The sequence below is a fragment of the Xenopus laevis genome, chromosome 1L, assembly GCF_017654675.1.
Source record: "Xenopus laevis strain J_2021 chromosome 1L, Xenopus_laevis_v10.1, whole genome shotgun sequence".
Lineage (NCBI taxonomy): Eukaryota > Metazoa > Chordata > Amphibia > Anura > Pipidae > Xenopus > Xenopus laevis.
In genome coordinates this window covers 102,606,333-102,678,421 of record NC_054371.1, presented here as the reverse complement: position 1 = coordinate 102,678,421, position 72,089 = coordinate 102,606,333, and the positions used below count along the sequence as shown (strand labels likewise).

Here is a 72,089-nt window from a genome sequence, read left to right as displayed (position 1 = left end):
GCTGCGTAACTTGAGCTACAGTATTTCTCCTTTGAATGGCTGCCCCCATTGCTACACAGCAGCTTATTGATATAAACAATAGTAGTGTTTGTTAAGCAAACACCGCAGTTTTACCAGTGCAGGGCAACACTGCATTATATTTTCATTATTTTAAAACACTTTTATTTTTTGACGTTACTGTTTAATAAAGAAGGATTGTGAATTTTTGTGGATAATGAGCTATTCAACTTTAGGCAGTGCCATTTAGTAGCTACTTAAGTAAATACTGTCTAGCATAAAAAAAGTATTACAACTCGAGGAATGAAGGCATGATTTTGACATTTTAAAGTTCCCTGGTAAGTAAATACTGTCTTGCATAAAAAAGCATTATAACTGGAGGAATGAATGCATGATTTTGACATTTTAAAGTTCCTTGGTAAGGATTCACCTTGGGGCAAATTTACTTACCTCCGAAATTGCGCCATCGACGGTTTCGCTGACATCGCAACACTTCCCAGGCGTAGATTCGCCAGGACAACGCTTTCGATATCGAAAATTTGCGATATCGATAATACGATAAGCAGTTCGAAGTTACACTAACGATGCCTAATTAGCATACGGCGTGAAGTTGAAGTACAATGGACGTATATGTTGCAGTAACTACATTACACTACACAAGGCCAGGGAACCTTAATAAAATAAAATAGAGGTGTTTTATTGCCCTACACATGTGCCCACTGTATAGTTTATGTGCCATATGTTAGGAAATGTAGGGGGAAGGAGGAAACTCAAAACAAAATTTACGATCTTTTTCAGCCTAACACCCTGTAAAAAGTAAGACGCCAGCGCGTTTTTTGGGACTTAGAAATATTTTCAACTTTTTTTTGAGGAACTCCTATCTATTGCACTTCGTCTGGTCTGAGGTGGCGAAGGCAAGTCTGGCGCAAGAGTTAACATTCAGTAAATTCCGCATCTTAGTGAATTTGCGTAGTTATGTCCATTCACCAGAGCGAAAATTCGCCTGGTGTTAGAGTGCGAAGTAGCGCTAGAGTCTATCTCTTACGCTAGCGAATTTTCGCCAGCGTTAGTCACTTCGCCCTTTATTAAATTTGCCCCCTTGAGTATGCAGTGCAGTTTTGGGTTTTAGTCCTTAAGTATATTCACGAGCTGGAGAGAGTGCAGAGACATGCATCTGGTAATGGAATAATTAAATATAAGGAAAGACTTTGAAGGTTGACAGGCTTCCAAGGTGACACTATTACTCTTTACATATACATAAGAGTACATTACAGACAGACAGCGGGGGAAGGTAGTTTGGGCTTTTCCCAGCAGGAAACAACAGTAAGCCTATATCTACTCAATGCCTATCCCCACTAGTATGGGTACAATAAGTATAAAGTCCCAAAATTATAACCAGGTCTAGTAAAATCACATCTAATTAAGGGAGGCTTCTCACCTCAAAATGTTATCCTCTGTCACTCTGTAGCATCCAGGGGAGTTAACACACTTTGAAATTTTATGTGCAGATATTGTTTTTTTAACAACAAATGCAGAAGGTTTAGTAGCCCAGAGCAACCAATAACTTGTCACCTCATAGCAAACACCTCATTGGAGTCTATGGTTTACTAAACCTTCTACAAAATTTCTGTGATTGATTACATTAATCTAAAATGTAGATTTAGTAACCAATAACACTTGCTTTCAAGCAGACAGTAAATGTTATAAGCTAACTGCCTTTCAACATTTATTGTATTATCTCTTGAGTCTGGCTGATTAAAGTCATCCTATGCACTTCCTTATATAAAGTTTAAGCACCAACGGTCACTATATATTAAGTGGACAGTAAAGAAAAGGATATCAAACCTAGTAGCCTTTAAGCAGCAGAGTATATAATAACACTCTGTTGATGGATACACATTGAATTGCATTAATGTTTAATATGAAAACTTTTCTGCATAATGAGCAACGCTGGAAGTCCTGTAACTTAAACACAATATGTGTTTAAGAAATCATTTGTTGAAAAACGGGTGGTTTAAATACCTGCAGTAACAAAAACTGATAAAAATGTTTGCTATATACACAAAAAAAAGCATCTATAATTTTCTATAAAAAAGAAACATTTTGTTTTTAAACTTGCATTCACGTTCTTCTAAACATCATTTGTAGCTAGGTTTGAATAACTGTTGCTGTATTCTCTGTGTGTAAGTCTAAACTGCTAATGATTTGGAGATTGTCGTCTTGTAAAAAAAAAGGCACAGCTGGGTTGCTACATGGCTTTAGGCAAAAGCCAATTTGAAAAAAAAATATTGTGCTTTGGGAAGTGAATGTTTATTAAAATGTTGCATTTATTAAAAATATATGATTCATTGGCTATTCTATGTGATCCAATACCAGCACCTTTCAGGCATTTAGCATGCATTGGTAGTTAAACATAGCAATTATGTCTGTTTACTTTTGATACATAAATCAAATAAAAAACAATACAGTAAATTATGAATTAAAAATCAGCTATCAAACTTACAGTGAGTAAATCACGGGGCTTTTAAAAAAGAAAGCATTCTTTGGTTTTCATGGATGACAGTTTTTATTTGCATAGACAAAACTTTAGCTCTTCCCTCACTTGGCTTTTTTTAAAGTCCTCAAAGGTTATTTTTGTATGCCAGCATAAAGCACCAATATTATTATTATTACTATGCTAATAAAGTCACACCAAATGGAATTGCATGGGGATTACTAATTAAAAGAATGTGCTGAATTTAAACTTGAAGTCAGGTTTATGTAAGCAATACATGAGTGTGCATATTGCTGTGATGTACTTATGCTGTACCTAAGCACTAAGGGATGCATTTGACGAATATACTGTATGTCACTATATTGTGTTTAGTTTCACTTGTTGTTGTACACACTGTGTTTCATTACCTCTTGTATCTGCAACATTTTGTTAACGACTGGAAAAATGTAAACAAGGCTTTCCAAAACAGTTCAATATAAAAAGAGATTTGCAATAGAAAGATGAGTGTGAAGGGAAAGTTACCTGCCCAGAGAGATGTGGGACAGATATAGCAACCTGGAGGTACCAAGTCAAAACTGCTACAGGAAGTAAAAGAGACATGGGGCAGGAAAAGAAAATTCCTGAGCTCAGTGAAGATTTGTGACAGCGACAGCCACCAAAATCTGGGCAGTGATGAGACAGCTACAGGGATCACACAGGTAGTGGACAAGTGCACTCAAATCATCTCTCCTTATTCCTTAACAAATCTCTTTTCTGCCTCAATAAATATCACATACAAGAGCATAGCCTGGTATTTTTAGCTGCAGGGGGACCCCTGTTATAGCAAATTTGGTCACACAACCAATCATGACAGCAGAAAACTAAAATTACAGGAAGCATTGACGTTCACTTTGTCATTTTTACAGGAAGCATTGACGTTCACTTTGTCATTTTCTTATATAGAGGTTAAAAACTATAGTACTAAGTGCAAACACCATATACAGTATGTGTGTATATATATAGTCCGTTGGGGGCCAGCACTTCTCGTATAGCAGGTATACTGCTAGATCAGGCTGTAGTGTTAGTACTGTAGTTAGAAATGAATGCAAAATTTAGGTCCAGTAACTGTAATGTTTGGGGCAGGTCAAAAAAACATGGAACTGTTTACCCTGGTGCCCATTACATTGAGTACATCTGTTATCCTTTGTCAGTTATATTTAGGGTCATAAAGGCGTAGTGAAGGAACTTGGTCTGTATAAGTTTATCTTTGAATGAAAGAGTTTTTGAACAGCAGTCCAAGCTCCCAACATTGGGGAAAATTCACTAGGGTGAATTTGTGCCTGTGAAGACTTCGCCACTCTCCACGCCACTTCGCCAACCATTACACTAATTCACTAAAATGCATTTTCGCAGCTGAACGCTGGTGAATTTTTGCTAGAGTAAATTCATCAGCATTTTCACAGCGAATTTTCACTAACGTTCATTTCTACCTAGTGAAACTTTGTTAGTACACTCAATTTGAATAGGACAGGTACATATAGTTCATATATATGTCTGTATTAGTGATGCAGGGGAAATTGCTTGAAGGGGCCACGTATTATTATGAATTTTTGCTAGAGTAAATTCATCAGCGTTCATCAATGTTCAAGGAAGCAAAATAAAGGCAAAAGAGATCCTCTATTGTCCTAGACATAAGCCCACCCTGAAACAAATGTGGCATGCTCCTCAAATGGTTAGAAAACCTTCTAACAACATTTTTCAACAGTTGCAACTTTTAAATACAATCCCACTTTAACCCTTTAACTGCCAAGAACGTAGCTCCTACGTTCTTTGAAAAAAGGCTTTAAGTGCCAAGAACGTAGGAGCTACGTTCTTTACTAAAACAGCTCTCTCTCTGCACACACTGCAAAATCAGCGTGCAGAGAGGAGCAGCTAGCAGCAGAACCCCCTAGGCAACGAGCTTACCTGAAAAAGATCGGCGATCCTCCACTCCAGGGTCGCAGAGAGACGCAGCAACAGCAGCAACAGAATCAGCAGCTTCCATGTCGCAAGCATCAGCACAGCACATGTTCCTGCTCCGCCCACGCACTTCCTGGTGTAGTGACTCAGCGTGTTTCAACTGAAAAACACTGAAAAGGACTCCTCTTCATCTAGATTTGGTAAGTGCCCCTTTTTTTACTTATTTACAGGTATTTACAGGCATTTACAGGCATTTACAGATACACAGTACACATACTAGTAAAAGTAGTTTTTTTTTTTTTTTGATTTTCTGATTTTTTTGATTTTTCAAACTTTTGCACATATTTACATACTCAAATACATATATGTAAATATTTATACACTTTTTAGAGCTGTACATCCATGCATACACAAACACACACTTATAGGGGTTTTTTTTTTGTTTTTTTAGTTCATTTTCTAAGTTTCCCTTATGTTATTTCCCTAAAAACTAGATTTCACAGCATGACTACTGGATCAAGCATTCTGACCTCTAACCACGCTGTCGGATCAGTTATTTTGTTATTTCGTTGATTTTCCTAATTGTATTTGCTTTTTTGTGATTTTTATTGCAGTTTTATGCTTGCATTGTTTTTCCTTATGTAATTTTTTAGCCTCATTTACACTTTGATAATTTGGGATAGAAACATATTTTTAGCAACTCTGTGTTCGTCAGAATGTGTACTTTCCAAAAATATATGGTTTTGGGGGGTCTTTGTACTGTTAGGGGGTCTTACGGCACATTATATGCAGTCAGAGTGCTATGTTCACAGAAGGCGAATTGACAGCTGAGAAAATTCTTATGCACTGTTTTTATTTGGGGTCCACACGTGCCCACCTGCTTTGGTATATTTATGCATATTGGGCATCAAACTGTTCAGTAGACCCTTGGCGTCAATATTTAGGGTGTTTTCTAATTGTATGTAAGAAATTGGGTGAGATGAATGCGACCAACTGCAATATTTTTAGGCGATTTTCAGAAATATCATAAAAACCACTGCCTTTAGCATTGCTTTGCAGTATGTACATTTGGAGCAGAAAGATAATTTTAGCAAATTTTTATTCGGCACAAGGTGTACTTTCAAAAAATATATGGTTTTGGGGGGTCTTTGTACGGTTAGGAGGTCTTACGGCACATTATATGCAGTCAGAGTGCTATGTTCACATGAGTCGAATTGACAGCCGAGAAATTCTTATGCACTGTTTTTATTTGGGTTCCGCACGTGCCCATCTGCTTTGGTTTGTCTATGCATATTGGGCATCAAACTGTTCAGTAGACCCTTAGTGTCAATATTTATGGTGTTTTCTAATTGTATGTAAGAAATTGGGTGAGATAAATGCGACCAACTGCAATATTTTTAGGCGATTTTCAGAAATGTCATAAAAACCGCTGCCTTTAGCATAGTATTGCAGTATGTAAGTTTGGAGTAGAAAGACAATTATAGCAAATTTTTATTTAGCAGAATGTGTACTTTCCAAAAATATATGGTTTTGGGGGGTCTTCGTACTGTTAGGGGGTCTTACGGCACATTACATGGAGTCAGAGTGCTATCTTCACAGAAGGCGAATTGACAGCCGAGAAAATTCTTAAGCACTATTTTCATTTGGGGTCCGCACGTGCCCACCTGCTTTGGTATATCTATGCATATTGGGCATCAAACTGTTCAGTAGACCCTTGGTGTCAATATTTAGGGTGTTTTCTAATTGTATGTAAGAAATTGGGTGTGATAAATGTGACCAACTGCAATATTTTTTGGTGATTTTCAGAAATATCATAAAAACCACTGCCTTTAGCGTTGCTTTGCAGTATGTACATTTGGAGCAGAAAGATAGTTTTAGCAAATTTTTATTCGGCACAAGGTGTACTTTCCAAAAATATATGGTTTTGGGGGGTCTTCGTACTGTTAGGGGGTCTTACGGCACATTATATGGAGTCAGAGTGCTATCTTCACAGAAGGCGAATTGACAGCGAGGAAATTCTTAAGCACTATTTTCATTTGGGGTCCGCACGTGCCCACCTGCTTTGGTTTATCTATGCATATTGGGCATCAAACTGTTCAGTAGACCCTTGGCGTCAATATTTAGGGTGTTTTCCAATTGTATGTAAGAAATTGGGTGAGATAAATGCGACCAACTGCAATATTTTTAGGAGATTTTCAGAAATATCATAAAAACCACTGCCTTTAGCGTTGCTTTGCAGTATGTACGTTTGGAGTAGAAAGACAGTTTTAGCAAATTTTTATTCGGCAGAAGGTGTACTTTCCAAAAATATATGGTTTTCTGGGGTGAACCTAGTTTTTTGTACCTTTGCCTGTTGCAAAATGCTGTATATGTGCTGATTATGCAGTATCTGGAATTACAGAACTCGTATGGGGTGTCTTCTTTCTGGGGCCCCTATACGCCACATACTTAGGGGTACCTATGCATATTGGGTATCAAACTGTTCAGCGTACCCCAGACTTTCATGTTTAGGGAGTTTTATATTGCTATATATTGATATGTAGGAGATACAATGCTTTAGAGTTGGAGTATTGAGGAGATTTTTGTATATGTCATAAAAATTGCGAAATGTAGGAAAGCTTTGCGGCTTGGTACTTTGGAGTAGAAAATCGTGCATACCCATTTTAGATTTGTCAGAATGTGTACTTTCCAAAAACATATGGTTTTCTGGGGTGAACATAAATTTTTGTACTTTTGCCCCTTGAAAAATGCTGTAAATGTGGTGATTTTGCAGTATTTGGAATTACAGAACTGTCTTCGTTCTATGGCCCCTATACGCAATATACTTATGTGTACCTATGCATATTGGGCATCAAATTGTTCAGCAGACCCTTGGCTTTCATATTTAGGGTGCTTTTTCTTGGTATATAATGATATGTGGGAGATACGATGCTTCAGAGTTGCAATATTGAGGTGATTTTCTGTAATGTCATTAAAATTGCCAAATGTAGGAAAGCTTTATGGCTTGGTACTTTGGAGTAGAAAGATGTGCATACCCATATTAGATTCGTCGGAATGTGTACTTTCCAAAAACATATGGTTTTCTGGGGTGAACATACATTTTTGTACTTTTGCCCCCTTGAAAAATGCTGTAAATATTCTGATTTTGCAGTATTTGGAATTCCAGAACTGATAACTCGTATGGGGTGTCTTTGTTCTGGGGCCCCTATACTCCACATACTTAGGTGCACCTATGCATATTGGGCATCAAACTGTTCAGCGGACCCTGGGCTTTCATATTTAGGGTGTTTTATCTTGGTATGTAATGATATGTGGGAGATACGATGCTTCAGAGTTGCAATATTGAGGTGATTTTCTGTAATGTCATAAAAATTGCCAAATGTAGGAAAGCTTTGCGGCTTGGTACTTTGGAGTAGAAAGACATGCATACCCATATTAGATTCGTCAGAATGTGTACTTTCCAAAAACATATGGTTTTCTGGGGTGAACATACATTTTTGTACTTTTGCCCCTTGAAAAATGCTGTAAATGTGCTTATTTTGCAGTATCTGGAATTCCAGAACTGATAACTCGTATGGGGTGTCTTCGTTCTGGGGCCCCTATACTCCACATATTTAGGTGCACCTATGCATATTGGGCATCAAACTGTTCAGCGGACCCCGGGCTGTCATATTTAGGGTATTTTATCTTGGTATATAATGATATGTGTGAGATACGATGCTTCAGATTTGCAATATCGAGTTGATTTTCGGTAATGTCATAAAAACTGCGAAATGTAGGAAAGCTTTACGGCTTGGTACTTTGGAGTAGAAAGATGTGCATACCCATATTAGATTTGTCGGAATGTGTACTTTCCAAAAGTATATGGTTTTCTGGGGTGAACATACATTTTTGTACTTTTGCCCCTTGAAAAATGATGTAAATGTGCGGATTTTGCAGTATTTGGAATTCCAGAACTGATAACTCATATGGGGTGTCTTCGTTCTGGGGCCCCTATATGAAACATACTTAGGTGCACCTATGCATATTGGGCATCAAACTGTTCAGCGGACCCTGGGCTTTCATATTTGGGGTGTTGTATCTTGGTATATAATGATATGTGGGAGATACAATGCTGTAGACTGGCCACTTTGAGGTAATTTTTCAAAAATGTAACACATTTTTATAAAAACTGCTAACTTTAGGAAAGAATTGCAACTTGGTAGTTTGGAGTACAAATATATATTTACCCATTTTGAACTCGTTAGAATCTGTTCTTTCCAATAAGGGGTAGTTTTTTAGGGTAAACCTACTGTTAGTGGAATGTTTGGCCTTGAAATCAGATGTATGCTGTTTTGTGGAGCGGTGCTTTGGAAATTTGGTAGTTTACTGCTTCTGAGTTTTCAACTATCGAAGTGAGAAATCTCCATAAAATTATATATATTTGGTCTTGGTTTGTTCGGGAGACACAGAACTTTCCAAATCTGCCATGTTCTCATGCATAAAATAAATTATGCTTCTGATATATGCGTTTGTATCATGTGAAACTGTTTTTTTATACACTTAGAAGCCCATATCTTTTTACAGGACTGGAATGACAACTAAATTCTAGCATATTTTGAAAGCTTAGGTTGTCTTGAAAAAAACAATATCTTGTTTTCATGGGTAAACTAAAAGACCCCCCCAGGAAAGTCCCCTAAAGTGAAAGAGCAAAAAATGTTCAAAAACGGTCTGGCAATAGAAGTTCCAACTTGGCCAAATTGGCTGGCAGCGAAAGGGTTAAAATATGAAAAAATACCAGCGGTTTTTATCATTTTTATAACTTTTCAGCATACGGCTTCATCATATCAGTTCACCAGGTCTAAGCTGGCAAAGGAAACTATGGAGAAAGGGGTAACTTTATGGAAATTTGCACTTTAGTGAATTTGCAAAGTAAAATCATTCACTTGAGCGAAAATTTGCCTGGCGAAAGTGTGCGAAACTTTGTTAGCGATGTACACTTTCGCTAGCGAATTGTCTTCTATGCCTGTTAGTAAATTTTTGATCTCCAAGTGGATTGGAATTCTGGCGAATTTTCGCTAGAGAAGGCCACTTCATCCTTTAGTAAATGTGCCCCATAGTGTTTAGTTATTAAATGGTGTGCCTCCCTTCCTCTATGCTTTTAATGAGCTGAGAATAGTGGCTTCCCAGGAAATAGCTAAATTAGCACAATCAGATTCAAACCACCAACAGGCAGTGGCCAGTGCAGCAATGTAGAAAAATAGGTCATAGTATAGGTTTGCCAAAGCAAGTATTCCAGCCTGAGTTGACCTCTGCAGAATAACAGCACTGATTCTGGGGACCCAGATGAACGTGTTTAACTGTGTAAAAAATGTTTTTGTTATATCACAAATATAGTTGATTTGTGCCATTTACCTGGAGATTGAAATACAGTACTTCCCATTATGATAAATCACCTCTACAAGACTGGTCAAAGCGGGAGCAAGGTTATCAAGGTACATCAGCATATTCTCTGCATACAGCCACACATTTTCTCAGAGGCTGGTCACAATATTGATTGTATTGTGAATTATCTCTGCTATATTATATATTATCTGTACTAGCTGGAGCTTATCTGTACTAGCTGGTGCCACGTTGTCTCGTCTCACTGTTTATTCCTATACTGCTGAGATGACAATAAAGTTTACTTTGACTTTGATGTATAGGCTCTATGGCCTGACAAAAGAAAAAGGGTGACATCAGACATCCCTGTTCTGTGCCCCCTTTCAGAGCAAAGAATGGGGAGAGCAGATTATTGGCATGAAATTGTGCAGTGGGGGGAGTAGTAAAGCCCTTGTGCCCATTAAGGAAACTATGGGTTGAAACCAAATATTTTCAGTGTTTGCCATAAGAAAGAACACTCAACTGGTCCTATTACGATATGCAAAGTTGTGGACGTTTCCCTTTTTTAGGTATAATGGTTATATACAACTGGGATAGCAATCAATACTGGATTCAGCTCACATTGGCTCTTGACTTCCCTGAGGAGTTAGGCCTTCTTTTAAAGGGCAATTCACTTTTTGAGTGGTTGTTTAATCCCTCCATCATACTGTGCACAATTCACTTCTCTGGACTGTATATACAGTAGTGACTGGATCACAGTGATCTATTAATATTCACACCTTTATGAGTTTTAGTTTATGGTGCCTATATACAATGACAAGAAATTCCCTACCATTGAATTAAACTGTCAACTCCTCAGATTAAGTATCCAATGATGCATAACGTGTTGCACCATGGCACCTCTGTCCTTTTATACATTTTTGGGTAAATTATTTTGTGAACCAAATAAACATTTCATGTGTGATACTGCCTAATTGCTTAACATTTGTATCATTATAGTATTTATTCAAGGTCAAGGGCAGTATTCACTAGTGGCTTACTCCTAAGCACTTCTCAGCTGACACACAAGAGAGACTTTCGAGATAATGTTCTTGCTCTGAATGTATTAAATACAGTTTTAATATATTTAAATGTATTTGATATATATAAAAGTGTTAATACAGTTTTAGGATCCCTATAGATTTGACATATTGATGTTGCCTTAATTATTCATTACTGCCTATTAAATATTGTGCTTCAGCTTTGCATTTTGCAACAGGTGGTGCTCCATTTATAGTATCACAGGTTCTGTCAATGTAGAAGATAATGTATGTTTGAAATCGGTAACACATTTCCAAAGTTTCTCTGGTTTGACAAAATGTTGGTTTTGCAGGGTACAGTGTATACTATAAAATGTAAAGAGAGTTAAACTCTGGACTAGGAAACTAAAAAGAAACCATAGAAACACTGGGTTTTCCCATAGAAACACTGGGTTTTTAATAAATTACAATGTCTTCTATGAGAGTTCAAATCTATACATGAATTTCTAAGGAAGGGAATTTGGCCTGAGCCAAAGATACAGTAGTGTCACTCTGCCACCTTGTGGAAAAGAAATTAGTTTCTTGCTTTAGCTATAGATAACTAATACAAAACATTATTTTACATACACACACACACACACTCAGTAAGAAATTTTACCTAAAGTATATTTGAACATGTTCTGTAGACTGTAGTGTTAAATTGAGCTGGTTTCTCAGATATGACATCTACATATGCAAAGAAAAGTGTTCTCATTCACTAGAAACAATATTAGTAAACCTTTCTGTTGTAGTCAGAAGTCAAACTTTTTTTTCTTGTACATGTCTATATAATTTTGCTTGTTTTTATCAGTGCAAATCAAATTATAAATGTTCCAAGTTGGTCTATTGAGAGCTATGATAAACCAGTCAAGAACCCAGTGACACACATTTACTACAGTCATTGTACATTAATTTCAAGGGCTGTGTGTAGGCGGCAGATTTATTGAAGGACAATTTCGTTTTGATTTTATAAATGATCATTTGAAGAACAGTCATTAAACATACACCTACATTATGATACAGCATTAACTTTTCAAAAGTCTGTGAATATGAAAGAAGAAAAGTGGATTCTTATAAACAAATCTATGCACTGGCTCAGTTGTAACACTCTGTGGGGCAAATTTACTAAAGGGCGAAGTGGCTAACGCTAGCATAATTTTGCTAGCGAAGGAGATAGTCTAGACTCTGGCGCAACTTCGCATTCTAACGCCAGGCGAATTTTCGCTCTGGCGAAAGAGTGTTACTGCGCAAATTCACTACGTTTTTGATTTTACTGACCGTTACCTCTATTGCCAGACTTGTCTACGCCACCTCAGACCAGGCTAAGAGCAATGGAGTAGATAAGACTTACTTGAAATTTTGTTGAAAATTTTTTTGGCGTCTTTTCCTTTTTACAGGGTGATAGGCTGAAAAAGATCGAAAAAATTTTTGGGGTACCCTCCTTCCCCCTACATTTGATAACATGTGGCACCTAAACTATACAGTGGGCACATGTGTAGGGCATTATACATTATAATAAATCTATATAATTTTATTAAGGTTCCCTGGCTTTGTGTAATGTAATGTATTTACTGCAGCATATACACCCATTGTACTTTAACTGCGCGCCGTATGCAAGAACTGCTGACAGGGAAGACGCACCAGTACCAAGCTGAACTACAGGGGAGTGCAAGAATGTCTTTAAGTGGCAGGACTTTTAATAAATGTCATCACTATGTGAAACGACTATGTTGGAATTGCAAAGGAACCCTAATATTACAGAATACAGAAACCTCACCCTTTTCCTTATCTAAATGGCTACCATTAAAGTTACTATTGTATGCATTAATTTCTGTCTTAATATGTCTTATAATATTGCATACAAATATGTACACAAATCCCAGACATTACAATGCACAGCTAAAGCCCTTCATATATACTGTATATGTTTGTGAACGGGTATTAAAAAAATTAAACAAAATGTAAACTAGAGTAGTCATGTTAATAAAATAGAATCTCTGCACCTGCACTAGACACATCACTGTTGCAATGAACCAATCACCATGCAAACTGCTTGCATCCACTAATACATGAGTAAACAAGTACTGTAACTTTAAACTAAGGTAAAGTATATAGAAGTTTATCCTTCCTGTGCTACTATAGCAACCTTTGGGGGGTTACTTATCAATATTGGCTGCTACAAACTCCGATCTAAGCCGCTTGGGTTTTTAACGCTTATTTATTATTACATTTTGCAAAAAAAATGCTTTCGGAGGTTTCACCCGATTTTCAAGATTTTTTCACCCAAAACCTCAGATTTTTGCCCGAAACCTCTGACTTCGGGTTTGGCACAAGACCCATCGCAAATCAATAAAATCATTGGGACTTCTCCCATTGAATTATATGCAACCTCGACAGGTCTGAGATGCCGGGATTTCAGATTCAGAGTTTTCCAGCCTGGGGGTTTAATAAATTCTGAAAAATTCGTGATTTTTTCATTTGGGCTTAGTAAATAACCCCCTTACTATTCTTGAAGTCTTTCAACTAGACGTTAAAGTATTGTTGGTGGGTTTGCTTCTGTTCAACCACAAGATCATTAGAGAGGTTGGGCACTGATTTTGCGCAGTTAAGTCTGGTTACTAGTTCCAATTTATCAGACAGGTATTCAATAGGGCTAAGCTCAATTCTGTGTAATCCAGCAGTGTTCTTCTTTTTTATTTATTCTTTATTTCTGAAATTTTTCAAATCATAAGTGAGGTAGTCTCAAGGTACATATTTTAATGCTTTTATTTAATCTCCCTAAATTTCACACAATTGTTTACTAAATACTTTTTGTCTCTCAACACATTATTCAGTTCCTTAACTCTATTCAACATAATTTTCGCATTATGTATCTGATACACAATCCATATTTACACTCCTTATTTACTTGCCACCTGATCTAATGTCCCTACAAACCTATGCCATGGGGTCCATATCTTCCAATATAATGCACTGTTATTATGGTATATATGGGTTAGTTCTTCTAATGGTCTAATTTCTTCTACAGAAACCAGCCAATTAATATACGTGGGTGGCACTGTGGACTTCCAAGGGAAAGGTCAATGGATCTTTAAGCACAGTCGAATTATGTGGCATAACATTCAATAAAATTAAGACATGGTCCTCCATATTTATTTTATTTGTTGCCACTTTATTAATACTTTCCAATACCTGTGACCAATATTCCTTCAAAACAGGACATGCTACCCAAATATAAGTGTGTGTTCCTTTATGTATATTACATCTCCAGCACTTCCTAGACTTTGTGGATAGATCCTCTTAAATTAATTGTTTAGTGTAAAAATAAAAACTGGGTAAATAGATAGGCTGTGCAAAATAAAAAAATGTTTCTAAAATAGTTAGTTAGTAAAAAATGTAATGTATAAAGGCTGGAGTGACTGGATGTCTAACACAATAGCCAGAATTCAACTTCCTGCTTTTCAGCTCTCTTGGGTTACACTGACTGGTTACCCTGGTTACCAGGCAGTAACCAATCAGAGACTTGAGGGGGGCCACATGGGTCATATCTGTTGCTTTTGAATCTGAGCTGAATGCTGAGGATCAATTGCAAACTCATTGAACAGATTTGTACCATGTGGCCCCCCTTAAAGTCGCTGACTAACTCAGTTATAGAGCTGAAAAGCAAAAAGTAGTGTTCTGGCTATTATAGTTACATAGTTAAATTGGGTTGAAAAAATACAAAATCCATCAAGTTCAACCCCTCCAAATGAAAACCCAGCATCCACACACACACCCCTCTCTACTTTTTTTTTTTTTGCTCAGAAAAGGTTTTTATTGGTAAGGAAAGCATTCAAACATGGTGAAAGTCAACAGTTGTACAGACACTTTTGCATAGAAGGAATGACAAGAATACAGTATATACATCCTTATTGCTTAGTGGTAGTTGACACACATCCTATAGAGTTTACTAACCCTCTTCATCCGAGTTACCCTCCCACAGACGCCAGATTTGCATAAATTTGAGTAGCTGACCTTTCCTTTCTAGTGCAGCTCTTTCCGTTGCAGCCACCTGATCCATAGCTTTTCGCCATTCACTAACTGTTGGTGGAGCGGGGTCTTTCCAGTGCAGGGTTATCACCTTTCGGGCCTGGAATAAGGCTTTTATTATAAAAGTTTTGGTAAATTTGTCCAGATTGTCATCTAAGTCTATATTCAAAAGACAGGTTCTCATACCTAAGCCCCCCCAACCAGGGATGGCTTTTGTTAACCAACCCGCCACATCCTGCCAGTAGTGCTGAAGTGCTGCACATTCCCAAATTGTGTGTATCAGGGTAGCCTCCTCTGTCCCACATCGAACACACAAAGGAGAAGGGACCAGCTTCATCATAAACAACCTGCTTGTGGTATAGTAGGCCCTATGAATGAAGTACAATTGAACCATCCTGTGTCTTTGGGATAAGGAGACCATCAGTGGGGTCCTTAAAGTTTCAGCCCATTGCTCATCGGTTATAGCCCCGGCCTCATCCTCCCATCTCGCCCTGGCCGGTACCTCTGAGTCTTGGTATATTGGTTTGTGGAGTTTCTGATATAGAATAGATATCATGCCCTTTTGCTTAACAGTAAGTAGTGCATCTATTAGAGGTGAGTTGCCCATCGTAATGAGCTTTGTTGCACATTGTTTTTTTAGGGCCATCCTAAGTGTATGGTGGGTAAACCATTGCGATGAAGGCAATTGCCTAGTATCTTGGAGGACAACTCCTCATGGATCATTGGGGCTATGTGGGATAGTTGTGCGGCTAGGTAATAGAGGAACAGGTCGGGAAGAGCCATCCCTCCATCCTCCCTGCCCCTCATCAAAGTAGACAACTTGAGCCTGGCCCTAGAAGAACCCCACACAAACCTTCCCAGCAATGAATTGACTTCAGCAAACCATTTTTTAGGTACACGCACTGGAGAGTGCCATAGAGTGTATAGCAGTTTAGGGAGAATAAACATTTTGATTAGGTGGATCCTCCCGGCCGGGCCTACTGGTAGGGCCCCCCAATTTTTACATTTGTTTTGCATCCAAGGAACCAGTGGGTCTAAGTTCAAAGTGATATAATGGGAAAGGGGCAAGGAGATCTGGACACCCAGGTAGGTGAAGCACTTAGTTAACTGAAGGGAGGGGCGCTGTGTGGGTTGACTCTGCCCCATATCATCTAATAGAAACAGGTTAGATTTAGAGGTGTTGGTTTGTAGGCCTGATATGGCCCCAAAGGAAGTAGTCAGGATTGTCAGTGCTTCAAGGGATGCACCACTGTCTCCCAAGTATACCAAGGTGTCGTCGGCATAAAGCTGAATTTTTTCACAGTGGCCCGCCAGTTGCAGCCCCTTGATGTCTGGGTTAATTCTGACAGCTTGTGCAAAGGGTTCAATCGCTAGGGCAAATAACAAGGGAGACAGTGGGCACCCCTGCCTCGTGCCCCTTCCCAGGGCAAAGACTTTTGTACTAAGAGAGTTGATTCGCAACATTGCCTTGGGGTACCTGTAGAGCAGCTTGGCCATATTCATGAACCTGGTACCAAATCCCATCTTGGCCATGACATGCCACAGGTAAGGCCACTCCACCGTGTCAAATGCTTTTGCTATATCGAGGGCCGCAATTGCCCTGTTGCCTGTGTTGACATGCGGGGCTTGCAAATTTAGGAATAAACGGCGTGTGTTTAAAGCAGTGGTCTTGTTGGGAATGAACCCTACCTGATCTGGGTTGATTAGAGAAGTGATGACCCTTCCCAATCTCCTGGCTAGAACTTTGGCATAAATTTTGACATCCGCGGTTAACAGTGAAATAGGCCTAAAGGATTCACAGAGCTGGGGGTCTTTTCCCTGTTTAGGTAGGAGAATAATTGCTGCTTCATAAAGCGAGGGGGGGAAAAAGCCATTATTTAGCGCCTCTTCATATAAACGTAAAAGCAGGGGAGATAGTGTGTCAGAGTGCCTCTTATACACCTCAATCGGAATGCCGTCTGACCCCGCTGCCTTACCCAGGGGAAAAGAGGCGATGGCTTCTTGAATTTCATGGATAGTGATCTCAGAGTCCATAAAGTCTCTAAAGTCCTCCTGTAGCGTAGGAAGACCTAAAGGATTGAGAAAATTATCGATATCTTGGGTTGAGCCCTGAGTTTTAGAGGCGTATAGGTCGCTATAAAAGTTCACTAGTAGCTCTTTAATTTTGTCAGGCTCTGTTTGGAGCACTCCTGCTGGGTCTTTTAGTGCAGGTATGGAGGGGGGAGAATTATGAGCTTTTGCAATTAGGGCTAACAGGCGGCCCGGGGCCTCCCCATGCTCAAAGATGTTCACTTTTGAGAAACTCTGTTTCCTCAGTGCATTTTGTCGCAGGCACTGCAGATATTTCTCTTGTATTTCGCTCAACAGCTGCAAATTTTCAGGGGTTGGGTCAGAGGCCACCTGCGAGTCCAACCGCAATGCTTGGTTTTCCAATTCTTGTTGTGCAGCCAATGCCTGCTTTTTATAAGCAACTATTTCTGCTGAGATTGTGTTACGTATATATATTTTTAGGGCATCCCAAAAGGGGAGGATAACGTTGGGGGTTAGGTTAGTCTGAACAAAATCTTTAATGGCTCCATCTAGCGATGCCTTATTGTCTAGGATATTAAGCCAAATAGGGTTGATAGAGGGTCTTGGGCGTTCCAATTTGTAAGGGAGATTCAATTGGACCCTGAGGGGTGCATGATCAGAGATCCCCCTAGGCAAATATTGAACTCGACCTGTGTATGGTGTTAAAGAGTTGTTAATAAAGGCCAGGTCAATCCTAGAGAGAGCAGAGTGCGAAGACGTAAAGCATGAGAATTGAGGGGTGTGTGGGTTAGCTGATCTCCAGGGGTCATGTAGGGAGAGAGAGGTCATTGTTCTAGCAAGAATGGTCTGTCGGGCCTGCTGAGGGGGGAGTTTTACACTTCTGCTTACCCTGTCTATAGCTGGGGTTAGTACTTCATTAAAGTCTCCCGCAACCAGGACCATTGCATGCGGGAATTTAGTTAAGTGGACAGCCAGGATATGTAACACCTCAACGTCGAAGGGGGGAGGGATGTAAATATTGATTAGGAGCATTTCACAGGCATAAATGAAGCAGTGCAAGAAAATAAATCTACCTTTCCCATCCGTTTTGATGGACCCAAATCTGAATGGAACCGACTTGTTAACCAGAATTGTCACCCCGGATGAGTGAGTAGTGTAGGGAGCATGGTACAGCCAGCCAACCCAGGGTCTCTTAAGAGCCCTACCCTTGGTCCCTATGAGATGGGTTTCTTGCAGAAAGGCAATGGATGTTTTGTGGGCCTTTAGGAAGTCCATTACGAGCCTGCGCTTAATGGGACAATTGAGTCCCCGCACATTCCAGCTTGTTACATAAATCGCCATTTTACTTTGGGGAAGGTGCTGTTGTCTGTGTATTCCCTCCCACTGCTGGCAGGTTTTACTCCACCAATCTGAGCAAAACATAACAAGACTGAGCATACAATATCCACATATCTGCAGTTAACAGTAACATACATAGATTTCCTATGTTTCCCAACCAGCCCACCTCCCCTTCCACCCCGGCCCCAACTGGGGGTAGAATTACACCCAAACATCATGGTTATGGAACTGGCACTAACACTTAGTCCAAACGCGGACCGTGATCAGAACCGACAAAAAAAATGAAAAAGAAAAAGGGAATCAAAGAATGTCAAACAATTGCGCCACATTGCTCTCCCGAGCTAGGATAGTATATCATACGTGGCATAGCATAGCTGGGCACCACTGCTGGAGCTGGGGAGTAAAAAGTTGTGGTATGCGTAGGTAAACTGGCCTTCAGCGGAAAATAAAATTTCACGCCAGACAATAGTACTTGTCAGGGATAGAGGTTTCCCGGGCTTAGCGCCCAATTGCGCCCCAGGCGAAAAAAGAATAAGAATATAACTTTGCGGCCTAAAACATAGCTGCCTCGGAGTAAATAACAGATATAAGTACTTGCCAACCATGGGACTGCCAGCCTGGTTAAAGAGGCGGTATGTTGATGGAATCCAGCCACAGGTCAGCTTCCTTCGGGGTGGAAAAAAATTGCGAGGAGCCGTTGAACGTAACCCTCAAGCGTGCGGGAAAAAGCATTGCATAAATCATCTTGGCTGCTCTCATCCGTCTCTTGACATCCAGAAACTTCGCCCTTTGCCGTTGGACCTCCGCCGAATAGTCTGCGTAGATGGAGATATTCGCCGACTGGAACCGGATGGACTCTCTACCCCGGGCCAGTGCGAGGATGGTGTCACGATCCTTGGCGTTCAGAAGCCTCGCTATAAGGGGTCTTGGTGGAGCTCCTGGGGGGGCCTGTCGCGTCGGGACTCTGTGGGCCCTCTCCACTGCGAAAGCGGTGGACAGGTTCTCGCGCCCAAACACTTCCGCCAGCCAGGTTTCAACAAAGGCCTCAGGCTTGGCCCCTTCTACCTTCTCAGCGAAGCCCACGAATCGGAGGTTGTTGCGGAGGAGGCGATTTTCGAGGTCATCTGCCTTAGCGGTGTTACTGTGGGCATGCCTCTGGACCTCTCGCAGTTGCTCCGTTATTGGGCCGCACGTGTCTTCCAGCGCGCCGATCCGCCTTTCGGCCTCCGTCGTCCTCTCTCGCAGTTTCTGTAAATCCTGTCGAATTATAGACAGATCCTGCTTGATCTCATCCGTCTTAGTATTGATCAGCGTGGCACTCGCCGCCGTTGATGCCCTGATCTCCCGCAAAATGTCAAGCAGGGTAGTTTCATCATCTGCCGGTGGGGTTGGTGAGGAGGGAGCGCTTGGTGGAGTGTCGGCGCCATCTTGCCTCTCCTCGCGGGCAAATTTCCCCAGCTTCCCTGCTGCCACAGAGGCCCGTTTCTGGGCTCTATTTTGCCCCATTAGTAGTCTCTGGGGTAAGGGGTGCCCTTGTCCGTCTTCCAGAGCCGTTGTAGGAATCAAATAGGGTGCCCAACTCAGAATAATAAGGGCTCAGGGAGAAGAGCTGCGCAATGTACGTCTGATCACATCTAGCCTCAGGCCACGCCCCCACCCCTCTCTACTTTTAATTAAATTCTATATACCCATACATATACTAACTATAGAGCTTAGTATCACAATAGCCTTTGATATTATGTCTGTCCAAAAAATCATATAAGCCATTCTTAAAGGCATTAACTGAATCAGCCATCACAACATCACCCGGCAGTGCATTCCACAACCTCACTGTCCTGACTGTGAAGAACCCCCTACGTTGCTTCAAATGAAAGTTCTTTTGTTATAGTCTAAAGGGGTGGCCTCTGGTACGGTCACTAACTTTATGGGTAAAAAGGTCCCCTGTTATTTGTCTATAATGTCCTCTAATGTAAGTGTAATCATGTCCCCTCGCAAGCGCATTTTTTTCAGAGAAAACAACCCCAACCTTGACAGTCTACCCTCATAATTTAAGTCTTCCATCCCTCTAACCAGTTTAGTTGCACTTAGTCTCTGCACTCTCTCCAGCTCATTTATATCCCTCTTAAGGACTGGAGTCCAAAACTGCACTGCATACTCCAGATGATGCCTTACCAGGGACCTAAAATTATGTTTTCATCCCTTGAGTTAATGCCCTTTTTCTATGTAAGACAGAACTTTATTTGCTTTAGTAGCCACAGAATGACACTGCCCAGAATTAGACAACTTGTAATCTACAAAAACCCCTAGATCCTTCTCATTTAAGGAAACTCCCAACACACTGCCATTTAGTGTATAACTTGCACTTATATTATTTTTGCCAAAGTGCATAACCTTGCATTTATCAACATTAAACCTCATTTTCCAGTTTGCTGCCCTGTTTTCCAAATCACTCTGCAAAATGGCAGCATCCTGCATGGAACCTATAGTTCTGCACAATTTAGTATCATCTGCAAAAATAGAAACAGTACTTTCAATGCCCACCTCCAGGTCATTAATAAAAAAGTTGAAAAGCAAGGGACCTAGTACAGAGCCCTGCGGTACTCCACTAACAACACTGGTCCAATGAGAAAATGTTCCATTTACCACCACTCTTTGTAGTCTATCTTTTAGCCAGTTCTCTATCCAGGTACAAATACTATGTTCCAGGCCAACATTCCTTAATTTAACCAGTAACCTTTTGTGTGGCACTGTATCAAATGCTTTAGCAAAGTCTAAGTAAATCATATCCACTGCCATCTCAGAATCGAGGTCTCTACTTACCTTCTCATAAAAAGAAATTAAGTTAGTCTGGCAAGATCTATTACGCATAAAACCATGCTGGCACAAACTCATAGTATTATGATTTGCTATGAAGTCCAGTATCTTATCCTTTATTAAATTATGTTAGACATCCAGTCACTCCAGCCTTTATACATTACATTTTTGCTATCTATATTAGAAACATTTTTTATTTTGCACAGCCTATCTATTTAACCAGTTTTTATATTCCGCTGAACTTTTTGCCTCTTTTATCTTAGGGGCCATAGTCATCTTATGAACACACTTAAATATCTTACCCCACATATTTTCTGACTTATTCTTATTTTTCGGACTACTGCCCAGTTATTTTTTCCCAATTTGAAAAAAATGGAAAAAGTTGAAATTGTTCAGTTTAATATAATTCTATACATTTTTGACATGGTTTGATAATATCTGGGTCTGTCTCTATCAGCTGTTCCCACTGGGTCAGTGTTCTCTCCCAGTTTTGGGATCTTCAAGATCATATAAAATGATTCAACTGGTTATATCCCCATATATCTCTTTGATATTTCCCCCCACTGATTTTGTATCTCATTTAGGGAGATCATCTTATTTCCTTTAATAAAATTGCATATTTTTTTTGTCTATCTCCCCATTTCTCCCACCTTGAGTAATACCCTTTTTCCATACTAGGTACAAAGTTTGGATTATACATTAGTGGTTGGAAAACATATGGGATACTAGTTAAATGCATGGCAATTTTATTTTTATGCCATACTTTCATGGTAGCTCTAATAAGAGGATGTTGAAATGCTATCTTAGAATTCACCTAGTCATTTGACCATAATGCATTTTCTAATGGATATTGGCACCATTATTGTTCTAGGAGACACCAATCTTTCTTTTCCCTTCTAGTAGTCCAGTTCAGAATCCACCCTAAGTGCACAGTGATATAATATAAGTAAGGGTCTGGTAATCCCAGGCCCCTTTTTTCTTTAGGTCTTGTTAACATTCAACCTTGGAGCTCCCCAAGGTTGTGTGCTTAGTCCACTGCTGTTCACACTGCTGACTCATGACTGTGTGGCAAGTCATGGATCCAATCACATCATCAAGTTCGCTGATGATACAACCATAGTAGGTCTCATCAGCAAGAACAACGAGTCAACATATAGACAAGTGGTGCAAAGTCAATAATCTGTCTATGAATCCAAACAAAACAAAGGAAATAGTTGTTGACTTCAGGAGAACACGTGGTGATCATTCTCCACTGTACATTGACGGATCTCCGGTGGAAATTATGAAGAGCACACTGCTGACTCATGACTGTGTGGCAAATCATGGATCCAATCACATCATCAAGTTCGCTGATGATACAACCGTAGCAGGTCTCATCAGCAAGAACAACGAGTCAACATATAGACAAGTGGTGCAAAGTCAATAATCTGTCTATGAATCCAAACAAAACAAAGGAAATAGTTGTTGACTTCAGGAGAACACGTGGTGATCATTCTCCACTGTACATTGATGGATCTCCGGTGGAAATTATAAAGAGCACCAAATTCCTTGGGGTACATCTGGCAGAGAACCTCTCCTGGTCCCTTAACACCAGCTCTATAGTGAAGAAAGCACAGCAGAGTCTCTACTGTCTGCGAAAGCTGAAAAAAGCCCACCTTCCACCACCCATTCTCACTATCTTCTACAGAGGGTCTATTGAAAGCATTTTATGCAGCTGCATCACTACCTGGTATGGAAACTGCTCTGTATCAGATCGCAAGATCCTGCAGCGGGTGGTGAGGACAGTGGAAAAGATCATTGGGGTCTCACTTCTTGCCATTATGGATATTTACCACACCTGCTGTCTCCAGAAGGCTACCAGCATTGTCAGGGATAGCACCCACCCTGCACACAATCTCTTTACCCTCTTGCCATCCTGTAAAAGATACCGCAGTATTCGAGCGCTGACTTCCAGAATGCGAAACAGTCTATTTTCACAAGCCATCAGGTATCTCAACTCCCAAGGACTGAACTGAATATATTCATAAGGAACTGAAATGTCCACTTTGCCCAGCATGACTGTGTACTAGAGTTGTTATATAGTATAGCACCGGGGGGTTCTGGAGGAACATCATTTCGTTTCTACTATGTACTTTATTTACTGTATATGGCTGAAATGACAATAAAATCCACCTGACTTGACATTCTATACTTTAACCTTGGACTTTTCAAAAAGTTTGAAAAAGCTTGAGGTACATAAATAGGTAACACTTGAAATAAGTATAATGCCTTAGGCATAACAATCATTTTTTATAGCTTGAATTCTCCTAAACCTAGATTTGTTTATTTTTTTACATTTATCTAATAACTTCTTGAGGGTTATCTAAAAGAGTACTTGATAAGCTTTACCTAAATCAGCTCAAATGTTTACCCCCAAATATTTAATTGTAGCGTTAGCCCATTTAAATGAAAGCTACTGTATCCTCCAGAACATTAATATTTAATATCGCTGACTTCGTATAATTTATTTTAAAATTAGATAGTTCTCCAAACCTATTCAAAAGCAACACTAAATTAGGCTGAGACACTGATGGTTTAATAATAAACATCAGGAAGTCATCCGCAAACACTGCACACTTATATTTCTTACCCATTACCCCCAATCCTGAAATATTAGGATTATTCCTAATGTGTGAAAGTAACACTTCCATTACTAATATAAAAAGGATTGGCGAAAAGGGGGCACCCCTTTCTAGTCCCGTTGAATATCTGTACCATAGGAGATAAAATCCCATTAATTCTTAATTTGACTGAGAGTCTGTCATATAGTGCTAATATCCTCTTTCTTATTTTTTCTCCTAGTCCAAACCCTGTCAAGGTTTTCTCAAGAAATATCCAAGATATTCTATCAAAAGCCTTTTCAGCATCAATGGTAAGTATGAGTGTAGGTATTTGTGACCTTTGCGCTTATCTTATTATAGACATACTGTATTTTTGCTGTATTATCTTTCCCTTCTCCCTTAGGTACAAAGCCAGCCTGGTCCGGATGAATAAGATAAGGTAAGAACTGTTTTATCCTATTCCCTGAAATTTTAGCATATCATTTTATGCCTACATTTATTAGTGCGATAGGTAGGGATAGATAGGTTGAGGGTCTTTAACTTGTTTAGGGATAATAGTATGAGCTTCCTGAGCTTGTATGTGGAAATCCTCCTTATTTGATATATGATTATAATAGGAGGGTAACAACAGAGTTAGTTCTGTCTTAAACGTTTTATAAAATAACGTTGTATATCCATCTGGTCCTGGACTTTTACCAGGCAGAGGGAGTCTATTCCCCCTTCAATTTCAGTTAGGGAAAAGGGTGCCATTAATTCTTGGGTCTATTCAAAGGATAATGTATTTAAATTTGCCTCTCTAATAAACTTCTCTATTTTATCTAAATTTGTGAGTTATTCTTCTGAAGCTTATATAAAGACTGATAATAATCATAAAATGATTCTGCAATTCCCTTGGTATCATAATGTATTCTTTTATTTAGAATTTAGAATAGCCATAATATGAGTCTGGGGTTGCAAAATGTTTATCACATTTGTCTCCTAAATCTACTAAAGGGCGAATTGACTAACGCGGGCTAAATTCCACAGCATGATGTCATTTTGGTATTTCGTCGATTTATTAAGGTTTCCCAGGCTTGTGTAGTGTATGCTGCAATTTATACGTCCATTGAACTTTAACTTCCCACCGTATGCAAATTAGGTAACGCTAGCGAAACTTCGCTTCACTTGGCGCAGTAACACTAGCGCAACTTTGCCAGCATTCGGCGTCAGATTTTAGTCGATTATCGTTGTCCTGGCGACTCTACGCCTGACAAAGTGTTGCACTGTGAGCGAAACACTCGCTGGCGAATTTTCGGAGGTTAGTGAATTTGCCCCATAGTGACTTTGCTTTGATCTCAAATATGCCTTTTTTTCTTTATAATTAAGTCTTAAGTTGAACTCTTTTATTTTCCAGAGAATTTAAAGGGATCCTGTCATCAGAACACATGTTTTTTTCAAAACGCATCAGTTAATAGTGATACTCCAGCAGAATTCTGCACTGAAATCCATTTCTCAAAAGAGCAAACAGATTTTTTTATATTCAATTTTGAAATCTGACATGGGGCTAGATATTTTGTACATTTCCCAGCTGCCCCCAGTCATGTGACTGCATTTCCTATAATGTGGAAGGCGAAACATTCGAAGCTCTATTATTTTGAATCGTTTGAATAATCCATTTGTGTATCTTTTTCCTGATCAGTATGTAATAAATATTAATTAAGCTGCCAATTATACTCTGATTTTACTGTATGTGGAATTGAATTATTTACTGTGACCAGGGAATGATCCGAAATTGATGATACCCCTATATGATCCTGTCAAAATAACCATTGTTGAGATACAAAAATGTAATCTATTCTTGAATAAACCTGATATGTTATGTGGGAAATCTTTTTTTTGCGTTAAGAACCATCCATATATCCACTAGATATAAATCCATTAATAATTTTCTTAAGACTTTTATAAGAAATGCTATTTTTAGTGGAAGAGGAGTCATTCACTAACATTTTCTAAGACCCGTAAAATTGTTGAATGTATGTACTTGTTTTTTATTGGGAACATACACATTGGCTATAGTACATACTTGTACTAATTTGTAACTGATATAAAATACCTTCCTTCTGTATTCATAATATAATCTATTATTTTAAATGGCAGGTCCAGTAGCTTTCTTATCAGGATTATATTACTCATATATTTGTGGATATGCTTTTAAGTTAAGCACTGGTAAATGGTTTTGCCTAAAATTAGTTTCTTGTAGCATTACTATTTTTGCTGTATATTTCTTACATTCATAAAATATCTGTACTTTCTTACTCAGTGATACGATTAAAATTAAATGAAAGAACATAACATATTGGCAGCCTCAATCATACTGATATAAAACATAGATGTATTGTTATACCTTATCCTTTGCTTAATCCAGCCTATATATTCTTATCACTTATTTTTTTCCTTTGGTTTTTTTTTTTTGTGGTTTATATTAGTTTTCCTTTCCTTTTTTCCCCCTTTCTCTTTGCTTAGAACTGTCTTTATACACAACTGATGGTTATCATAATGGTTCTCATAATACCATACATACCATTTAACCTGTTATGGAACCCCTATACCAGTGCCCAAACTTTTTGCAACGAGTGCAAATGAGGTGAAAATGTGTGGTGGCCGCCCATTCAGCCAACATTCTTTGAACCATTAATATTAAATTACAGGAATCGAGTAATCGTAGCAGTAATATTTGGGCACATTAGTGAAATGATCTGCCACTTGGTCTATACTGCTGCCTGTGTGCTGAAGGTGTTAGCAATAGACACGTAACGGCATGTAGTGATGTCATACTTCTTTAGTTTACTGTACTGGCACGTCAGTACGTCTATTGACGTTTGCGAAGTTTGCGAAACAGCGCGTCTCTATGTGCCAGTCCGTGTCTAATGCTAACACCTTCAGCACACAGGCAGCAGTATAGACCAAGTGGCAGATCATTTCACTAATGTGCTTTAATATCACTGCTATGGGATTCCTGATCGCACTGTGCTGGGGGCCTCATTATTATTAATTTCATGATAGAGGCTGAGGGCTGGTGTAAATTTGAAAAAGGGCCGCACTTTGGACATGCCTGGTCTATACAATGCTTTACCATGTAATTTCACATTAGCAAACATTTTTATGCCCCTTTGTAGTTCCACATTCCAGTATTAAAAAAATAATTAATTAAACATTAGATTGTCCATGTCCATTATTTATTTTAACTTTCTTGTCCCAAAAACTGCCATTTAATATGTAGTTTAAACTTATCCTTTACTGTTCTGGATGGAGGACTTGTTTTTCAGGTACAGATGTCCTAGTCTACTCTCCTTCATGTTCAAAGGTTCAATTCAAAAGTCGCATAGGGTCTAATGACCAGCCATATAAGTCCACCTCAGAAAGATGCAGTTTTTGAGAAAAATACGTGTCCCTGGCAATACGTATTGTCGCCAAGATCCCATCTTTATTTACTGTTAGCGAGAAGGTTGAAACCCCACCTATACAGAATGTTTCTTTCTCAACAAATCTGTGAGAGGTTTCAATTCATTTAAAGTAATGTTGTCCTGGATAAAGCTTGAAACTGTTTAATTGTACTATCTTCATATGTGATTTGGTCAACCTCTTTGGCTTTTTGTAGGATTTCCTACTTTGTAGTGAAACGTTGCAAACAGCATAATATATCTCTTGGAGCATTGAGAGGCGCTGCTTTAGGCTTCTGAACCCGATGTGCTCTCTCTCTATTTGTATGTCAATAACCGTCACCTTATTCAGTATCGCTCGAATAGATATAATTCGATTGAACTATTAAATCGTTAAAATGGAACAATTCAAACAATTTTTATTGATCGATCGAAGGATTTCTATTCGACCAAAAAAAAAATTAGAAAAGTGCTGTGGAAGGTCCCCATAGGCTAACATTGCACTTCGGTAGATTTAATTTGTTTTTTTTGTTTTTTTTAAAGACACAGTACTTCGATTAACGAATGGTTAAATAGTCGAACAATTTTTACTTAGAATCGAAGTCAAATGGTTGAATATAGCCTATTCGATGGTCAAAGTACCCAAAAATTTACTTCAAAATTCGAACTTTTTGAAATTCAAATCATCACTCGAGCTTAGTAAATCTGCCCCATAATGTCTGCTTTAGATGGCAAATTTGCGATTTGTGTATACAGGTCAGTCTCCCCTTTGCAATTGCTTTCCGACTCTGAGGGCTCTCTGTTGGAATCCCCGCCACCTCCTCTATCTTCTTTCCAGTCGGTGACATTTTTGCTTCCTCACAGTGCTTCTTTGATGAGAAACATGAGTGCTTTATCGATTTGTGTAAGTTGCGATCTCCTGGCTGGGATCATCTCCTTTTCCGCTCTCTCTGCTGTGTTTTTGCATTCACCTCATCTCTCTCTTAATGCTTATTAGGCTGGAATCGTGTTGTAGGTGAAGAGCTCCGACATACACAGCCATGTTGCTCAGAGCAGCCATGCCCCCCTTTAGCAAGTTTTTCATCAAGGACAAACACCATTAGAAGCAACATTCTTAGAAGCAATATTCTTCTACTCCTATTTCAGCAAAACAGTTCTGAACAAACCTTATTTTGTGAACAGGGCAACATGTTGAAACAGGAAAGAACCTTCACCAAAATGTTCCTACAAAGTAATTTGTATTGCTTTCAATAGAACCAGAAACCCTATCCCTAATCATACGAACAGTCACAGACCATTTTTAGACAGACCATTGTTCCTCCCCAACAAGGGAAAGTTGTGCTCACCACTAATTTTTAAAACCATTAGGCGGGGGTGCAATGAGGCTGTGACCACAAAATACATATAGACAAATACAAGAGGTCCTCTGCACTCAACCCATTATCAATATATTTAAGACAGAGACATTTTGTGCATACTGCTACTGAAAAATGCCTTACCCTTTAAACAAAACAGGGATTGTTTGTCCATATGTTGCAATATATTTAAGCTGGCCAACTACGTCAAAGTCATCCCATATCTGGCCAGTCCTATGCTCAATTTTCATCTGATTCATTAAGAATTCTATTGCTTCATTATATATTTTACAAAGGGACTACGTTTTACCTGCAACTTACTAGATGCTTTCAAAGTAAAACTCCCAAACTTGGCTGCCCTTTTATTAGACACCAGTGGGATCACCTGACTATAGCTGGGAAGGGTGGGAGCTACAACATGGAGCTGGTCACTGCTCCTGTATAACTATAACAAACAAGGGAAAGTTGTGCTCACCACTAATTTTTAAAACCATTAGGCGGGGGGTGCAGTGAGGGTGTGACCACAAAATACATATAGACAAATACAAGAGGTCCTCTGCACTCAACCCATTATCAATATATTTAAGACAGAGACATTTTGTGCATACTGCTACTGAAAAATGCCTTACCCTTTAAACAAAACAGGGATTGTTTGTCCATATATTGCAATATATTTAAGATGGCCAACTACATCAAAGTCATCCCAGATCTGGCCAGTCCTATGCTCAATTTTCATCTGATTCATTAAGAATTCTATTGCTTCATTATACATTTTACAAAGGGACTACGTTTTACCTGCAACTTACTAGCTGCTTTCAAAGTAAAACTCCCAAACTTGGCTGCCCTTTTATTAAAAATTAGTGGTGAGCACAACTTTCCCTTGTTTGTTATAGTTATACAGTTGTAGCTCCCACCCTTCCCAGCTATAGTCTATAGCTATAGTCCTTTTCCGCTCTCTCTCTGCTGTGTTTTTGCATTCACCTCATCTCTCTCTTAATGCATATTAGGCTGGAATCGTGTTGTAGGTGAAGAGCTCCGGACATACACAGCTGTGTTGCTCAGAGCAGCCATTCCCCCCTTTAGCAAGTTTTTCATCAAGGACAAACACCATTAGAAGCAACATTCTTAGAAGCAATATTCTTCTACTCCTATTTCAGCAAAACAGTTCTGAACAAACCTTATTTTGTGAACGGGGCAACATGTTGAAACAGGAAAGAACCTTCACCAAAATTTTCCTAAAAAGTAATTTGTATTGCTTTCAATAGAACCGGAAACCCTATCCCTAATCATACGAACAGTCACAGACCATTTTTAGACAGACCATTGTTCCTCCCCAAGCAAACTTTATAGCCAGAATTACGCACCCAGGTAGGAAGCATAGGATGAGTAGACTATACTAAACGATACCTTTTCTTAGAGAAGGCCAAAGCTTGTATTGGTACAAAAGTTTATATATAGGACACATATATATATATATATATAGGGGCAAATGTACTTACCTTCGAAAATTTGTCAGCACTGGCTTCGCACACATCGCAACACTTCACGAAGTGTAATTCACGAAGATCCGAAGTTGCGCACAGGATACCGAATGCTTGCAAAGTTGCGCTAGCGAAAATACGATCAGCAGTTTGAAGTTACGCTAGCGTTGGCTAATTTGCATACGGCGTGCAGTAAAATTACAATGGACGTATATGCTGCAGCAAATACATTACACTACACAAGGCCAGGGAACCTTAATAAAATTATATAGAGTTGTTATAATGCCCTACACATGTGCCCACAGTATAGTTTAGGTGCACGTGTTAGGAAATGTAGGGGGGAAAGAGGGTACTCCAAAATAAATTCTGGGGTCTTTTTCAGCCTATCACCCTGTAAAAAGTATCCCTCTTTGGTACCAGCCCCAATGGCAATAGTTGGGGTTGTCAATGGAAATCATGGTGGCTCACAAAAAACTATTCATGTTGTATACCATTGTCTATGTGTTTTGCCTTTTCTTGTCTGTTCAATAAAACTTTAAAAAAATCATCCTTAGATGGAATACAAACCCAGAAATAAGACTTCAAATAACAGATTGGCTCTAATTTGATTTGGGTAAACCTAGGTATTGTCAGGGCTGCCATCAGGGGGGGGACTGGGGAGACCCAGGCTGGTTTTGGCTCTTAAGGGGGCCTAGCTGTGCCACACTTATTTGTAATGGCAGGGCCCCCAGCGTACTGAGACTATTGGGGGCCTGCACTGGAGCAGCACATAAAGCTGAGAACCTTTACTTACTCCCACTGCCCCAATAACTAGCAGCCAAACCAGCCCCCAACTGTGATTGGCATAGCCCAGCCTTCCTCTAACCGATTGGTCCAGCCTGTCCCCAACGAATTGGCCAGCCTGCCCCCAACCTGCATTAGCCCCGCCCAACCATCATTGGCACTACCACTTGGACTGGCCCAGCCCCCCCCCATAGGGAATTTGAAAGAGAGAGGTGTGATCAAAAGACAAGAACACAAAGGCAGAAATAGATTAGGTTAGGCTGTTCTACTTTAATATCAACACACACACACACACATATATATATATATATATATATATTCATAATGGAAAATTTACCTTATTATTGGCCATAATTAAAAAAAATGCACAGAAGGTAAGTGATTCTTCTCTTTATTATGGAATTGCAAAGTCCCTGTAGTGCCAGTGTAGTGCAAATATGGTGCAGCATAATGCATTTCTAATGCCAAGAGTATTTTCCGATTTGTCTTTTTAGCAACTTATTAATAAATCTCAAAAAATTTAAGTTTTTTTCTCCCTCTAAACATTCGATTTGTTACCCCTAAAAACTCGACCAGAACAAATTTTTATGCATGCAAGTTTTTTCTCACTCTTTTGGATTTAGCCGAACTCTGAATTAACCGAAAAAGATTTGGCCGAATACCGGACCAAATTTGCATATGCAAATTAGGGGTGGGTAGGGAAAACATTTTTTACTTCCTTGTTTTGTGACAAAGTCACGTGATTTCAGTCCCTGCTCCTAATTTGTATATGCAAATTGGGGTTTGGATATGGTTTGGCCGGGCAAAAGGATCCTGGATTCGGTGCATCCCTACTCCAAATACATTAAAGTCAATCTGTGTTTTTTCCTGTGCTGCCTTTTTTTCTTAACATTTTTGTCTTGGCGACTTTTTGTGCACCTTTAAAAGCACCCACCACTGGAAGCCCTAAACTGATAACTTGCTCACACCTACTTAAATTTGAAGTGCTATACCTATAAATTCGTGCCTCTGCTTCCGTCCTCACCTCCATGGCTAGTATTACAACTGCTACAAAAACTAAAATAGCCGTTCTCTGCGTTTAGATTTCTCAACTGGCGTCAAGCATCAGCAACCCATTTGCTAGCCATTCATTGCTTTACAGCACAGAAATCGTGCACTCCTATCTACTTAGCACAGGCACGACCAACTCTTTTCATTGACTCTGCGATCAGCTGAAAACGCCCCCATGTGACATCACGCTCTCCCTATGGCATTTTGGTCACATGGCTGTGACATCATGACTTCCTGAAAGCTAGGGTAGAATGTTTCTGCCGGAGAATTGAAATGCTGAAAACTAGAGTACTACCCAAGGAAGAGATTACAGGAGGTGAGGGCTGCTATGAGGGGAGCGGCAGGAGGAAAACGTTGTGAAAGGACGCCTGGGCGCTTGTGTGAACTGTAATGTGTGTAGTGTATAGTAATGTGTATACTGCTACTGGAAACAGTAGTGCAGTGTGATGTACAGGGCTGCTGGGAAAGGGAAATGTGATATCATGTCCTGTTAGCTGCTCCCTGAATATAGAGTGTGCTATTTTAGACAATATTGTATATAGGCCACCACAATTTAAACTTATCAGTTCTAGTAAGGGTATAACTATAGTGGAGGCAGGCCCTGCTGCTGCTGGGTGCTCAAGAAGTTATGGTGGATGTATATATTTTTTTAATGGCAAACTATTGTTGGCACCCAGTAACTTCTATGTATGCCACTGCATTTTGAAATGTTATCTAGACAGGGCTGCTGCGGGCTCTTGCAGTGTAATGGACCCCCCATACACGGGCAGATAAAAGCTGCTGACAGACAAAATCGACAGTTTATTGGCCTGTATGTGTGGGGCCAACCTATGGGCTTCCCCGATCGATATCTTGATCGGGCAGGTTAAAAAATCCCTTTGGATCACGGCTGCATCTGTGTGTCTATGCGTTCCCTCAAACGGACCGCTAGGGCCCACTGATCGGATCAGTCCAATATAGCCCGCCTAAATGGGGAGAGATCCGCTTGTTTGGCCATATTGCCAAATGAGGGGATCTCTATGTCTATGGCCACCTTAAGGCTGCTGGGGGTGCGCAGTGTAATGCTTAGGGCTGCTGTGGGTGCGCAGTGTAATGCTTAGGGCTGCTGTGGGTGCGCAGTGTAATGTATAGAGCTGCTGTGGGTGCATAGTGTAATAGAGGCAGAGCTGCTGTGGGTGCATACTGTGATATTTAGACCAGCATAGATTTGCATGGAGCACAAGAGTCGCAGACTCAGCTGCAAAAAGGTTTATTAAATCACGACATGTTTCAGATCACATGGATCCTTTTTCAAGTGATCCATGTGATCCGAAACATGTTGTGATTTAATAAACCTTTTTGCAGCTGAGTCTGCGACTCTTGTGCTCCATCCAAATCTATGCTGGTCTAAATGTTTGTGGGCCTGCTGGTGTGGCCTGATGGGAGAGTGAGCACTATACACAGGTGAAGGTGACTGAACAAAATTGGTGAAATCTATAGCATACTGTGATATGTACTTAGGATGCTTGGGGAGAGCAGTATTGTAAGTACAGGGTTGCAGTTGCAGGTTTTTCTGAGTGGACTGAAAAAATAAATTGACCATTATAATGATTATTGAGAGGGTGGCAGATGTGTTCTTTGCTGTAAAGGGAAGCATTCAGAAAGGAAGGCAAGCAATCAGATTTAATGTGGGGGACGTTGTTAAGGGTTTTCCTGAATGGTTATATGAATATGTAAAGCAGGAATGCTTATTTATATGGATACAAGAATTGTGTTTCTATATTATATACAGGGATACGTTGTAAATTAATCAAAGTACAATGACATAATTATATTATTGAAAATGAACATGGCTTACTAATTACTATTTATTTATTCTGTATTATATCCAATTCGCAGCTGATCTAAAATTCCCAGCATCTCTTTAAGAGTCCACTACAAACGGAAGCTTGCTGGTTGCTTCTTCATGCTGATGTCTTCAGGACCACAGTCACCTGATTAAAAAAGTATAATATGTTAAACATCACTTCATATTTACATGCTTACTTCTTTTAGGAGTAAATCTATATATAAATTGCTGAGGTAACCATTTTGCATCCCAAAGTATAAGTTAAAATTCCCTCATACTAAATGTAAATGAGAACTTCATTTTAACTCTATCTACCCACCTCTGTAGTCTTAATATTAATAAATACATGCCATAGCGATTTTGAAACTTGATTAGCATTGTCAAACTGCATATATTCTCCACTCTATTCTCAGCAGGTGGACAAACGCCTGAAATCACTGCAATCTCCCTTTCAATTGAATGGGAGATGGGTATTGACACTTTCTTGAAAAGTGCAAGTAACAGTGCTGTCATCATTTCACTTAAAGGAGAAGGAAAGGTTAAAACTAAGTAAGCCTTATCAGAAAGGTCCATCAAAATATACCAGTAAACCCCAAAAGTAGTGCTGCTCTGAGTCCCCTGTCAAAAGAAACACTGCATTTCTTTCCTTCTATTGTGTACACATGGGCTTCTATATCAGACGTCCTGCCTTCAGCTTAAACCTCATTGCCCTGGGCAAGAGCATGCTCAGTTTGCTCCTCTTCCCCCGCCCCCCTCCCTTCTCTACTGTAATCTGAGCCCAAAGGAGAGAGAGAGACTCAGGCAGGAAGTGATGTCACACCATGTTAATACTGCAGCTCCTATCCTAAACAAACAGAGAGTTTCTAGAGCTTTTTACTCAGGTATGGTAAAACATTATACAGAATAAATATAGCATTCTAGCTTGCACTATTGCAGTTAATCTATTGGCAATAAAATGCCTCCGTAGCTTTCCTTCTCCTTTAAATGAATGACAAACCTAGGTGGGGTTATGTAATAAAGACACTGTGGAGCATATTTATTAACATCGGAAGTAGGGATGCACCGAATCCACATTTTGGATTCCGCCGAACCCTTTGCGAAAGATTTGGCCGAACCGAATTCGAACCCTAATTTGCATATGCAAATTAGGGATGGGAAAACATTTTTTACTTCCTTGTTTTGTGACAAAAAGTCACATGATTTCCCTCCTCACCCCTAATTTACCCTGGTTCAATTGCTGCAGTAACCATCTACCTCACTTGTTGGTAGATCATTGGGGCATGTAGAATAAAAACTGCCTGATAGTACTTGCATCAAGTACCAAGTAGGGCCTAGAATATTCTAAATCCCTAACAGTGGATTTTTATTAAAATTAATTAACAGGTATGGGACCTGTTTCAGTTTTCCAGATAAGTGGTTTTCCGTAATTTGGTTCTCTCTACTTTAAGGGGCTATTACAATTCGAATTCGACCGAAAACTGACCTATTCGGACAAAAAAAACTTTGATTTAATTTTGGTTGGTCTTTTTGAATTCGAATTTCAAAGTTTTCCAAATTCAAAAATCGTCCCTTGATAAATCTGCCCCTAAGTGTATGAATAAATTATTTTAACATTAAATAAACCCAATAGGCTTGTCCTGCCTCCGATAAGGATTCATTATATCTTAGTTGGTATCAAGTACAAGGTACTGTTTTATTACTATGGAGGAAATGGAAATCATTTTTAAAAATGTGACTTATTTGGTTAAAATGGGGCCTGTATTTCAGAGCCTCATACCTAAAGCTATTGAAAGAAGACCTTATTTAATTATTAATCATATTGGTTTTAATTTTTTTTAATGCTTTTATTTGTAATAATTTTTCCAGGTTTAAAACACCTGTAACAGCACAATGCACCAGAAGCTGCTGAAGAGTGTCCACTACATAGAACTTGGAAGCTATCAGTACTGGCCCGTCCTCCTTCCCAGGGGTATCAGACTCTATACTTATGAACAGATTCCTGTTTTCCTTAAAGACAATCCATATATTACTGATGGCTACAGAGCTTACCTTCCATCCAAGTTATGTTTGAAAAGGTAAATAGTTAATACAACAATATTGTATTGGTCCTAATAGTATTCTTCCTAAATCTATGCGCTACTGTTTAAGCATGTACAGGAAACAATAGGGCTTTTCACTGTACAAACACAAAATAACACATTTTCAAGCTAAATTTCTAGGTGCCTTAGTGGGCAAGTAGGGATCAAGAAAATTTAGTCAGAAAAATAGTCAGAAGCACCAGCCAGTTTCATGTATGTTGAACCAAATAGATTACAGGTATACTCTTCATGTTTCTTAAAGGAATTGTTCAGTGTAAAAATAAAAACTGGGTAAATAGATAGGCTGTGCAAAATAAAACATGTTTCTAATATAGTTAGTTAGCCAAAAATGTAATGTAAAAAGGCTGGAGTGACTTGTTATATAACATGTCAGTCAGGACTCTACTTCCTGCTTTTCAGCTCTCTTGGTTTACACTGACTGGTTACCCTGGCTACCAGGCAGTAACCAATCAGAGACTTGAGGGGGAGCCACATGGGTCATATCTGTTGCTTTTGAATCTGAGCTGAATGCTGAGGGTCAATTACAAACTCACTGAACAGAAATGTACCATGTGGCCCCCCTTCAAGTCACTGACTAGCTCAGAGTTATAGCAAAAGCAGGAAGTTGGATTCTGGCTGTTTTAATAGACATCTGTTCACTCCAGCCTTTATACATTACATTTTTGGCTAACTAACTATATTAGAAACATTTTTTATTTTGCACAGCCTATCTATTTACACAGTTTTCACTTTCAAACTGAACTATTCCTTTAAAATAAGGTGTAAATTATTGAAGTTGTTAAGGGGGATAAATCTACAGTTTCTTTGATAATGTTATGGTGACTTCTTAATATGCTCTTGGAATCCGATAATATTCTCTCAAGGTTCATGGCAAGATGTATACTGCTTTACCTGAGAGTGCGTGATTTGGTAAAGAGGCAGGCAATATATTTATCTAGGAGACAGAACAGGTAAGAAAGCTTGACTGAGACAAAACAAACAGAATTGAGCAAATCTCTAAACTTTTGCTATCAATTCAGTTCTTAATATCAAACATTATTGTGTGCCTGAAAATATCATGTAATGGAATCTCTTTATGTGGCCATTTGCTCCGGAGTACATCATTGTGTATTTCAAGAACAAATATGCGAAGCTCCAATTACCTTTTCCTTTAGAGGAGTATATTCTTGCATTTACAGTCGGTAGTTGAAGTGCCTGTTTCCATAGCATTGTCCTCATTTATTTTCTTAATTCTCTTTCAGCCTCTTCATTTTGTCCAACGAAACAATAAATATTTGGAGCCACCTGCTGGGCTTTCTTCTTTTCTTCATTTTAGGTGTGTATGATATGATATCAGTGTTGCCATCTGCAAATGCATCCAGGGAAGACTTTGTTATCTGCTCCATTTGCCTCTTTTGTTTTCAGGTAAGCTTATATAGCAGCACAAGTTCTTCGTAACCTAATTACTAAAGCAAACTTAAAACATGACTAGCTGATCTATTTAGTGATTTTTTTTTACTAAGAAGCTACTATGGTTAAAAAAGTAATGCTATGCAGGGTTTTCAAGGCTCTTTTTTTTTTTTTTTACCCTACTTTGCGGAAAAGAGCCTGTCCCAATCGTTAAGCTCCTTATGACTTGCATTACATCAATTTTAACTCACTACTCGTTGATTTTGGGGGCTTAATGATCCTGTTTGGTATTCCAGTTGCCAACGAGCATCAACTTTTTTAAAAAGTGTTGCATGTGGCATTAATGTTGCCACAATTTTTATGTTTTTGAACTAGCTATAAGTATATTTAAGGGAATTGCTCAATGGCAAATCATTCTAGTTTGGCCATATTCCCAGTGATTGTAGCTGTCCTGTAAAGGCCTATAGCACACAGGGAAATTATTAGTTGCCACTTTTAGATAATAAAAATGTGCTTTAATAGGTTTCAGTGTGTGTACAGTAGGCCAATTGAGCAACACAAAACAATGAAACCAATTTCTAGCCTGCTAGTATTCTCTTTTTGTGATATAGGCAAAAAGGTGATGTGTGTTTTTATCACTGCATTTAAATTCACCAGTGAAATTCTATACAAATGTAGTAACTAGGCCCATAACTTTTTAATGAATTATCTAATAAATGCAGGCATTTTTAAGGAGTTATTGTTTAGCATATATATATATGATAAAAACAGCTCATAGCATTCTGTTTCTTTGATTTCATCTGTGAATATGAATTTTAAATTATTTAATCAGAAAACAATTTATTAGTAAGTTAATATAAGCATTGGTAGTTATCTTAGGCTTTTGTTGCATTTTCTCAGCTACACTATTTTCTAATATTCTGTATTCTTCCTCAGGTCTGCATGCTGTGTTCAGTGGGCTATCATCTCTTCTGCTGTCATCGGTCGGAGAAAACAAGCCGTCGCTGGATGGCATTAGATTATGCAGGGATTTCAATTGGCATCTTGGGCTGCTATGTCTCTGGAGTGTTTTATGCCTTCTACTGTAACAATGTAAGTATCTTTTTTTGTATGGTCAGTGAAAGAAAAGCATTCATTTTTTGACCTTTAATCGGGGAAGCTATCATCTTTTGTTCTTAGTGCCACAGGCAAGGCTTCAGTTTGTGTTTATAAGAACTTGAGCATTATTTATTTTGCTAATGAAAACTGTTGGGAGCGGAGGTCCACATAATTTACATGAGTGAATTTCCATATTAAAAATAATGAGCGATGGGGGCATTTGAACTGCTGGCTTCTGTGTGTCCTGGTCGAATATTCTTTGCCAACTGCAGCTAAATTAAGCTGTACTTCAAAAACACGCTTTAAGGGATACAGTGGTGTGAAAAACTATTTGCCCCCTTCTGGATTTCTTATTCTTTTGCATGTTTGTCACACAAAATGTTTCTGATCATCAAACACATTTAACTATTAGTCAAAGATAGTCAAAGATAACACAAGTAAACACAAAATGCAGTTTTTAAATGAGGGTTTTTATTATTTAGGGAGAAAAGAAATCCAAACCTGTGTGAAAAAGTAATTGCCCCCTGAACCTAATAACTGGTTGGGCCACCCTTAGCAGCAATAACTGCAATCAAGCGTTTGCGATAACTTGCAATGTGTCTTTTACAGCGCTCTGGAGGAATTTTGGCCCACTCATCTTTGCAGAATTGTTGTAATTCAGCTTTATTTGAGGGTTTTCTAGCATGAACCTTTTTAAGGTCATGCCACAACATCTCAATAGGATTCAGGTCAGGACTTTGACTAGGCCACTCCAAAGTCTTCATTTTGTTTTTCTTCAGCCATTCAGAGGTGGATTTGCTGGTGTGTTTTGGGTCATTGTCCTGCTGCAGCACCCAAGATCGCTTCAGCTTGAGTTGACGAACAGATGGCCGGACATTCTCCTTCAGGATTTTTTGGTAGACAGTAGAATTCATGGTTCCATCTATCACAGCAATTCTTCCAGGTCCTGAAGCAGCAAAACAACCCCAGACCATCACACTACCACCACCATATTTTACTGTTGGTATGATGTTCTTTTTCTGAAATGCTGTGTTACTTTTACGCCAGATGTAACGGGACGCGCACCTTCCAAAAAGTTCAACTTTTGTCTCGTCGGTCCACAAGGTATTTTCCCAAAAGTCTTGCCAATCATTGAGATGTTTTTTAGCAAAATTGAGACGAGCCTTAATGTTCTTTTTGCTTAAAAGTGGTTTGCGCCTTGGAAATCTGCCATGCAGGCCGTTTTTGCCCAGTCTCTTTCTTATGGTGGAGTCGTGAACACTGACCTTAATTGAGGCAAGTGAGGCCTGCAGTTCTTTAGATGTTGATTTATAACAAATATAATGTATGGTACTGCACTCTCTAATTCATTGTTTCGACTTACTCAACCTCAAAAATTAAGGTGGTGCAGGAGATAAAGAATATACGAAACTATAAAGGTTATCAAAAAAAGTATCTCCAAATTTGCACTCGGTATTTAGTCTATAATAATTTATTAATTAATTAATTTGTTCTCAAGGCTCCTGCTTCAGAATTCAAACCTCATACAGATTTACAAATTGATAATCTTTAATTCACACATACAAAAACACCTTTGGCAGTAAAATTTAAAATTTGATCAGTAATAACAAAGTATTAATCAAATATCATCAATTAGAATTCATGGATAGTAAATCAGTAGTATAAGCATGTTATTGACTTGATTGAGATAATTAATGAGTATCCCAAAAAAAAAACAAAAAAACGAAAAAAAGTCCAGCAAAGAGTTCAAATATCCTGTTAAAAGAATTTTCAAGGAGAATGTTAAGTTATTAGTATCATTACTTTTCCAGTATGTGGCTGTAAAGTGTCCGGTACCTCCCCTGACTGCAAAAGATTTTTTTGAAACTAAGTCCACTTGCAACAAAGTATAGCGACTTGCAACAGAGTGTAGCAGTAACTGCTGTTTGTTGAAACAGTGTCCGATATTATTTCTTTAAAGTTCCCAATGAAACGAAAGGTGCAATGCCTGTAACCCTTTCGGGTAACCAGACACTAATGCTATTGCGGGTATACGTTACCGCGTTTTATTGCAGTAAAGATCACTCGGTAAATGGCACCACCAACCGCGCCGTTTAAATGCTGCTATAGGCCACCTCAGGACAAAAGCAACACGCGCCGCATCTCACTTCCAATCCGTCCCGCAGGGCGTCCGCATGCCCACCGACAGAGCTCCTCCAAGCTACAATCGCTAGGGTTCGCGGTCGCTCCAAGCAGTCTCTCCTCAATTGCCGATTGGAGTCATCTGTGAGTACTTTAAAGGCGCTGATTATGGGAACCATTAGCAGGGGAGGATTGACCTTCTCCTTGAAAAGCTACACGCCAATCGGCAATTGAGGAGAGACTGCTTGGAGCGACCGCGAACCCTAGCGATTGTAGCTTGGAGGAGCTCTGTCGGTGGGCATGCGGACGCCCTGCGGGACGGATTGGAAGTGAGATGTGGCGCGTGTTGCTTTTGTCCTGAGGTGGCCTATAGCAGCATTTAAACGGCGCGGTTGGTTAAAACGCGGTAACGTATACCCGCAATAGCATTAGTGTCTGGTTACCCGAAAGGGTTACAGGCATTGCACCTTTCGTTTCATTGGGAACTTTAAAGAAATAATATTGGACACTGTTTCAACAAACAGCAGTTACTGCTACACTCTGTTGCAAGTCGCTATACTTTGTTGCAAGTGGACTTGGTTTCAAAAAAATCTTTTGCAGTCAGGGGAGGTACCTGACACTTTACAGCCACATACTGGAAAAGTAATGATACTAATAACTTAACATTCTCCTTGAAAATTCTTTTAACAGGATATTTGAACTCTTTGCTGGACTTTTTTTCGTTTTTTGTTTTTTTTTGGGATACTCATTAATTATCTCAATCAAGTCAATAACATGCTTATACTACTGATTTACTATCCATGAATTCTAATTGATGATATTTGATTAATACTTTGTTATTACTGATCAAATTTTAAATTTTACTGCCAAAGGTGTTTTTGTATGTGTGAATTAAAGATTATCAATTTGTAAATCTGTATGAGGTTTGAATTCTGAAGCAGGAGCCTTGAGAACAAATTAATTAATTAATAAATTATTATAGACTAAATACCGAGTGCAAATTTGGAGATACTTTTTTTGATAACCTTTATAGTTCTTTAGATGTTGTCCTGGGGTCTTTTGTGGCCTCTCGGATGAGTTGTCTCTGCGCTCTTGGGGTAATTTTGGTCGGCCAGCCACTCCTGGGAAGGTTCACCACTGTTCCATGTTTTTGTCATTTGTGGATAATGGCTCTCACTGTGGTTCGCTGGAGTCCCAAAGCTTTAGAAATGGCTTTATAACCTTTGAAATTGAACTCAGGTGTGATAAACCACAGTTGTTATTTTTTAACAAGGGGGGCAATCACTTTTTCACACAGGCCCATGTAGATTTGGAGTTTTTTTTCTCCCTTAATAACGTAAACTTTCATTTAAAAACTGCATTTTGTGTTCAATTATGTTATCTTTGACTAATAGTTAACGGTTTTTGATGAGCAGAAACATTTAAGTGTGACAAACATGCAAAAGAATAAGAAATCAGGAAGGGGGCAAATAGTTTTTCACACCACTGTAGTAGCAAAATGATTAGGGAATGGAGTGTCTCCGTTTATGGCCAGAGTTTTAGTTACAACATTATCTATAAAAACTTGAATGTTTGCATGGAAGAATTTAAACAACCCTAAATGGGCTCTGGCTTTTGTTTTATATAAACATAATTTTTAATGTTTTTGAGGGTTGTTTTTATAACTCTAAATTGGTACCTGTACCAGTGTAATATATTTAAAAATTTTCACATGTTTATGTAAATGTTTAATTTTAAATATTTATTGGCATGTACCAAAAACAGTTATGTGTAACTATAAGTTTACATTTTAATTGTAAGTATATGTAAGCATGAGTGCTATGTAGGATATGTGGCTTATAGCATGTCTTTCATTCTAGACTATTCACATAATTCTTCACTGCTCTCTGATTTATTTAAGTTTGATCATACTGGTATTTTATTTAATTTGTATTTATTTATTTTTTAATTATATTGATCTTGTCCCTAGTTTACCTGAACAGTATCTACTATGTTAGTGCTGTCCAGCATATTTCTATACGTTTGGTTTGTTGCCTGGTATAGATTGAAGTATATTTGATCTGTTGAGTTACTTATAGGACTAGTAGCCACTATGTGTTAGACATCCCTGTAGTCAATCTAGCAATATTTACTTGCCTATTCAGTAGAACCACCAGAGTGGGTTGTACCCTGTGAAGTATTGAACCCGTGCCCCAGCAACAACCATTTGCATTAAAAAACAACCCCTTTGAGGTAGCTGAGAGAACCGAAGGGCCGGACACCAAAAAATTCCTAGAAACCTGTCTTGGATGTATCCGTTTTGGATACATCCAAAACCCAAATGAGCAGAATAAACCATGTAGACTATGGTTTATGGAAAGATCATGTAGTAGCACAGAAACAATATGCACAAGCTCAGTGGAAGTGTGCTCAAAAGGGGCAACTGTACCATAAATATCCACTGTATGAAAAAGGGGACAAATTGCTGGCACTTTTTGGTAGGGATGAGTTCTGCAGACCGGCTAAACATGCACTAGAGCAGGAGGGTAGAGAGATAATCACAAACCCGCTTGACATAAACCAAAGTCTCGCAGAATATTTCCGATTTCTATAGACATCCAAGCTTCAAAAAACCCCTTCTGAAGTTAGAAACTACCTGGAGCAGCTAGACCTCCCTAACCTGCCCATAGAACACAGAACCCTATTAGACACTCCAATTCAGGAGCAGGAGGTCCTAGATGTCATTACCTCTTTGCCCTCGGGTAAAACTCCAGGCCCGGATGGAATCACCAATTTTTGGTATGTCACATATGCCACAATGTTAGCACCTCACAAACATCTTTAACTAAACTTTGAACACGGCTCAACTGCCCCCCTCGTTTAGAGAAGCCTCCATAGTTCTACTATTAAAACCCCCTATCCCATGCCTCATATAGACCCATCTCGCTCATCAATTCAGACTATAAAATATTAGCCAAAGTTCTAGCAAGACGTCTCAACCATGTTATTACCTCAATAGTATCTTCAGACCAAGTAGGATTTATACATCATAAAGCAGCCAAATTGAACATCAGAAGACTCTATACGAATCTAACAATTACTCATGACAACCCAGTCACTAGAGCCATTAACTCACTAGATAATGAGAAGTCATTGGATTCTGTTGAGTGGATATATCTTTGGGAAACTCTAAGAGTGTTCCGGTTCCAGAAAAACTAACCTGGCTACAAGCTTTATACAACAAACCTATGGCCAGAATCATGTCAAATTTAGATATATCTCCCTCTATAACCCTATCTAGAGGCAACCGCTAAGGATGCCCTCTGTCCCAGGTCTGTGTGCCCTAGCCATGGAACCCTTGGCATGCTTAATCTGAGCCAGTGATGAGGTCTGCGGCTTTTAACTGGGGCGACTTAGGGAAAAAATCTTCCTGTTCGCCAACAATGCTCTACTTAGTCTGCACGATCCAGGCCGTTCGCTTCAACAAGCTCTCCAGCTAATAATAACCACACTCTGTACTTAGGCCTTAGGATCAACTGGTTCAAATCCTCCTTAATGCCCCTTGATCCCAAGTTATTTGCCCCACTCTTCCAATAACCCAGGTTAGCACTATTGTAAAAATAGTATTATAAATACCTAGGTATCTGCATACACCCACAACTATAGAAATACAAGGAGCTAATTATTAACCCCTTAATGGCTCAATTCCAAAAAGCAGTGGACAGATGGCTTAAACTTCCACTTTACAATTTATTTAAAATGAAGTTCCTCCCAAAGTTTCTTTTATTATTTAGACAATCACCTACTTGGATCCCCTTCCACTTTTTTCCAGCAACTCCGAAGCCTGCTCACCAAACTTTATTGGTCCCCTGGACCAGTAAGGGTCAAATACAGGAGGGCTGGCAGCACCAGACATGCAGGGCTATTTTTAGCCTCCCAACTAATACCTCTGAGATGGTGGCTGGAACCCTACCCAGAGGACCCCGTAATCCTGCTGGAAGCTCAAATTGTGGGCTCTTTAGAAGGGCTGAGGAATCTCGTTTATAGAAAAACACGCTAATGTTGTTAAAATTGTTAATTATACCCCAATGATGGAAAATGTAATAAAGGCGTGGAAACAGACCAGTGCCAGAATAGGGAAAAACACGCAGGGTATATCCCCACACACCCTGCTATGGTATAATGCAGATCTCGGGCAACTTCTTACAGTACCAGATCTCTGGGTCTGGGTGCAATATAATCTCAAGTATGTTGGTGATATTTATATGGACAATACTCTACTTACATTCCAGCAATTAAAGGATAAACTCCCAAATAAAATGCCGTTCCACTACCTACAACTAAGACATGCCCTTGCACAGCATCTTCACCTAGGAAACCCACTACAAAACGAATCCTACACAAACAGAAAACAAAACTTACCCGACCACCCAATAGACTGGCTCGTACCTATGGACTAATGTAAGACGCGCTAGGAAACACAAAAATAGCTCGAAATTCGAACTTTTTTTGATTAGAAAATTCACCTCGACCTTTGATAAATCTGCCCCTATGTATTTTCTGGGTGGAACAAGGTTGAGAATGTTAGGAAAAGTTACCAGCATGATGCCTTGTAAACAAAAACCTGCATTATAACCTCTGTAAAAATTTGCATGGTTGTGTACTTGATCAATAAATAAACGTTTAAAAAAAAAAAGCTTTTTGGCATTTCTAATGAATCAGGTGCAACTCAGAGCGTAGCTACAATTATTCTGGAAGTAGAGGAAAATCACTATTATGGGTAAAAAAAAACATACCAATATATGTCGGAAAATTCACTTTCCACTTGCATTTGTAAATAAGCCCTATAGTTAGTTATAACATCCTTTTCTTATTTTTATATCTGAACGCATATCAAATGTGAATGTATTTTTATATCAAAAAAATAAATAAATTAATAAAAAAAAAAAAATAGATAGATAGATATATATATATAGTCCACGAGGTAGCCAGCACTCTCGATAAATTGTCCAGATTGCCTGGGTGCAGTATCAAAAAATTTCAATTTAAATCCACTAAAAGAGATCCGCACTCACAGGTCTTAAAAGATTATGTAAAAGTTTTATTATTTAAATGCGAGACTAAAAGTCTCGCATTTAAATAATAAAACTTTTATATAATCTTTTAAGACCTGTGAGTGCGGATCTCTTTTAGTGGATTTATATATATATATATATATATATATATATATATATATATATATATATATATATATATATATATATATATATATATATATATATATATATATATATATATACAAACAGTCCAACCATATCGTAATGCACTCCCTTAGATTCAAGCGTGTCCCCGTAGTATCTCGCATGGAATAAGAAAAGGACCCGGAAGTCGGTCATCACTATTGATATAGCGAAAGCTACGTGCACGGTCACTCCGACGCAACAGCGTCAGTGCGTCACAGAAGCGAGCACGCAGACATCCGCTCATTGAAATCGTTCACGCCATATTGGTTATTGGCTATATTCACTCTATATTACCACAGGATTTACATACATGGCAGACATCAATTGGTATAAAACAGAGTACAAGATATTGCAGTCAATACAGGATATGTATCTTATAGTCTCGATGTTATAGACTTTGCAGCTTGACAGCCACATAATCAGTTAATCACCTGTTGTTATGGTCACTAAGCGGGTAAATAAGCCCTCATATCAAATGAATAAATGTAAGTCAAAGTCCCTATTTAACCCATTCGGACTCAATGACTTCAAGCGATGAATCCATTGTACCTCAGTTCTTTTTAACAACATAACTCTGTCGCCTCCCCTCCTTGGTTGCGGTACATGCTGTATCACTCTAAACCTCAAATCTTCTGCACTATGGCCCTTCTCTAAACAGTGTTTTGAAACTGGTAAGACAGAATTTTTCGTATTCACGGTGGATCTGTGTTGGGAAAATCTATCCCTAATTCTCTGAGTCGTTTCCCCTATGTAAACTAAATTGCATGGACATACCAACATATACACTACGTAGCTCGTCTCACAAGAATGATGGCCCCTGATCTTATACGTTCTGTTTGTTACCATGCTACAAAATGAATCCCCTGTAAGTACAAAGCGACATTGTGCACAACCCTTACAACGGAACATGCCCTCCCTAGGGGGACCCAAAAATGTATATTGCCGTTGTGGTGGTCGCATATCTGTACGTACTAACCTCTTACCTACGGTGGAACCTTTTTTAAAAGACATCATAGGTGGTTGTTTGAACTCAGTCACTGTTGGATACGCATCTTTCAACAAATGCCAGTGTTAACATAAAATTGGTCTAAACTTTTCACTCCGAGAGTGATATTGCCCCACAAAAGTTAACCGTTTATCTCAATTGTCCACTTTTTGTCTGACCCGTCCTGATTCAATTTTTACCTTATCCATTGTGGAATCTAGTCTATCTGGTGGGTAGCCCCTGTGAACCAATTTATTTCTCATGGTTACAAGGTCGTGATCAACCCAGGTCGGGTCATTAGTGATCCTACAGACCCTTGTAAATTGACTGATAGGAATAGATTTTTTGACTGCTGGGGGGTGAAAGCTGTCAAAAGTCAACAATTGATTCCTGTCAGTGGGTTTAGAAAACATTCTGGTCAAAAATCTATCCTGGGAACGAATTATCTGGACATCAAGAAAATTTACAGAATGGAGATCCGCTGTCATGGTAAATTTAATGTCATCATTCGCATTGTTGATTGCTTCACGGAAGGCGGACAGGGAATCCAGGTCACCCCGCCATATGAGGAACACATCATCGATGTACCGCCACCACGCCAGACAATGCCTGGCAAACAGCACATCAGTATAGACATGCCCCTCCTCAAACCAACTCATGTATGAGTTGGCATATGACGGGGCGACACTGGATCCCATGGCCGTCCCCCGCACCTGCAAATAGAACTTCTCCTGAAATCAGAAATAATTCCTATGTAAGATAAACTTGAGAATCTCCATAAAGAAAATAATTTCATCTTTATTGTATATCCCGCTGTTTACCAGCAGCAATTCTGTAGCCTGTAACCCCTGTTGGTGTGGTATAGACGTATCTAGGCTGGCGACATCTAGTGTCGCGAGCCATATAGTACCCTCGACCTTCCCTAATGCATCCAGTTTCCCCAAAAAATCAGAGGTATCCCTAAGATATGACTTTGTTTTTTGTATCAGGGGACTAAGTACCCTGTCCAACATCACTGCTGAATTATTAGATCATAACATCGAGACTATAAGATACATATCCTGTATTGACTGCAATATCTTGTACTCTGTTTTATACCAATTGATGTCTGCCATGTATGTAAATCCTGTGGTAATATAGAGTGAATATAGCCAATAACCAATATGGCGTGAACGATTTCAATGAGCGGATGTCTGCGTGCTCGCTTCTGTGACGCACTGACGCTGTTGCGTCTTTGCGTTGGAGTGACCGTGCACGTAGCTTTCGCTATATCAATAGTGATGACCGACTTCCGGGTCCTTTTCTTATTCCATGCGAGATACTACGGGGACACGCTTGAGAAAGGGGGCAGGGGACCCCACGAAACGTCGCGTGATGTCTCCCATGATACGATGTCTCCCATGTTATATTTTTAACATTGGTCTCGTTTTTTTTTTTTTTTTCTTCCAGTACTGGCGGCAAGTGTATTTAATCACTGTGCTGGCTATGATTTTGGCTGTGTTTTTTGCTCAAATTCACCCCAGCTACCTCACCCAACAATGGCACAGGCTGCGCTCTGTTATATTCTGCTCTGTGTCTGGCTATGGAATAATTCCTACAGTGCACTGGATCTGGTTAAATGGAGGTGTTGGAACTTCAGTTGTTCAAGTAAGTATTAGACCCCAAGAGTGGTAGTGCTCTACAATAAATTCAATGCATGTATATCAAGTAGTTGTGTTAAAAATGTAAATATTTATTATGTTGCATGTTGTGGCATAGTTAAAAAGAATAGGGTGTTAAAGTACATATTATTGTCATATTTAAAGAACCTTAAGGATGGTAAAGTATTAGGAGTAAAGAACGAAACATATTAGAAGTAAAGAAAGTTCACACAAACCCACAATAGTAATGAGCTACAGTCAAATAATTAAGGTGTTACTTACTAAATGTCAATTTTTTTTCTAGTCAAGGTTTGTTGGGCAAAAACTTTTTTTAGAGTATTTTTAGAGAAAAAACAACTAGAGTTTTGAGATTTATTATACCCCGAAGCTGCTAAAAGTCAAAAAATCTGCCATCTCAAACCTGCCGAGGTCATGTGGAAGTCAATAGTAGATGTCCCTTTTACAATTTGAAGATAACGTGATCTGCGCTGGATTTTTTTATCCAAAAAAATCGTGCGATCTGTGCGTCAAATCATAACAATTCGTAAGATTCAAGTTTTCGCTTGATTTTATTGAGTCTGTTCCAGACCTAACTTTTTCGAATTATTTTATTAATAAATAAGAAAATCGTGGATGGGAAATTGGTTGAGCTTGGGTTAATAAAAAAAAGTGAGATAAATTAGAGTTTTAGTAAATAACCCCTTAAATGTCCAAACTATTAATATTATTTTATTAGGCAAGGTTACTGCTTGGCCATTAATAACTAATCATCTAGTTCTTAAAGGTGTCAAAAAAAAACATTCAGACCATGCTAGTGCTGTATTTAAATTTTATACTGTATAGTGTTTTAATCAGTATAATTATTTGCACCCATGTTTCCACAGTTCCCATGTAATTGCTGACTTACTGGGAAAAGTCCTTATGCAAGGTTAAAACACTACAAATGTTAACAGAATGTGACGTCACAATGGCAACTTCGTAAATTCTCCATAAATATACAGCAGCTGAATCCTAATTCATATGTGTACAATAAAATGTATTTCAGTTGCTCAAAAAATTTCGTTTTCAAATTGTTTTGCACGTGGTCAGTTAAAACTAAGCCTTAGTATTTATTTTGGCTGAATATTAAAAATCACCACCCAAATAATTGAAAATGCAATAATAATCATCTTTAATATATACATTTTTATGATAACAAAGCTATTTGTAAATGAAACAGCAATAGAAATACAATTCCGTCCTCTCCATTCCCTGACTGCTCATGGCGGTAGGCAGCTCTCCTCCAGCCGAGACTCTTATTCTCAACTCTTTGAATGTTCTGAAATTAACAGAACTGTGAAGAAAGAAAATAGCAAGTGTGCAAGGCATTGTGGCAACTGGAGTATACAGAATACTTTTTCTGGATAACGGCAGCAGTTAAAACACCCCATGTACAATAATCTTTAATTACAGACATATGGGCAGAATATCATTTTCTTGGAGCCCAGTTTGATATTGTGCAATGCTACCATAGTTCACTAGGGACAAGCCTATATGTCAATAACAATAAACTAAAACCGTACACTGCAAACATATTTCTCTGAACATTATTACATACATTACTCAGTCCCCCAACTTGAATATCAAGTAAAATCTATGGAATGATTTGAAGCAGCCTGTCCATGTTCGACAGCCATCAAATTTTAACTGATCTGGAGAGATTTTGTATGGATCAATACCGCCATCCAGGATCCAGAATACCGCCATCCAGGATCCAGAATACCGCCATCCAGGATCCAGAATACCACCATCCAGGATCCAGACACTCGTCAAAAGCTATAGGCTGCGTCTACAGCATGTTTTATTTGCAAAAGGAAGCTCAACTAAATATTGATGTAATATATCTGTTGGGGTGCCCAAATTTATGCGCCTAATTTTGTAATGATGCATATTGCAAATTTTCTGTTAGTCCAATAAACTTTGTCACTGCTGAAATACTACTGTTTCCATAAGGCATGTTATATATTAAAAGGAAGTTGCTACTTTGAAAGCTCAGCCAATGATAAACAAAACTCCAAAGAATTGAGAGGGGTTCCCAAATTTTTTCATATGACTGTACGTGGATGGTCTTATTGTACTGACTTATTGACACATTGTTTTGCATTTCTGCATCAAATGATTACTCAGAATCTGATACACACAATATTTGATAGCATGCACATGATTTGTGATTCAAGCCCTTTTTTCTTTCTTTTCTTTTTCTTTTTTAATTTTATTACAGGAATTTGCTCCACGAGTAATTGTCATGTACATAATTGCAGCTGTTGCTTTTCTGTTCTACATTTCAAAAGTGCCAGAAAGATATTTTCCAGGTAAAAAGAGTTTCTCTAGCATGATTACTAGAATACAGCTTACCAATAAAAAATTAGCCACATCTGTGTGCATGGCTGACATCAGAAACTTTGGGGCTCCGTACAAGTTATTTACAGTATATGGGGCCCCCATATAAATCCCCTGCTGAAAAGTTAATGTAGAAGATGCGTATATAATTCAGTAAATACATTAAAATGTAAACAGCTGCTAATCAGTTCATATATAAAGTTCTATTAATTAATGTGCTAATAGGTCAGTCCGTTCATTTGCCCTAAGTGTAACCTCTATATACCTTCCTGCCCTTGTAACACTGCTCTATGCTGTCATTGCTTGATATGCAAGTTATGTAGATTTTTCCATAAGTTGCATACATTTAGGGGTCCATTGATCTTGTTAATAAGTCAGTCAGTTCATTGGTGGTCAGTGGAGTTTGACCCTGTCAAGCCTCTCCCTGCATTTTGATTGCTCATCCATAAGTTACTTGAGCTTCTACATAACTTACTTAAGTTTCTAGGCAATTAAATGTAGTTTTTGCGGAAGTTTTGTAAATTGCATACATTTCGCTGTAACTTCATATGGAACTTACACAAATTGCGTAACTTTTGCAACGTACCAGGGTTCCACACAAGAGTACCCTATTACCCCCATTGGTGGCCCTGTCTGTATGTAATACTGCCACTGCATAGCCTTTTACATATTCTTTAGTCATTGTTTTTTGTATTTTATTTAAGTGGTACAGTACTGCTCACTTCTACACTAATAACTATTTTCCTCCTAATAAATTTAAATATTAGAGTAGCCATGATAATTAGATTGCAGTGGGTAAAAAACATACCAGAGAGTTACCCTGCAAAGTGGTCTAATTTAGGTATACAAGTGAAGGGGAACTGTCCAGCTATTGATCACAACACACCACTTGCATATGTTTGCAAGTACCTGTTTTTAGCAGCTACATTGTTACAGTTGTAAGATACATTACAGTGTGGCAGAACTTTTCGTGGCACTTCAAGCCATCAAACCTGGTTATTGTGCCATTCATAATCCAGTACAGGGGAAACAGGGCTTCATTGAGGACTGTTAATAGTGCAGTTTGGAAGGGAGGGTGCATTTCTAGGGGCCTTATAATGTATTCAACACTTAAGTTTTGGTTATAGGGAATTCCATGAAACTTGAAAAAGTTAAATCAGAATGTAGATCAGTTTGTGATCTCATTATAGCAACCTTTGAGGGGCATTATGGTGTATACAGCACTTAGTTTTTGTTTAAAGCTTAGTGGATAAGAGTGAGTAAGCATAAGAGTTCCTGATCTCACTATAACAACCCTTTTTGCACATTTAAATGCAGCTTAATATAGCCCATGTCAAATTGCCAAGCCTGCTACCACAATAAATTTGCTCTTAGACTAATATCAGACAGGGGGCTTTTCAGCCTGCTGCATTTTAGCTTGCTGAGGAGTCCTGACTTCACCTTCCACAACTCCACTTTCCAGATGACTGAAAAGCAACCTGTCTGACAATAGCCTTAACCTGTTGTATTGTATTTCTTTCCTAAAGATAATGTTACATGCAATTTTTCTTACAGGGCAACTGAACTACCTTGGATCAAGCCATCAACTGTGGCATATACTTGCAGTTGTAATGTTGTATTGGTGGCATCAGTCTACAGTGTACATCATGCAATACAGACATAGCCAGCCCTGCCCGACGCATTCAGAAACCTTGTGAGTGACGCTAAAAAAAAACAATATTTGCCTCAAACATTAACCTAAGCCAATGTTCCCTGTTTAAACCTTAAAAAATTATTTGCTAGTTAGCCCACTCTTGCATACTGAAGAGTGGTGTGAAACAGGTTTTGGAATTAGGAGGTGATGACAAAAATAGTTTCTTTGACTCCCAAACAAGAAGGTAATTTTCTCTGTTTGTACTAAAATGTAATAACCTTATGGAGCATGGTCAAAGGAACTGTGTCTTTTGAAGACAGAAAGATAAATTGTCTGCATTGACCCTGGCCCTTTAAACAATACAGGGACAGTTTGACCATTTATTGTAATATAATGAATCTGCCCAAACTGGTCTTGCCAGTCCCTATGTTAATAAAAAAAAACACTAAATGTGGTTGTATAAAGAACCATATCCAGACCATAAGTTACATATTCATATTGAAGATCATCTAAGAAATTGTTGCTTTCAGTTGAAAGAAATAGTTTCAAAGAAAACAGCAAGAGAAAATTGCAAAGCAATCTACATTTGTCCCTAAAATTCACATTGTAATTAATGGAGTTAACCTTTTCTGTCATGCTTCTTCCAGCTGAGGGACATGTATGCTGAGCAATAAAACACATTAAATGAGCATCTTTAAAACAAAATGGGATATATTTGATGTGTTTGGGACACCATGCATCATTCTCGCGGGAAACATGTTTAAAGATGCCGAGGATAAGTATAAACACAAAAAAGGTCACGTTTCCTGGGACATGCTTTAAAAGGAAATTGAAACATGGTGCTACACCTGTGACTATCATCTTTGGATTGGAAAGAATGTGCAATTGCTGCGTTCAGGGAAGAATTGTATTTACGTTGACAGAATAGTATTAAACTGACCGACTAAATATGTGATCTTTTGCAGACTACTATGGTCAAGCATTCCTTTTATACTTACAAACTTTGTGCCAAGGTACATTTGTTATCTGCTATAATATGCATGCAGTGCTTTCATGCTATTATAACTGTGAATGTTTACAGATGGAACATGAGGTATTGTAAATACTCAGCATCCCCTGAAACCCATGCTTCCATCTCTTATTAATAACGAGCTGAAATCTTGGATGGAGAACATTTTATGTCTCAGAAACCCAAACTCTACATCTAAACTTAAATGTAAATACATTGCAGAAATGTCAGATTTTAAATTGGGATGGCAGTAGGTCAGGCGTGACCAAAACGGAAGTATGATATCTTGTTGTGTACAGGTGTGTGACCTGTTATACAGAATGCTTGGGACCTGATGTTTTCTGGATATAGGATCTTTCCGTAATTTGGATCTCCATACCTTAAGTCTGCTAAAGTACATTTAAACATAAAATAAACTCAATAGTATTGTTTTGCCACCAATATGGAATCATGTAGCTTAATTACCATCAAGTACAGGGTGCTGTTTTATGATTACAGATAAAAAGGAAATGTTTCAAATAAAAGTTATGCCTAAAAGTGGGTAGAAACTATAGCCAAACTGCATAAAATAGTGTGCTTTATAAATGAGGCCTTTATGGTGTTAAGTTAAAATTACAAAAAAAAGTATTAATTGAGCAAGCAATTGTTCTGATACTGAATAGTCCAGCCTAACCTATAACTTAATTATAGACTTACAGTGTACACTGTGTAGATAATAGATGATGGCCTGGTGAGTGAATAGCCAATGATAAAAGGAGCTCATGGGACTTTATAAGAATAAGAAATAAATTGTAAAATAAATAAATGTCTAGTCAGTCGAAGTTTCAGTCCCTCAAGTGAACGTTCCTCAAGACAAACAAGCCTCTGACATTCCCCAAAGGTGTATATACAGGTATGGGATCCATTATCCAGAAACCCATTATCCAGAAGGCTCCGAATTACCGAATGGCCGTCTCCCATAGACTCCATTTTATCCAAATAATCAAAATTTTTAAAAATTATTTCCTTTTTCTCTGTAATAATAAAACAATACCTTGTACTTAATCCAAACTAAAATATAATTAATCCTTATTGGAAGCAAAACCAACTTATTGGGTTTATTTAATATTTACATGATTTTCTAGTAGATTTAGGGAGCTAGCACACGGGCAGATTCGGGGAGATTTAGTTGCCTGGCAACTAATCGCCTCTTCTGCGGGGCGGCAATCCCCCCGAACTACCTTCCTCCTGCTATAATGAGAGAACGCCAGTGCATGAGGAAACTTCGGGCGACTTCGTAAATCGAAGCGCCGCAAATGCATTGGCGCTGGCGTTTTCTCATTATAGCAGGTTCGGGGAATCTGCCCGTGTGCTAGCTCCCTTAAGGTGGCCATAGATGTAACAATTGCAATCTTTCCTGGAAAGGGTCTTTCCAAGAAAGATCATTAATTTCAATACACATGTGTAGAGCTGAATCGTCAGATATACAGGTAGAAACAATAGAATTCTATCTGACAATTCAGCAATAACAATGGCCGATGTTCAGGTGTATCAAAATTTTCCGACTGGGACAATCAACAAAAACCCCAGGTCCCAAGCATTCTGGATAACCGGTCCAATATCTGTGCCACCAGTGAATTTTTGGAGCAGATTGCATCATCAAGCTCAACTAAGTATGGGTGCCTTTAAGTGACAGTATACATAAAAAACATTAGTGCATATTAATCTATAAATGAATTGGTGATGAAATTATTTAGTGCAAATGAGCAGAATTAAAGATCTAGCCATACCATAAAATTGTTTTAATTGCGTTTAAAGTAAAATGTACTGCCCCTTACAAACTTCTGCATCCTGTCTAAGAATAACTTTTTTTTTCTCATTGTTTGTAACTTCATTACTTAGCTCATGAATATATTTTTTTTTTAAATTCTGCTATACAACGCATTTAGCTTTAGCAACATACCTATGAAATGTCTACAGACACTATGCCAGTAGAAAACACACTGAAATAAAACTTTTTTTCTTCAAGAAAAATGTTTTACATGTCAATAGCAGTTACAGTATTTTGTTTACTGGAAATTGAGTATATTTTATACATAAAAAACAAACCTTACCAATATTCAGCGTGCAATATCCTGGTTATGAAATTGTATTCTTAAAGGGGATCTTTTGCAAAATGATTTCATAAACAGTACAGAATTTTTTATTTATATTTAGAAAGTTTGTTATTTCAGCAAAATGAAGCTTATATAAAATTTTCATTTTCGCAATAGATCCTCTTTAATGCCTAATTTTTGGGAGAAGGGCATCCCAAATTAACTGGCCCTACTATCAGTTATATACAGTAGGAAGTCAGTTTGCTGTGTGCTTGCATTAGTGAATTTAGGCAACAACACAACTTCCAGCACTCTTTAGTCATTCACATTTTAAGTGACTCCTGGGGTGGAATTAACACCTTATTCCTGCTTTGAATAAAATAGCCAGTTTTCTTTTCTACTGCCATGTTGTTACTGGCATACATCCTCCAGAATAATTATATTTACTCAATATGCTCTCTTTTTTAAGATATATATTTGTTTTAGCAGCTATTTGGCATCCTGGCAGCCACAGGTTAAATGATAATGCAACATTTTTCACCAGTAAGAACCCACTCTGCTTAAGAGTATTATGTGGCTCTGGACATAGCCAGTAATTTCATCCAGTTCAGTTAAAGGGGGTGGTCCACCTTTGGGTTAACTTTTTATCTATATGGCCAATTCTAAGCAAATTTTTAATTGGTTTTCTGTTTTTTTAATCATTTGCCTTCTGTTTCTGACTCTTTCCATCTTTCAAATGGGGGCCACTAACGCCATCTAAAACAAATGCTCTGTTAGGCTACAAATGTATTGTACTTTTTATTACTCCTCTTACTATTCAGGCCCTCTCCTATTCCCACTCCAGTTTCTTGTTCATATCAATGCATGGGTAATTTTGGACCCTAGCAACCAGATTGCTGAAATTGTAAGATGCCAAATAACTCAAAAACCACACATAAAAAATGAAAACCAATTGCAAATTGTCTCAGAATATCACTCTATATCATACTAAAAGTTAACTCAAAGATTAACAACCCCTTTAAAATCTATATTTATAAACGTATATAATTTTGAAACAAAAAAGTGCTACATCTGGCAAAAGATGATAAAGCTGTGCTGTTTACATGTGGGATTAAGGCATCAGTTTAAAGACTGAACACCAGAATGTAGGGCAAAGGCATACATGAAGGTGGTGCAAGTCTAGTTAGCTAGCCAGGGAACCGTCAGTAAAACTGCATAAGAACTTTGAGACCCTATCGCCATCTTTTTGAAATCTATAGACTTTTTCCATACTTGGCTCAGACCCTTTACCTCGTATTCTCTGTATTGGTCAGTGAGGCCATCAGTTTCAGAATTTGGCAATGATTTCAGCAGCCTATATCTTTGGAATCACTGATCTTTTTTGACAAGTGGTTTTCGCTTATGGTACCTCTTTTTTTTTTTCTCTTAAGATTCCATTCCAAAGTTTGGTGACAAGGTCTCTTTTTAAGTACCTTATGTAATTGATTTAACTACATCATATTCTTCTCTTCTTCGCTTTTTAACTATTGATTGATGGTCAGGACTTTTTAATGAAAGAGGGATGCACATGAAGTCTGATTCATCTATGTCTCTTCATCTCTAGTGTCTTTAAATGAGTTAACATATGTAAAAACATTGTCATCAACCGGATGTCCTGTATTTAAGTTTTTGTTGCCATAAAGCATATTCCACACAGATGAAATAATTCATACTAACTTCATCTTTTGATACAAGACTTGGGGCAACCTGTAATACATTTATAGTATATATTGCAGGGCCCCATTGTTTAGAATGCTGGGAAATCTCATTTGCAGCCAGATTTGCAATTAGTATCATCTACTGAAATATCCATTATCTTTTTGTAACCATTGTCTTTTCCTCACCAGTCAATATAGTGAAACACCAGCCTGCCATTACAGTAGATTTCATTTTAAAATGATGGTTTATGACAGCAGTCTGATAATTCTGTTTTTAGCCATTCATCTGATAAGCAAGGGGCAAGTCAATTAGTTGTGGTGTTGTTTGCTTATGTATTATGTACTGTAAAAAAACTAGCTGAATGTTCTGTTTTAATAACTAAACATATCTTTGTCCTACTACTGCGTTTCATAGTTTCAATGAGTAATGCTTGTGTATTTATTAAATATGTAATGTAAACAGACTCCCCCTTCCCTAATGTATTTATTGTTTTTGAAGGCATTTCTCCCATAAAATGATAAAAAAAAACAGTGCCTAACAATGATTTGTCTTTACTATTTAGTCATGTAAAATGCATTAAAGGGTGAATTCAATTTACATTAAGATTCTCAAAAACATACGTTTTTCCCAATGCCCCTTTCATTTAGAGCCTGGAAAAATAGGAAATGACTGATTCAGTAAGAATTGACTGGTAGATTGTATTTCCAGAACTATTAATGCCAAATGAAACCATTAACCGCACTGTAATTTAAAATAGCAGGTTACCGCCTATGCATGGGGGGGAGACAGGTGGCCGTATGGTCACCTAAACCAGTGCACTCATCCAAGCTACAGTTTACTATTGTGAAACTCTAGCTTGGGAAGTAGAGTTCCATCTTACATACATTAAACACTTGAGTGTACCCTGTTAGCAGGCTACACTTAAAGGGATAAAGAAGATTTGGCACATGTTTAATACTATTTTGGATTTATTGCTACCTGCAGCACTAGGGGTAAAGCCAGTCCGTTCTACATATCCACAGTGCCAAGCAGAATGCACCGAGGCGACTAACTAAACTAAATTTAAGAAAAATCGCAACTGAGAGTAAAAATAGAGCAGAAAATCCCTTTTAGGGATAATTGGTTGGAAATACGAGGGACATATTTGTATATGTAACATAAAACAAAACCACAACCTAGTACAACTCTCCTTCAAAGAGAATCTTAAATACAGATCAGTGATAATGAAAGTAACAACCCAAAAAATGACGTGAACTTCTGTTGAAGGAGACTGGAAGCTGGTAAGTGAATAAAAGGATAGCAGAACTCTTCACCTGAAATAAGCTGAACTGATGTCTTGCAATGAAATAGTTTGCATAATATGCAAGTGGCTAATGAAGCAAAGGAAAGGTGGTGGTTATAGCCTGCAGTTTTATTGAAGGATAACAGGACCTCAGATTTTAGACTTTACAAAGTGCCCGATGTGAAATTCTTAGCAATATGCCATAATTAAATACTGAATGCATAAAGTCAAGAAAACTATTGTCCTGTATGTGTGACCAGAAGAAATTATACTATATTTATATAGATATATATTGCAGATGTTGTCAATTTTAATATCTTTCTGTGTGCAGTGTGCTAGAAGTGCAGGTGTGTATATGAATGTGCGGAAAAACACTTGCAATTTTATGGTTCCTGCTCTTTTACTTACCTGCAACTCAGTAGCAGCTCCCACAATTGCGCCTCCCGAAAGAGTGGTGGTATGTTGCCACAGAAGAGTGTCATGCTGAAAGTTGCTCTGAGATTAGCCAATGAACTTCAATTTCCCATATTCGAAAATTCCCCTTTTTATGAATCAATTGAATAATGGCACCATGCTGAACAAAAACATGAAGACATTAAAGGACAAGGAAAGGCAAAAAAATAAAATCCCATTTTTACTTACTTTAATGAAAAAGAAACCTATCTCCAATATACTTTAATTAAAAAATGTGTACCGTTTTTATAAGAAACCTGACTGTATGCATGGAAATTCTCCCTTCATGTACTGCTGTGGATAGGAATTGTCAAACGGTCCCTAACTGCTCTGCAGGGAAACAATCATACTTATGAACAGCAGGGGGAGCCCCCGTCTTACTTACCAGCCATGCAGAATTCAAGCAGCTTTGTTTATGATGATCCCTAAGCAGCCCAGACCACACTGAGCATGTGCAGGGTCAGGCCAAGATGTTTAACAAAGTTACAAGATGACAGCCCCCTGTGGCCAACTTTGAAAGCATAAATCATTTGTTTGATTAGGCTTTATGATGCAGTAAGCTCATGCTTATGTTTAGTATACAAAATACAGCATTTCTAGCCTTATTCTATTTTAGACTTTCCTTGTCCTTTAACATCTATATGTTAATAAAAGGCACTAAGTTTGCCCAGGAACAGTAACCCATAGGAACCAAAAAGATGTTTTGCTTTTAAACAGATGACCAGTAAATACAACCTGTTGATTGTAGTGCCTTTTATTACATAACTAGTGCTTAATTACAGTACACATTTTTTTATTAAATTTTAAGTATATGTTTTCACGGTTTTATTAAAACATATAAGATATTTTCTATGTTGTGCTTTTCCCAATATTTCTGGAATTCAGAGCCGGACTGGGTGCAAAAAACAGCCCGGGCAAAAAACAAAGCAGCCCACATGAAAACACACACACACACACAAAGAGACACACAAACACAGAGAGAGACACACACACACACACACACACAGAGACACAAACACAGAGACACAAAAAGACACACAGAGAGACACACACACACAGACAAACAGAGACAGAGAGACACAAACACACAGAGACACACAGACACAGAGAGACACACACACACAAAAAGACACAAACACAGAGATACACAGACACAGAGAGACACAAACACACACACAGACACCCCTACCTCTCTTAGGAGCTTCGTGAAACAGCACGGGAACTCTGACACCTCCCAACACCTCCCTCTGACACCTCACCTTTGCCTTTCCCTGACTGATCGAGGGAGGAGGAATACGCAGCTGCTTGGTGAGTGTGAAGGAGAAGCACAGCGTGCATGCTGTAAGTCTCTCTCCCCCCTGCCCAGACGCCGCAAATAAGAAGCGGCCCATTTCAAAGATAAATGGAGCGGCCCTTCGGGAAATTGCCCGAACTGACAGATTGTCAGTCCGGGCCTGCTGGAATCCATAGATTATGGCCCCAGGAAGACAATCAGAAGTGCAGAAAATTGCAAGTGAAATTTCACTGGATCCTTGGATCTACAATGTCCCTGGCAAATAAATCTCCCAGCCAAAGAAAAAGGCATGGAAAATTGCCAGCTGTCTCACCTAAGTCCCAAACGTAGTAATTATGGGGGGATTTACAGGGCCTCTGTGATGTTAACAAATATTATATTTATGTTTATAATACATACAAGTTCTACTATAGCTTACACTTAAAGGGGAACTCCGGCTTCCAAACCAAAATTTGATAAAGATTCCCACATAACACAGAAACCCATAATATTTCTATCACAGTTACCTGTTTCTTCAAAAAGTATGAAAAATACGAGTTTCTATGCTGAAATCCAGCTTCTCTTTCTGCATCATTTGAAATCCTGGCAGGGAAAGACTAAAACACTGATGTTACAAATTGTAACAACTTATCCACAGCATGCAGGAACTACATAACCTAAAATACATTGCGATGTTTCTTTCCTTATTGATCTCATGTGTGCAGTTATTTGTGGGGTTTGGAGGATGAAGGCTGAGGACAGCTGGCTGTTGATACAAAGTAACAGTAGTCAGCCAGCTCAGCAAAGTAGTCGGCTGGGCTCGGAACTGTAAGAAACCATTAAAAATCATGAAAAGTCTTTATATTTTATAAAAGCTATATATGTTTTTGTGGAGTTCTCCTTTAAGGTGGACATATACGGGCAGATTAAACTGCTGATTTAGCCCCCATCTGACCAAGTTGGCAGATTATCTGTACATGCATTAGGCTTGCCTGACCAATATCCACCTGAAAAGCGAACAGATACCAGTAATATCATGCCTTTGTTGTTATCATTTGGGCTTAGGGCTAAATTATTGGATTAGCCTGATATTGGCCACCTCAAAGTAGGCGTATGGAAAGATTCTCATTTGGCTATATCAGCAAACAAGCAGATCTTTCAGTGTATGGCCAGCTATACTGCTTCTCGCAGAGATATTAAATGATAATGCAGAGATTGGCAGTGAGTAGGACTATTCAAGAAAGACAGTGCCGGCGTCCTGTGTGTGCAAAGACCCTACTTACCGTCCTCCTGACAGCCAATAAGATCAGCGATACATAAGGGAAAAAAATGCCATCTGGGCATACGTATTAGTGGTGAATGCCACACTGTTCCTACAGGAGAGATAAGCTTTGACTTACTTTGACTTTTATATAAGGAAGACAAGAGATTTTTGCTTAATAAATGTATTTGGGAATATGCTTCCTTTGCAAAGTTCTACTACTATGGTAAAACTTCCCCTTTAATATTGTACCATGAATCATGACTGCGTAAACAACTACTCATATTACCCAATGTACCGTGTCGTGTTCTTGCATGGTAGACATTGCCCAACCCTCTAAGTATTATGCTGCAAGCTGTTTTATATCCTTCAATCTGTGGTCCCTCTATATGCATACTAAAGAAGTGTCACATCATGCACAGTGACACTGTTAGAGACCAGTTAACCACAAACAAGACACAGTTTTAACTTCCTCTTTTTATTCCAAATAACAGAATTTAAATTCATTGCAAAGCAACACACTTCTTGGAAAACTGTACTGTATGGGATCTGTTATCCAGAAAGCTCCGAATTACAGTTAGGTCCATAAATATTTGCACAGAGAACTTTTTTTCTAATTTTGGTTCTGTACATTACCACAAAGAATTTTAAATGAAACAACTCAGATGTAGTTGAACTGCAGACTTTCAGCTTTAATTCAGTGGGTTGAACAAAAAGATTGCATAAAAATATGAGGAACTAAAGCCTTTTTTTTAACACAATCACTTAATTTCAGGGACTCAAAAGCAATTGGACAATTGACTCAAAGGCTATTTTATGGGCAGATGTGGGCAATTCCTTTGTTATGTCATTATTAATGAAGCAGATAAAAGACCTGGAGTTGATTTGAGGAGGGGTACTTGTATGTGGAAGATTTTGCTGTAAACAGACAACATGCGGTCAAAGGAGCTCTCCATGCAGGTGAAAAAAAGCCATCCTTAGGCTGCAAAAACAGAAAAAAAAAACATCTGAGAAATTGCTACAATATTAGGAGTGGCAAAATCTACACTTTGGTACATCCTGAGAAAAAAAGAAAGCACTGGTGAACTCAGCAACGCAAAAAGACCTGGACTTCCACGGAAGACAAGGATGATCGCAGAATCATTTCCATGGTGATATCCAAGTCTGCCATAAAGAGAAGACTGCATGAAAGTAAATACAGAGGGTGCACTGCAAGGTGCAAGCCACTCATAAGCATCAAGAATAGAAAGGCTAGATTGGACTTTGCTAAAAAAAAAATAAAAAAAACATCTAAAAAAGCCAGCAAAGTTCTGAAAAAATATTCTTTGGACAGATGAAACCAAGATCGACCTCTTATAAATATATAAACCCACATTAAGGAGATTTTACATAGCCAGCTAATTTCTAGCAGTGCGTGAGATTGAAGCTTAAGTTTTTTATAAAAATGAAAAAAAGATCTCAAAAGTCACACTCTGTATTTTAAATCTCATAGCATTCAATTTTATTAGTTATTAAACTCCAAAATCAATTACCCACCTTATGAAAATTGATAAATACACAAAATTGGTCAAAGAAAAATTTCAAACAAATTATACATAAATGAATTCATATATACATAAATTGAAACTAATCAAATTTCAATAATTAATTATTCAGCAAATAGTCCATGGAAATTGATTGTCCATAAAATTAAACAGTTGAAAAAAACTGATTAATTTATTTTATGGACAGCAACTGAAAGCCACTGCAGTAAAGGCCTGGCAGAGCATTAAAAAGGATGAAACCCAGAATCGGGTGATGTCCATGAGTTCAATACTTCAGGTTGTTATTGCCAGCAAAGGGTTTTCAAACAAGTATTAGAAATTAACATTTTTTTAATTTGTCCAATTACTTTTGAGCCCCTGAAATTAAATGATTGTGTTAAAAAAGGCTTTAGTTCCTCACATTTTTATGCAATCTTTTTTGTTCAACCACTGAATTAAAGCTGAAAGTCTGCAGTTCAACTGCATCTGAGTTGTTTTATTCATAATTAATTGTGGTAGTGTACAGAACTAAAATTAGCTGCAATTAACTAATTTCTTTTTTTCACTGAAGTCCTTTGTGCGGTTTCTTTTTTGCACACACACACACATTATATATATATATATATATATATATTATATATATATATATATATATATATATATATATATATATATATATATATATATATATATATATATATATATATATATATATATATATATTATATATAATAACTTATTTGGGAATAAAACAGAATGATTTACTTTATGTTACTTTGGATAATGTTATCTTTTACTTTGAAAAGTTATTACAAAGTCTGCCATTTGTGAGTACCCACTAAATACAGTAGCTAACCACGGGCAAGCTAACATAACCACTTTTGTATAGTAGTACGTTATACCATTTTACCTGGGGATCTTCTGATATCTGTTGATATTAGAAGTTGAAAATCTTATGTGGACAGGAGTATATAGTTAAACATAGTTACATAGTTAAATCTGGTTGAAAAAAGACAAAGTCCATCAAGTTCAACCCCTCCAAATGAAAACCCAGCATCCATACACACACCCCTCCCTACTTTCACATAAATTATATATACCCATATCTATACTAACTATAGAATTTAGTTATCACAATAGTCTTTGATATTATGTCTATCCAAGAAATCATCCAATCCACTCTTAAACAGAATCAGCCATCACAACATCACCCAGCAGTGCATTCCACAACCTCACTGTCCTGTTTATGTATGGCAGCCAGATGTGACAAAGTGTAAGATATATTGCACCGTGAAAACTTGCTTTGTGTGTATCCATACAGAGTTCTATCTCATGTCCAGTCCTTTGAAATGTTTATCTACTGAAGATAATGAACATTAGTAATCAGTTATTACCTTGCAATTAAATAAAATATTTTTTTTTCAGGAAGTGATTTATTAAGAAGAAAAGTGGCTCTGGTATTGTGATTATTAAAGCTATTGCTATACATAATTTTTTGTTGTTGTTTTTATAATGTTACTTAAAATAGTAATAAAAATATCAGATTGTTCTGACAAGATTATAAAAGTTAAATGTTCCTATATTTAGGGGGGTTTTTTTTAGGTTTTTTTGTTTCTTTATACATTTTTAAAGTGCCTATTGATTAAAAATGTGCCATACATTAAAATATACTTTTAGAAATAATTCATGCTAAATCTGTGTAACCAAATGTTTATACTTGGCCGACATCCAGTTTGTAGCAGGCAACAATACTTATTTTGATTTTGCACTGGAAGCTATAAGATACCTATAGTTTATTCTTTTTTACTATTCTGCCCACATAATAACTAGAGGTGGCAGATTGGAGTGCCTATTTTTCTTTGAGTTGCTTACTGTACATTTTGCAGGCATCTACCCATGTAAAAACATTAGTAAGTGTGACGGAAAACAATATCCTCCCAAGAACAGCATATAACTTTTACATGGGACTTCTCCTTCTATCAGGGTCCTAAAATGGTACATTCTCTCTGCTAACATGTTTTAAGTTGCATTAAAAAAAAGTCATGTAAAAATATAAGAAATTCTACTGTTTGGAAGGAAAGGGGGCTGCACCAAATGGATCAAACTCTAATGGCTGTGTTTGCTGGCTATGTTGCTGTGTCACACTCTGCAACACTAACTCTGTGAAAGGCACTGCACCAAAGTCATCCATATTAACATTATCGTTGCTGTGATATCCCCCATGTAAGGAACTCTGCCTTGGCCTGCCAGACATAGCTGTCTTGTGATCTCCATGGTTGTCTGTGAGGCCCTGGTGTGCCGGCAACCGTAAATCCTGAGGATGGAAAGGTTTGGCACCAAAAGTATCAATCAAGCTTTCATTTGTTTGCAAAAGATGGCTGCGGCCTTTCCCTGACGAGAAGACTGTTTCTGCAAGTTTCGTTGATGTTTTACTTTATGTTATGTCTGATTTCCTGCTATATCTTCAAAAGGCACCAATCCAAAAATGTCTTCTCTGCTGTAAGATTTTTCTCTCTCTGAAGAAGCTGGCTCAAATAGTGAACACCCAAATATATCCACGCTCTCTGGAGATACAGAAGTCATCTGGCAATCAAGTTGCTCAACTTTTTTACTAAATGGGGCTTTTGAAAATACATCAAACTCTTCCTGAACTACTTCATTTTGGAAGGAATCATCTGAAGTCTGAAGGTTAAAGTCATTTTTAGTTTGTGGTAGGTCTGACCTCACAGAGAAAAAAGGAGCAGCTCCAAAAACATCAAGCTGTAGATTAGAGGTTAGTTTTACCATATTCATTTGTACACTGGATAAATTGGAAACTTCAGTTGCACCTATACCAGTATCTGGTAAGTATTTACTTATACATTTTTCACTGGACTGTTTCTTATTTGTTTGTTCATAGTCAGAATCACAACTGTGTTTGTCTTCATCATCATTATCTTGTTCTTCCTCAGAGTCCATTAAAAGAGGCCCCTGACCAATATTTTCTGGTTCTGTATCATTATCATCATTGTAAATCACTTGCTCATTATGCAATGTTTCTTCATCTTCTTGGTCCTCATCTTCACTACTCTTAGGTGAAGGGGGATCAGACTCAAAATCACTTTCAGATTCCATGCCTTCTTTTTTTGTTGAAACTCGACATGAAGATGTTTCCACACTTTTCTGTCTTACAATTTGTTCTCCTGTTGATTGACTTTCCTTATTAGCTTTTGTTGCGGGAGCATTTTCTTGACTACATGCAATTTTTTCTGCTGTCCTTTCAAGTGAGCCTAAAATTCAAAGTAAAAGTTACTGAGAAACATTGAGAGCTATTAAACAAGGATTTGTGAATATCTGTTGGTGTATAGAGGTTGGTACATTTAAGAAAATGTTTTTAAAAAAATTATATTGCCACACGATCACTATGAACAATATCATGTTATTAAATATGTAATGCAACTTTCCAATCTGAAATGATAAAAGCAATTTAGGGTCACAAACTGTTGTAACAAAGGTAGTCAGAATTATATTTAAATAAAAAGAAAAAATAACACTGATTGGCAATTTATCAAATGCCACAATTTTTTTATAGTAGATGTTGCATTTCTCCTGTAGGTAAAATTTTTAGCACATTACATACATTTTTCACATTTTAAGATTTTAAGTTTATGCCAAATAAAATAATTTTAACAACTTTTTACCAATGTGCCAATGTTGAAAACAACGTTGAAGGCAAAAATCATTCAATTCTTCTGTCTAAAAACTTGAAAGTCTGGAAAAAGGAGAAAAAGCACAGAAGGCACAACAGATAATGGATAAGTTCTGTAGTATACAGTGGGATTCTTCAGAGCTTATCTGTTATCTACTGTGTCTCCTGTGCTTGAATGCCTGCCCCCATGGCTACACAGCAGCTTGTTTAAATAACCATAAACCATAGTAGTATTTCTGAATAAAACACACAAGTTGTACCAGTGCAGGGCAACAGTACAATATATTCAGTCAGTCATTTTAAACACTTACATTTGTTGGTGTTACTGTCACCTTTGAGTTAACTTTTAGTATGATGTAGATAGTGATATTCTGAGACAATTTTAAATTGTTTTTCATTTTTTATTATTTGTGGTATTTGAATTATTTAGCTTTTTATTCTGCAGATTTCCATTTTGCAATTTCAGCAATCTGGTTGCTAAGGTCCAAATTACCCAAGCAATCATGCATTGAATAGGAGACTGGAATATTAACAGGAGAGGGCCTAAATAGAAATATGAGTAATAAAAAGTAGCAATAACAATACATTTGTAGCTTTACAGAGCATTTGTTTTTTAGATGGGGTCAGTGGCCCCCATTTGAAAGCTATAATAAATCAGAAGGCAAATAACTAAAAACTATAAAAAATAAATGACAGCCAATTGAAAAGTTGCTTAGAATTGCCCATTCTAAAACATACTAAAAGTTAACTGAAAGGTGAACCATCCCTTTAACAAATGATTTTTTTTGTGCGTAGCACCATACCCACTAAAAGTAAATGAAGCCCATGATTTTTATTTTTGAACTTTTTAATGCATTTCATGTATTAATGTATTTAATTGTATAAATGTGTGGACATCTAAAAGATATATCCATTTTAATCTAAGATACATTTTGTATAACACGTAAAAAAAATTATTGAAGGTGTTTAATCCGAATAATAATGTAAATGCCATAGTTATTACTAAAATGTAACAATGCAGATACGTTTTTAAACATAACACGTACAGTGTTTAGGGTTATATTACTAATTGACTAACCTTTACCAATATACAGTAAATATTAAGTGGTTGCTCCATAGCATTGCCTATATACATCTACCTTTCAGTAGTTTTTCATTTTAGCCCTTTAGCAGCAGCATTACTATAATTAAATTGTATTTAATGCTGCAGGTTATTTGGGATTAAAAACAAATACTGTACTATGTAAGCATAAGCATCAGGTGATTAAAGCACAATCAGATGTGTTTTACTGTATTTGTTCACAACAGTCTGTTCTGAAAGTTCCTATCTTAAATACACCAATGCATGTTTGATTTTCTTTTCGTATTAAATATGGATTAAAAGACTGCTTGGTTCAGATTTCCCTAAGGTACTACCTTGAGGAGCTTTACTTTTTTCTCTTTTAAAGACAAATGATTTTAATATTTATCTGGATACTGCAATGGTCATTCTGTTTGGGGATGCAAATATATTAGAAACTGGGAATTAAAACGTGCTGGAGGTTATAGAGCCAAATAACCACAGTACAGTAAAATAAATGGCTTACTTTCTATTTTAGAAACAAGAATACAATTCCTTAATATGTCCTCATGGAATAGGTTTGTCCAAAGCAGCTCTGATTTCTGTAGCACTCAAAGATGGCTTGCATGGCATAATGAAAATGAGAAATAATTCACATGTAGGGATGTAGCGAACTGTTCGCCGGCGAACTAGTTCGCGCGAACTTCGACTGTTCGCGTCCGCCGCAAGTTCGCGAACGTCGCGCGACGTTCGCCAATAGGCGTTCGCGTCAAAATCGGTCGCCCATTCGACCATTCGATCGCTAAAATCGAACGATTTTCGTTCGATTCGAACGAAAATCGTTCGATCGAACGATTAAAATCCTTCGATCGTTCGAATCGAACGATTTTCGGATGATCGAAGTTCGCGAACAGTTCGCGAACAGTTCGCAAATTATGCCGGTGTTCGCGAACGGCGTTCGCGAACACATCGGCGGCGGTTCGCTACATCCCTATTCACATGTACAATATTTTTAAGGGCCAGAATACTGACATTGTGACCGTAAGGGGCATATTTATTATGCATATATACATTACTTACATGCGACCGGTCCGCATCCACCCACGTGGTGGCCCTCAGTCAGCCGGACTCCGCTCCTGGCAAATTTACAGAAGTGACTCCAACTAAAATTGATAAAAGTCGGTCCTCATCCTTCTACCCAATCCAACATAGGGGGCAGTATATTGAACTGTTCCAAAAATTAGTCGAACAAGATTTGGAAAAATTATCATATAAAACTAATTTTGTAAAGAACAAATATAAAAATAATTTCAATATTAGTTGGGGAGAAAAGAAAGCATTAAAAGAGCTGTCCCAAAATAATGAAATTATAATAAAAAATTCGGATAAAGGCGGATCAGTGGTGGTGCTGGATAGACTACAATATTTTACTGAATGCTCCAGGCAACTAGATGACTGTGAGACATATGAACCGCTATCCAGCGATCCAACTAATGATTACAGAGCTATTCTGGAAATGATATTTGATTTTGGAGTGGGTACAAAGGTGTTTACTAAAGATCAACATGATGAAATAATACCTAATAATTCTAAAATACCCATTTTCCATGCACTACCAAAAGTTCATAAGGGGGTTGAACAGGTTAGAGGGAGACCTATAATCTCTGGAATTGATGGTTTGAATGAGAATCTCTCTCGTATTGTTGATAACATGTTACAACCCATAGTTAAATTGTTGCCATCCTATGTGAGAGATACTGGCCATTATTTAAAAATAGTGGAAAAGATTGAGTGGTCAAATGAGTACAGTTGGTTGACATTAGATGTCACTTCCTTATATACCAGTATACAGCATGAAACAGGGATGAAGGCAATAGAATTTTGGTTACTCTATTCGAATATCTATGATACAGACACACAACAGTTTATCCTGCTCAGTATTGAATATCTCCTAACACATAACTACTTTGTGTTTGACGGGGTTTTTTACCTCCAGAGACGGGGCACCGCAATGGGGGCCAAGTTTGCCCCCACATATGCCAACCTAGTAATGGGTTGGTGGGAACGGTGCAGCGTCTATGGACGAGCTAACCCCTTCAGACACTGTATAAAAAGTTACCAACGTTATATAGATGATTTGATCATAATATGGGTGGGTACTGAGCAGGATGCCACTAATTTTGTGGAGTACTGTAATGCCAATAACCATAATTTACAATTTACACATAATTGGCAAAAAGATAAAATTGAGTTTTTGGATATCTCCTTGAAGGGTGTTACTAAGGACAAAATTCAATGCGATGTATACATGAAACCTATTATGAGGAATACAATCTTAAGAGCCGACAGTTGTCATCCCAAATCGGTCCTGAGGGGCATCCCCGTGGGGCAATTTTTGCGTCTTCGACGCATTTGTACCACCTGGGATGCCTTTCAGGACCAGGCCATGGCACTTTGGGATAGACTACTGGAGAGGAAATATGATACGAGAGACATTAAAGAGGCCTATGAGAGAGCGGTGGCTACCTCCAGACAGGACCTCCTGAGTGGGCCCCAAAAAAACAAATTGGGCAATAGACAGACAAATAAAAGAAATAATTCACAAGGACACTTTAATGAAAAGTCAACTTTGTTTATTACTCCCTATAGCTGCCAGGCGAATCAGATCAAAAAAATAATCAAAAGAAGATTAGATGTCCTTAAGATGGATCCATTGTTGGACAAATCGATCCTAAATAATATCAGATATGTATTTAAACGTAATAGAACTATTGCAAGTGATGTTTCCCCCAGTCTATATTTACATAAAAAAGCTAGAAAAGATAGTGATATATGGCTAAATAAAAATGGGTGTTATAGATGTGGAAAAAAGAAATGCAAAGTTTGCAAACATATAATGATTAAGGAAAATTTTAAGAGCAGTGTAACTGGAAAAAATTACCCTATACGTAGTTACATTAATTGTGACTCCAAATGTGTCATTTATCTGGCCACATGTGAATGCGGCGTACAATATGTGGGTCGCACCTGTCGGCCTTTAAAAGAACGGGTACGAGAACATCTTACACCGGTCAATTTGAACAACTTGGACCACACCAGTTATAGTCATAGAAGAATATCAGCTATAAGCAAACATATTATGCTAAATCACGGTGGTAATTACAACTTAATAAAATTTCAAGGCATAGAACTAGTTAAATTAGGAGTGAGAGGAGGAGATCTGCAGAAAAAGATAGATCAAAGGGAGGTATATTGGATTTTTACATTAAAAACACGCCTTCCACAAGGGTTAAATAGTGATTGGGAGGTTTCATGCTTCCTTTAAATCAAATGAAGAGATTTAAAAATATCAGGACAATATCTGTTTATTTGGATTCTGACTTTTGTATTAATTTTGACCAAACTTTCCCATAAATACATAGTGGAAATATATGTAGCCTGAAAACAAACCATAAGTGTTATATGCTAATTTTAATGGGTGTATTGTTTTAATTGAACTTACTATATAAGGCAGAGAGCCAGGGATAGACTCCACCTCTGATGAAGTGCCAATGAGAGGCACGAAACACTTCAGGTGACTAGACACGCTATGGTTTAGTTGAACAGTCTCAGGAGAATGCCTGTATGTGTTTTTAAAGATGCTTGGAAATAAAGACATTTTTTTATTCTAATATCCCGTGGTCATGGCTCCAGTCTATCCAGTGCTGTCTTGAAGTCGCATATTTATTATGCAGTGTAAAACTAAATTCGCTTAAAAAAAAAAAGGCAAATTTATCAAGATGTGTGAATGGCAGATTTGCAGTCGTTATTTTATTTTGCTTTTGGCGGAAATAACTCTAAGAAACAAACGCATAAAAAAATTAACCGATTTTACAAATTTTTTACACAGTGAAGCCTGGTGATGTGTGGTGAATTTCCTGCCATTTTTTACACCACATAATAAATATGCCCCTAAATGTCCATACACAAGGGTACATTCACTGAAATGATCATGGTAACCATGTTTCATGTTTGTATGAGTGATTTCTAATTATTAAGTTAATAAGAGTACAGTATGTGTGTTACATCATTTTAAGAATAGGATGACATGGACACCACATATTTACAATCCTACAGTGTTAAATTCAGTAATATGTGCCTTGGAGGAGTATCTAAAGAAATTCTAAACTGTTGCAATGCACTGGATCAGTATTTGTTTAGTAATTTATACAAATTCACTTTGAAGTAATTCTACTTTATGTTTCCTAAACAAAAATTTCTTCATGGTTATAAAACATAATTTACTGTATACCAAAATGCTTTTTTTCAATGTATGTGTACCCTTACAGAAATATATACTAAAGTGTAATTTGTATGTTGGTTTACCACATATACACATTTGCTTAGTTAATAATAGTGGAGGGTTTTGCCACTGACAAAAATGAAGTTGTAAGCAATTTCTGATTGTGAATTGACTGTTGGAAGAAACCATTAATCTATCTGACAATAAAAGACTGGCACATTTGTTTGATAATCCTAGGATTAATAATCCTTCCCTACCTAAGACATACTGGGAGAAATTCTGACTGTACATCTCCTGCAAAGCCCTTAACATAATTATTTCAGTATACTTAAACTTTAGCAAT

The 72,089-nt window shown here is 38.0% G+C and overlaps 1 protein-coding gene across 3 annotated transcripts; it reads left to right on the top strand.

Moving 5' to 3' along the window:
- The first annotated feature begins 31,564 nt into the window (after positions 1-31,564).
- On the top strand, positions 31,565-53,756 carry paqr3.L (progestin and adipoQ receptor family member 3 L homeolog). 3 transcript variants are annotated; one of them, XM_018251108.2, is made up of 9 exons: positions 31,566-32,064; positions 33,627-33,733; positions 35,443-35,651; positions 36,917-37,079; positions 38,001-38,156; positions 47,940-48,137; positions 50,391-50,481; positions 52,064-52,202; positions 52,790-53,756. In XM_018251108.2, the coding sequence occupies exons 3-9, from the start codon at positions 35,467-35,469 to the stop codon at positions 52,791-52,793; spliced, it is 936 nt and encodes a 311-aa protein (XP_018106597.1). In that variant the 5' UTR covers positions 31,566-32,064; positions 33,627-33,733; positions 35,443-35,466; the 3' UTR covers positions 52,794-53,756.
- Positions 53,757-72,089: the final 18,333 nt, after the last annotated feature.

What these genes read in the sequence shown, in the direction of transcription:
- paqr3.L (XM_018251118.2), top strand. Translation starts at nt 35,467, where the DNA reads ATGCACCAGAAGCTGCTGAAGAGTGTCCACTACATAGAACTTGGAAGC. An exon ending in TCCAAGTTATGTTTGAAAAG is followed by an intron (nt 35,652 to 36,916) that starts GTAAATAGTTAA and finishes ATTCTCTTTCAG; the next exon opens with CCTCTTCATTTTGTCCAACG. An exon ending in GCCAGAAAGATATTTTCCAG is followed by an intron (nt 50,482 to 52,063) that starts GTAAAAAGAGTT and finishes TTTTTCTTACAG; the next exon opens with GGCAACTGAACTACCTTGGA.